Source organism: Echiichthys vipera, assembly GCF_963691815.1.
Source record: "Echiichthys vipera genome assembly, chromosome: 15".
NCBI classification, from domain to species: domain Eukaryota; kingdom Metazoa; phylum Chordata; class Actinopteri; order Perciformes; family Trachinidae; genus Echiichthys; species Echiichthys vipera.
The window spans coordinates 2,971,139-3,035,620 of NC_139840.1; the positions used below are offsets into that span (position 1 = coordinate 2,971,139).

A 64,482-nucleotide genomic window follows, 5' to 3' on the forward strand; every position below is an offset into this window, starting at 1 on the left:
GGTGGTGGTGTTGGTGTCTAGGCGGTAGGGGCTCTGAGTGGTCTGAGCAGGGACGCCATGCTTGGGTTCCATGCTGCCACAGGCTTTGGTGACCTTGCCGTTGGCATAGCAGCCTGCTGGCACCCAGTGACACGCCAAGACAGAGATACAGAGAAGACAACACGAGCCCACAGGAGACATCTACAAGATCAGGTATCAGCCGCTACACGGTGTCCACAAAACCTGAAATTAAAAGGAAACCACACAGAGAATCAATTCAAAATGACTTTACAAACAGTTTCTGACTTGCTGCCATTGGTACACTCTTTCTGATGTTTCTTACTGATCGATACATTTTGACTTATCACAGCAGGTGTAACTAAAAACACATTGACGACGGCTCTGCTCCATTTACTGCAGGTCCCTGAGCAGACCATGACAGTGAGCCAGCATCATAGACTGTAAAACATATGGGTGTATTCTCCATGACGTCACCCGTAGCTTTCTGAAGAACCAACGGGCTGACACCATCTTGGCAGTGCCCAATCTCTGAACCCATTAGTCTGATGTCTGATGACATTTGAGCCTCTGGGGGAAACTGTTTTTTGTGTTTTAGTGAATTTAAAAGTATTTTTAAGAGACGACCGCAGAGGAGAGAGAAGCACCAGAGGAGAGGAGGAGAGAAAAGAGGAGGAGAAGACAGGATCTAGGAGCAGCTGAGAGAAGAAGGGAGCTGCTGCCCCGTGCACGCCCGAGCTCTCTTGGAAATAAAAACATCAGTTTGCAAAACTCTATGCCACAACATCTGCACCTGTCCTCACATAGCAATGCATAGATTTATGTTCATAGACTTATTGTCATCATTGTACTTCATCAGTCTGCAATCTCTGCATCACACACATGAGACAGGAAAAGAAATGCATCATGCAATACTAGTGTTATCAAATCAAATCAAATCAACCTTTATTTATACGGCGCTTTTCATACAGAAAAGTTCCGCAAAGTGCCTCAAAGAGATGAACAGAAGAAGAGAAACATCAAATCAAATCAGGAGAAGAAAGTTAAAAGAACCCAACCCTCCCACAGTCATGCACAGAGACATACACACACACATATATATACGTTCATACACACACACACAGCCACGCTGACACACACACACTCACACCTACACAAACACTAGCTGTCACTACAGAGACATGGCCGGGCAGAGAGACCTGAGGTACAGAGGAGTCTAGAGGAAGCTACCTTTGGGGGTCCAACCACACCGGGAGAGATCCCAGTCCAAGGTCGCAGAGACCACCGCCACAGAGACCCCCCAACCCGGGCAGACAGGAGCCTCCGCACCAAGGTGCAGAGCCCTCTAGTCGCCTGGGCCGGAGCCGTCCACGGGACAGCACCCCCCACGGCCAGACCAGAGACAACTCCCAGTGCTTTAGGCCCCCTGAGGAAACACTGGAGATTAAAAACTGTTGCCTAAAACAGTAAAGGGTTAAAATATGGAGGCACGAGGGACTAAAACATAAAAGCATGAAGGCTCAAACACAGAGATTAAAACAGTAAAGAAGGATCAAAAGTGCTCTGATCAAAGCCTGGTTAAAAAGATGGGTCTTAAGCCTCTTGTTAAATACCTTATTATACGTTGTTTTAAATCACAAAACACAGTTTTTAAATCGTCCTTAAGTTCCCGAGTACACCCTTGCCTCTGTTTAGTTGTTCACTCCGTTATTAAAGAGGAACCTGGCCTACCTGATCAGTCTTCACGGCTCAGTTTGAGGATGTGTGTGTGTGTGTGTGTGTGTGTGTGTGTCAGGGTGGTTCTGAACGAGCGGAGAGCGTGAACGGACGACTCTCAGCTGAGTGCGTCTGCAGTTGTTAAGGTGACTACAGCTGCTGAAAACAGGGAGACAATGTCCTCGTGAAGGCTTTTGTTTAGGTTTTCATTGCAGAGTGAAAACACAACGTTACCTGAGCCGTCTTTAGGGTTTAGATTGTGTCAGTCACGAGGAACGGGATCAGAGCTCTTCCTCAGAATAGCTCTGATAAAGGCTCTAAGTGTGTGTGTGTGTGTGTGTGAGGGGAGAGTGTGTGTGTGTGTGTGTGTGTGTGCTTCCTTTGGATTTTGAACTTTCTGAAACTCTCTTTTCCAGTCATCCTTTCTGGAACAACGTGTTTTGAGGGCTTCCGCGTGAGGCCAGAGATTCAGCCAATCAGGGCTCAGTAGACCTGTGTGTGTGTGTGTGTGTGTGTGTGTGTGTGTGTGTGTGTGTGTGTGTGTGTGCGTGCGTGCGTGCGTGCGTGTGTGTGTGTGTGTGTGTGTACGTGCATATGTGTGAATGTGTGTGTTAAAAGCTATTCAGCACTTTTATAATGACAAAAAAACATGTAAGAACTGTTTTTATGGGATCCAAAGTTGAACTATCATGGAGAAATAAGTGAAAAACAGAGAATAAGCCATGCGGGGCACCGTCCACGTACCCTGGTTTAGTAAAACACGTTTCAGTATCTCAGAAGAACTCGTGACCATAGTGTCCATGCCCTACACATGGTTTCCAAGACAGAGCAGCTGTGAACCAGTTCATTCAAAACCTAAGTGAAGTGCTAAGTCTATTTGGTCATAGCAGCTTAAAGTTTGTAGAGCTGTACATTAGGGCGCACTCACACTGTCCCTCCGCACCGGGCCCAAACAGGTTTTACGGCTAAAGCCTAGTGCGTTTGACCAGTGTGAGTGCAACCGCTCCGCGCATAGCTGCTGCCAGCTGGCCGTCCATGGCCCGTCTGAGAGAGGTGGGCTTTTGTAGAGCGCGTTTGCACGTGTACGAGCACGAGCGTGCGCACGTGTACGAGCACGAGGCCTACGGCGGCTCTCACGTAATTTCCTGTGCGCCTGTTGGGACATAGAAAAAAGAAGGAGGGACCATGCGCGGACATTTCAAACAATGGCGGTGAAAGGTTCACGTTGGTGTGATGCGGAGGTGGAGTGTTTACTGCAGATTTGGTCGATGAAAAGATTCAAAAACAGTCGACAATACGCACAAAAACTCCGAGGTCTATGGAAAGATCTGGAAACAAAGCCACGCATCGCCATGACGTCATCAATGCGTGTGACGTGTTACGGCGTGATGACGTATAGGCAGCAAGAAGCATTCTCCGAGGCCCAGGTAGTGTGAGTACAAACGGGCCTGGAGGGGGGGACAAGGACCCTAAAGCACGGGGCACGGTGCAGAAGGACAGTGTGAGTGCGCCCTAAGAGATATTAGAGCTAGTGGAAGCGACTCTACATCCAAAGTGGAATACTGGTGAGGTGGTTTTACTGCCTGGACGACACCCAGTTCTACTTCCAAGTGCTGCTGCCTCACGCCTTTAGGCCTGACATCATGAGACAGATGCAGTTTTGGTGACATTTGGGGGCGGAGCGCACAGTAGCATTCTTTTGTGGTCACTACGACAACCACAGACCCATTCAGCAGAAGGTCGCCAGTTAACATGGTTGCTCGTTAAACCAAAGCCTTTTTAGCCTCTGGGCTTGAGCAGCGGCTGATTATGATGTTGAAATCAAGTCCCCGTAGGGCAATTTGCGGTGCAGCCAGTAGCAAAAAAAACAACAAAAAAACAACATGGGTGACGTGGGACGACACGGGAAAACAATTAACATCAGTTGAAATGATGAATTATCCACTGATGTGCTTCATTACCACAACATCCAGCTGCAGAACAGATTTGATACGCGACTCCCCTCCTTCCCTTCATCCAGTGAGCCCTACAGCTCCCCGTAGGCGCCGATCCCTCCACCAGTAGCACCTCGCCTCAGGGTGCGCCGCTCCCTTTCCACCTGCGGGCTCCTGCTCCTCGCTCTGTCCACTCATCTTCATTCACCGCTTCACCACCGGGGAAGTCTTCCTCGCTGACCGCTCTCCCTCCAACCACGCTCATAATTGGAGACTCAGTCGTGAGGAATGAACCTGCGAAGCCTTCGGACTTTAAAGCGCTGTTTTGCCGCTCAGGTGCTAAGGCGGCTGACACCCTGGAAAGGTTTCCCAGCGTCCCGGCCAAACACCCACTGGCCCAGGATGTTTACGTCCGAGTTTGCTGAAACGACCTTCCTCTCCAGTCCTCTGAACTGTTCAAACATGACTAAACTCCTCGACTCCCTTGTGGCCACACTGGTGGTAAACATGTTTTTATCAGCACAAACGTGGCGTAGCTGGCTTTAGCTGCATGCTGAGTCTCCATACCTGGCTGAAGTCGTCATGTGCAGCCATTTTAATTCTCTGGAAACGTCCATCTTCCTTCCACCCTGATGGCTTAGGTTCACTAAGGGCGCACTCACACTGTGCCTCCGTCCCGTGCCCCGTGCTTTAGGGTCCTTTTCCCCCCCTCCAGGCCCGTTTGTACTCACACTACCTGGGCCTCGGAGAATGCTTCTTGCTGCCTATACATCATCACGCCGTAACACGTCACACACATTGATGATGTCATGGCGATGCGTGGCTTTGTTTCCAGATCTTTCCGTAGACCTCGGAGTTTTTGTGCGTCTTGTCGACTGTTTTTTAATCTTTTCATCGACCAAATCTGCAGTAAACACTCCACCTCCGCATCACACCAACGTGAACCTTTCACCGCCATTGTTTGAAATGTCCGCGCATGGTCCCTCCTTCTTTTTTCTACGTCCCAACAGGCGCACAGGAAATGACCTCAGAACCGCCGTAGGCCTCGTGCTTGTACACGTGCAAATGTGCTTTACAAAAGCCCACCTCTCCAAAACGGAGAGGACGTGGTACGGTTGCACTCACACTGGTCAAACGAACTAGACTTTAGCCGTGAAGCGTACTGGGGCACAGTACGGATGGACAGTGTGAGTGCGCCCTAAATCAGTCCCCATAACAGTCCTCCATTGATACACACACCTGGTCAGCTCCAGGCCACCATAGTGGTCTTGCTGTGATCTGATTGGTGAGCACAGAACCTTCCACTACATTCGAACTACAACTGACTCCAGTCGGTCGGCTAAAGACATTTTATTATTATTACTTCATCGGCCCCCTGGTCCAGCAGGTCAGTTTTTATCTGAAGGACTTAAATGATGTTACAAATTGTGTAGCTACTGAGTTTCTTAATTTTACAGAATCTTTAAATGTTTCTGGTGCCGCTCACCGTAACAAACACAGGTAGGACCTAGGAGTACAGACGCCACTCAGAGGTAGAATCAGGAATCACAGTTTGTACACGGTTATCAGTGCACTCGGGCAAAAGTAGACATATCCAATCAGCGAAGGCGAGGTCAAAATACAAAAACTGCTCAAAAACTACAAATACTCACAAGAGAAAAACACCAGGGATCGCTGGAACGCTGACGCAAGGGACAAGACGACCTCGCAACAAAGAGAGGGAACACAGACTAAATACTCCGGGGGAGGGGAGACAGAGGGACACAGGTGCAGCACACGGGGGTGGGGCTGGGATCCACACAGGTGACAAACAGCAGGGCAGGAAGACTGGAGAGAGCCCTGGAACGAGAGAGACCTTGGAAAGACTGAGACGCTGGGGAACACATGTCGTAAAACAGCACTAACCACCAGGACGGGGCGTGACACTCACACCACCTTTCACAGCACCTTTCCTGTGCTATTAACACTGACCTCGATGATGTAAGGCTTTAAACACAGTCTTTTAATGAGCACTTCTCCACATCAGAAGTGCTATCTGCAGCACTTCCCCGTGGGTGACAGACGCTGCCTGCAGCCTGAGACAGAAGGGACGCAGGACACCGGGTGTGGAATGCCACTGGGCTGGAAGTGCACTGCCTACATTTCAAAAGAGCTCTGCATTTTTGTAAATCTCTCATCTCATCTTCAGCCTCTTATCCGGGGTCGGGTCGCGGGGGCAGCAGCTTTAGCAGGGGACCCCAAACTTCCCTTTCCCGGGCCACATTAACCAGCTCTAACTGGGGGATCCTGAGGCGTTCCCAGGCCAGTGTGGAGATCTAATCTCTCCACCTGGTCCTGGGTCTTCCCCGAGGCCTCCTCCCAGCTGGACGTGCCTGGAACACCTCCCTAGGGAAGCGCCCAGGGTTCATCCTTACCAGATGATCCTGAACCACCTCAACTGGCTCCTTTCAACGCAAAGGAGCAGCGGCTCTACTCCGAGTTCCTCACGGATGCTGAACTTCTCCCCCTCTCTCTAAGGGAGACTCCAGCCCCCCTCCTGAGGAAACACATTTCACACGCTTGGACCCGCGACCTGGTTCTTTGGGTCCTGACCCAGCTTTCATGACCACAGGTGAGGGTAGGAACCAGGACTGAGCGGTAGATCCAGAGCTTTGCCTTCCTCAGCTCTCTTTTCATCACAACGGTGCGGTAGAGCGACTGCAGCTCCGCCCCCGCTGCTCCGATTCTCCGGCCAAACTCACGCTCCATCGTCCCCTCACTCGTGAACAAGATCCCGAGGTACTTGAACTCCTTCCCTTGGGGTCAGGACTCATTCCCTACCTGGAGTAACAATCCACCGGTTTCCTGCTGAGAGCCATTTACATTTCTTGTAAATGCACAGGTAAAATAAGCCCGGACTTTTTATTTTGATGAAGTTCTGAAGATCTGATTTTATTGTGGTTCTTCTGTGTTGATCCTGTATTTTGCCTTATGCCCTTGTTGTGACTTGTCTGTGGAAAGCGCCGTAGAAATACATTTTACTTCCCCACTGACTAACCCAAGAGATTCGAAGATGTTATTTCTAATTTCAGGGTGACAGCGTGACTAAACCAGCACTCCCCGATCACCCCCTGCACAAGCACACTCTCTCTCTCTCTCCGGTCCCCTTCTCTGAGCTGGATCAAAACACACCTCAGCACTTTTTCAGCACCTACAGTATCTTTAAGCATAAAGACAGAAGACACATAGAGATGCAAATATCCATTCAAACACTAAATAGAAATGTTTTCAGTCTGTTCTAATCACTGCAATCCAGAAACCCCGGGCACTCGAGGGCCAGCCCTTGTAAAAACAATCATAAACAAATCAAATCAAGAAATAGTCTCAAAGAAACCTGGAAGCAAACTCTTAAACCAGAGGGAGGAGGTTGTTGTACTCACCACTCTTTCCCCAGAAGACAGAAGAAGCTCAAGCCGTGACTATTCTAAGTGCTATGTCATTTCCCCTGTGTGTGTGTGTGTGTGTGTGTGTGTGTGTGTGTGTGTGTGTGTGTGTGTGTGTGTGTGTGTGTGTGTGTGTGTGTGTGTGTGTGTGTGTGTGTGTGTGTGTGTGTGTGTGTGTGTGTGTGTGTGTGTTATTGCAGCAGCTTTACAACCTGATGGATGAACTATTGGAAACTTCCTGATAGGACTTTCACTCCAGGGCAGGTTTCAGTACCTTATCACATGTGGCCAACATTTCATTTACAGCTATATAATAATAATAATAATAATAATAATTATAATGTACTTTATTTATCTCCTCTGGGAAATAAATGTTTCATTCTCTTCTTATTTTTCTTGATTTACACAACTCCGGGCAACTGGAGCAACAAAACACCAGGAACAGTCACAGGTCGACAGGGAAACACTAGGAACAGTCACAGGTCGACAGGGAAACACCAGGAACAGTCACAGGTCGACAGGGAAACACAAGGAACAGTCACAGGTCGACAGGGAAACACTAGGAACAGTCACAGGTCGACAGGGAAACGGGCAACAAAACACCAGGAACAGTCACAGGTCGACAGGGAAACGGGCAACAAAACACCAGGAACAGTCACAGGTCGACAGGGAAACGGGCAACTGGAGCAACAAAACACCAGGAACAGTCACAGGTCAACAGGGAAACGGGCAACAAAACACTAGGAACAGTCACAGGTCAACGGGCAACAACACACTAGGAACAGTCACAGGTCAACAGGGAAACGGGCAACTGGAGCAACAAAACACTAGGAACAGTCACAGGTCGACAGGGAAATGGGCAACAAAACACTAGGAACAGTCACAGGTCAACAGGGAAACGGGCAACTGGAGCAACAAAACACTAGGAACAGTCACAGGTCGACAGGGAAATGGGCAACAAAACACTAGGAACAGTCACAGGTCGACAGGGAAACGGGCAACTGGAGCAACAAAACACAAGGAACAGTCACAGGTCGACACGAAAACACTAGGAACAGTCACAGGTCGACAGGGAAACACAAGGAACAGTCACAGGTCGACAGGGAAACGGGCAACTGGAGCAACAAAACACAAGGAACAGTCACAGGTCGACACGAAAACACTAGGAACAGTCACAGGTCGACAGGGAAACACAAGGAACAGTCACAGGTCGACAGGGAAACGGGCAACTGGAGCAACAAAACACAAGGAACAGTCACAGGTCGACAGGGAAACGGTCAACAGGAGCAACAAAACACTAGGAACAGTCACAGGTCGACAGGGAAACGGGCAACTGGAGCAACAAAACACAAGGAACAGTCACAGGTCGACAGGGAAACGGTCAACAGGAGCAACAAAACACTAGGAACAGTCACAGGTCGACAGGGAAACGGTCAACAGGAGCAACAAAACACTAGGAACAGTCACAGGTCGACAGGGAAACGAGCAACTGGAGCAACAAAACACTAGGAACAGTCACAGGTCGACAGGGAAACACAAGGAACAGTCACAGGTCGACAGGGAAACACAAGGAACAGTCACAGGTCGACAGGGAAACGGGCAACTGGGGCAACAAAACACTAGGAACAGTCACAGGTCGACAGGGAAACGGGCAACAAAACACTAGGAACAGTCACAGGTCGACAGGGAAACGGGCAACTGGAGCAACAAAACACCAGGAACAGTCACAGGTCGACAGGGAAACGGTCAACAAAACACAAGGAACAGTCACAGGTCGACAGGGAAACGGGCAACTGGAGCAACAAAACACAAGGAACAGTCACAGGTCGACAGGGAAACGGGCAACTGGAGCAACAAAACACTAGGAACAGTCACAAATAGGTCGACGGAGGAGTGAGAGGAAAAACATCGACACAAGGATGAAGCCAGCCCTGCTACACGCTACGTGCTACCGCTCCTGCTGCTGCTGCTCCTGCTGGAGTATCTGCAATAACGATCCGGCCCCGAATGAGACTCAGGACCGGCTTAATCTACAGGGAGGCAGGAGATTAGTGCCAACGAGAAACACCTGGATCGACCTGTGACAGGGAAACACAGAGAGGAGAGCACATACAGGGAGACACAGACAGAGGGAGACAAACACACAGAGACGAAGAAGGAGAGGAGGGCTGCACAGAGGGCTGCACAGATCCCGCCTCCTCTCATACCCGTTGAGCTGATATCCTGTTCCCGGTGGCTCCCGGCTCAGTCCTCTTGGGCCCCCAGAGCAGGAGGAACACTGAAACCCTTCTCTCTACACACAAATGGCTCAGCTTATAGGACTTTTTGATTGCTATTGGAAAAAACACTCAAATTACAATAATACAAAGAGTCATTTCTCAGAGGCTGGGACTCGTCAGCGTGGTCAGATGCGTACATGAACTGATGGGATGTATAATCTGAGCACATTATAGCACTCACATGATGCTTTGTAAATCAGTCGTGTATCTAAAGGCAGTCATGTATCACAGCTATGGTCTTGATGAGTCAGAAGGACGCTTACTGAAACTGTTCCACCTCCACAAAAATAACCTCAAGAGGAATCACTACACCACCACTACTACACAGATGATCATGCATTCCTTTGTTAGCGTTTGAACAAAGACAATGAAATGACAACTGAGCAGGTCGTGAGTTCAGGCAGGCCACAGAGTCGAGCTCCCGTCCCAGCTGCATCGGCTGTCAGTCAGCCAATGGATCAGCGGTTAAACCCAGCTGCTCGCTCAGCTCATGGATCAGCTGATTCCCTTTCCATGCGTTCAACTGTTAAACGCCTGCCTGCCATCGCTGCTCCATTTGAACACCACTCGCTTTGCTACCTGCCTCCACCCCAGCTTCTCCTTTAATGCCGTCTGACTCTCAGGGTGGTTCCTGTTGCGGTTGTTAAGGTGGAGGTGTGGGGGTTCTGGTTCTGTCAGTAGCCTCCTCTCTTCCTTTGTGTGTGAGTTTGTCTCCCTCTGTCTGTGTTTCCCTGCATGTGTTCTTTCCCTTGTCTTTGTCCAGGTCCGGTAGGCGTTTCCCCCCCAAGCTGCAGCCCGTTACGCTGATCACCTGTGCCACCATATATACCTTTAGCTGACAGGCACGCAGCGCCGGACCACTGTCGACCCACTACTGGTAAAACTATTCACCCCCGGATTGGGGTCCCCTTTCTGGTTGTGGTTTTCACGCTCCCCATATTAAGGTTACTAATCGTGTTGTTCTTTGTTTCTCCGTAGTTTCCCGTGTTCCCGTTTCCCGTCTGTCTCCCTGATCTTCCGTCGTCTTCCTGTTCCTTTGTTTTGTACTTTTACTTTTTGTCTGTGTCTGCATCGGGTCCACTTTTTGTGTTATACCTGAGCCGTTCATGAGAGAATCACTACTACACAGATGATCATGCATTCCTTTGTTAGCGTTTGAACAAAGACAATGAAATGACAATTGAGCAGTGCGTGAATTCAGGCAGGCCACAGAGTCGAGCTCCCGTCCAAGCTCCGTCGGCTGTCAGTCAGCCAATGGATCAGCGGTTAAATCGTGAATCGTGTTTGTTTTCTGTTTTCTCCGTAGTTTCCCGTGTTCCCGTTTCCCGTCCGTCGTCTCCTCCTTCCTGTTGTTTTCCCCGGTCGTGTTGTGATTGGTTCTGGAGAGTCTCTCCCTCTCCTCTTTAATCGTTGTTTCTGTCTCCCTCTGTCGATGTCTTTCTGTATGTGCTTTCTTTCTGTTCTCTGGTTTGAGTTGGTTTTCCTGGCAGGTGATCCTTGTTAGCATTGATCACCTGCCACTCTGTATACCAACCCGGTCCTGAGCCTTAGGGTGCACTCACACTGTCCTTCCGCACCGCGACCCGGGCTTTAGGGTACTTGTCCCCCCCTCCCTCACCCCCCGCGCCCCAGCCCCGTTTGTACTCACACTGCCTGGGCCTCGGCATGAATGCTTCTTGCTGTCCATACATCATCACGCCGTAACACGTCACACACGTGTGTGTGGCTTTGTTTCCAGATCTTTCCGTAGACCTCTGAGTTTTTGTGCGTCTTGTCGACTGTTTTTGAATCTTTTCATCGACCAAATCTGCAGTAAACACTCCACCTCCACATCACACCAACGTGAACCGTTCGCCGCCATTGTTTGAAATGTCCGCGCATGGTCCCTCCTTCTTTTTTCTATGTCCCAACAGGCGCACAGGAAATGACCTCAGAACCGCCGTAGGCCTCGTGCTCGTGCATGTGAAAACGGCTCTACAAAAGCCCACCTCTTTCAAGCGGGCCGTCCGCAGTTATGCGTGGAACGGGTGCACTCACACTGCTTAAACATACTAGGCTTTAGCTGAAAAAAACGGTTTTGGCCCGGTACAGAAGGACAGTGTGAGTGCGCCCTTACTCAGTGCCCGATCATACCCTCTACATACCCTGATGTCTCCCTGTGTACCTGTTCCTCTTGTGTCCGTTCATCGTGTCAGTTTTTATCAGTTCTCTTCGTGTTTTTCCTTTGTGTTTAAAGCACCTTTTAGTAAATAAGTTTTATTAAATTTGTTAATACCGTCTCCTGAGTTCTGTGTCTGCATGTGGGTCCCCTCCTCCGTCGTCACACATGACGGATCCTCTTGTTAGTTATAGTATCTGTTTCTCTCTGTAGTGTTTTGCGTTTGCTTTGTACTTTTACTTTGTGTCCGTGTCTGCATCGGGTCCGCCATTTTTGTGTGTTATCCCTGAACCGTTCATGACACATACCTCCAATAAGGTGGTCCGAGGCTTGGGTGGTTGAATGTGATGCGACGCTGAATGAAGTGCACAAACGTCGCAATATCATCTTAATCTGAATAACAGTTACGATAATCTGATTACAGCAACTCTGAGGTAATTCCTTCCAGATCTCAGATTTCATTTGATATTATTTTATTCACGTCTGTGGATGACGTAACCCTGGCATCATGGTACAATCCGCTGCTCCATAGAACAGATCTGCGGACGTGCTGCTCTCTGTCTGCCCAACAACTGCACTGCAGCACCAGCTTACGTAACGCCCTCTTCTGTCCCTGTGTGTGTGTGTGTGTGTGTGTGTGTGTGCGTGATGTGCCTGTGTGTGTGTGTGTGTGTGTGTGTGTGTGTGTGTGTGTGTGTGTGTGTGTGCGTGCCTGTGTGTGTGCCTGTGTGTACGTGATGTGCCTGTGTACGTGATGTGCCTGTGTGTGTGCGTGTTTGTGTACGTGATGTGCCTGTGTGTGATGTGCCTGTGTGTGTGTGTGTGTGTGTGTGTGTGTGTGTGTGTGTGTGTGTGTGTGTGTGTCTGGTAAAGCTTAGAAGTTGCGCAACAGAAATAATGCAACAGAATGAGCATTGGCAGCAATATCCTGTTACAGTCGATCAGTTATTGCAGTAAATATACAAGATGACACCGCCACAGAGACCCCCCCCAACCCGGGCAGACAGGAGCCTCCGCACCGAGGTGCAGAGCCCTCTAGTCGCCCGGGCCAGACCAGAGACAACTCCCAATACTTTAGGCCCCCTGAGGAAACACTGGAGACTAAAAACTGTTGTCTAAAACAGTAAAAGGTTCAAATATGGAGGCTAAAAACAGGAGGGACTAAAACATAAAAGCATGAAGGCTAAAACACAGAGATTAAAACAGTAAAGAAGGATAAAAAGCGCTCAGATTAGCACCTCCTAAAAGAAATCAATTATCGAGGGATATTTGTTTGTGTGTTTTAAAGTAAGTATATCATTTGTAAGTACTATTTTTTGTTATTTATAATATTTGGAATGAAAGCAATGTCCAATATCAAGGACAGTGGCGTGTACAGGGTCAATTCAACGGAAAAATATCATCATGTCACTGTAAGGTTTTCCCAGTTGTCCTTATAAAATGAGGAAAAGTCATTAAATATGAAGCAGAAAAACAAACAGATGTTTTTAGAGATGTTAAACATTGAATTGGGTCAAATTGACCCCAAGGAGAACAGGAGGGTTAAGTCAACACAGTGTGGAAGGAGCAAATGCATGATTCACTGTAACAACATTTAACACTGCGCTTTCCTGGGGTTATTACGGTAGAGGCCCCGGCTGCGCAGACTACGCCCCCTTCGGTTCAGCCAGTGCCCACCGGGAACCACAGAGCAGTCTGCCCGACCCCTCCGACTGTCCTCCTGTGGCTGTGACTGACCAAGACACAACTGACAGGTGAGTGGGGACATGTTGAAAGGGTCTCTGTCTCACGTTAGTGCGCGTCTACCAGTTCTATCCCCGGCTGTGCGTAAACGCTCTTCACGCTCTTCACGTTGCGCCTCAAAGTTGCATTTTTTACATCCGAACATGGGGAAATACTCTCCCGGTTGTTTGGAGACGACGCATGTTCACGACCATGAACCCTAATGTGTACATTTATGTATGAGCCACCCTGCGTTACCTTCTTCAATGCATTTCCAAGTTGACGGCCCCGCCCACTACAGTGCATTCCGGTCGGGGCCGACTGCACCGAAGTAGCGCCTGCACCACAGGTTATTGCTGTTGCTTTATGGGAATAACGGGCCTTTGGTAAATTATACCTATGCCGAATTGTAAATTGCATACTAACAATCACATCAGAGTGTTGTATTGTGTTGTTATGGGGAATGAAGGTGTGTTTATAAGCGAGGCAACCTTAAATACACACTTTTTTTGAATGGACTTTGGCGTCCAGCTTCAAACGGGACATTAGCCTCGCAGGCTCCTGCACCGTCGTGGAGAGTGGCTCTCTACCTTCACTTTGACATTGTACGTCTGTCTGTCCGTGTGTCACTCACGCTGTGTCGGGACATGAACTCGATGTGCCGGGCGTGCTGCACAGTCCGGAGGGAGGGTTTTATAAATAGTGTGACATTAAACGGCTGGATTCCTGACCTTGTTCTGGTCGGACGGACGCACTGCGCAGACTCAGACGGAGGCTCCAGGGGCTGGGTGCATTGACACGATCCGGTGTTGTGCCGTACTCTGCACCCCTGCTGTGCAATGCACCCCCCCACATTACAGGTGCTGGATCAGAAGGCTGTTGTTTCCACCTATAGGAGTAGTTATTATAGTAACCCACAACAGTCAGAACATTGGTTACTTACAGTCTTTAAACTATTTTAAAGAGTTAAAATCACAAACTTGGACAATAGTGAACACAAAACAACACCTTTTTGTGTGTTCTGTGGAAATAAACTGCAGCCATAATTAAATAAATGAGTTAAATGGATCTTTAGAGCAAGTTGAATGTGTTTGACTCAGTGTTTCCTAAATATAATCCCAGCTTTTCTTTAAATTCACAGGTTCAAAAGTGTGTTTTTAATGTGGTTACCTGTGTATGAGCTGCTCCTATAGGTGGAAACAACAGCCTTCTGATCCAGAACATCACCTGTAATGCGAGGGGGTGCATTTCACGGCAGGGGTGCAGAATACAGCACAACACCGTTTCATGTCACAGTCCATCATTTACATACACAGCCTCATCCGTCCTTACATTTCCAACATTAACAACCAAAGTCATGCTCTCACATCCCAGCATTCTGGATCAGAAGGCTGTTGTTTCCACCTATAGGAGCAGTTTAAATACAGCTAACCACATTAAAAACACACGTTTGAACCTATGAATTTAAAGAAAAGCTGGGATTATATTTAGGAAACGCTGAGTCAAACACATTCAACTTGCTCTAAAGATCCATTTAACTCATTTATTTAATTCTGGCTGCAGTTTATTTCCACTGAACACACAAAAAGGGGTTGTTTTGTGTTCGCTATTATCCGAGTTTGTGATTTTAAACTCTTTAAAATAGTTTAAAGACTGTAAGGAACCATTGTTGTGACCGTTACCGTGGGTTACCTGTGTATAAACTACTCCTATAGGTGGAAACAACAGCCTTCTGATCCAGAACATCACCTGTAATGCGAGGGGGTGAATTTCACACCGGACCGTGTGCATGGCTATTCCTGTGCTATTGTTCAATACTATCTATGGCACCTCCATGTCCATGAAGGAGTTCCAGGAAGTTCCTAGCCAAATGTACTTGAGCGTGTTTTTTCCTACAGTACGTGATTCGACTTGATTTGAGTGTGTTTGATTCTTTGATCAGTGTGATGTCCCGTCTTCCAAGAGCGTGTTGAGTTACTAGTTTATGTTACTCTGCATTGCACACTGTGATGAAACACATATGCTACAGACAAATGATGAACCCAGATCCTTTACTGAACTAGAAGTTGTATACCTGCACTTTCCATTATGTGGCCAAAAGACGCTTTTGTAAACAAATCGATGCATCTCGATGACGTCATCAATGCGTGTGACGTGTTAGGGCGCGGTGACGTATAGGCAGCAAGAAGCATTCTCCGAGGCCCAGGTAGTGTGAGTACAAACGGGCCTGGAGGGGGGGACAAGGACCCTAAAGCACGGGGCACGGGACGGACGGACAGTGTGAGTGCGCCCTCAGTCTGATGTATGGCCAATTATCATAATGTTATTGTTTATCTTAGCAATCGTGTAGTTGCTCATGTCACAGCCCAGCTCAAGGGAATGACAGAGGACAGGAGAGGTCCCTGGTTCAAATCCCAGCTGGGGCTCTTCTGTGTGGAGTTTGCATGTTGTCCCCGTGTCTGCGTGGGTTTTCTCCGGGTTCTCCGGTTTCCTCCCACAGTCCAAAGACGTGCAGGTGTTCGGTTCATTGATGACTCTAAATCACCCGTAGGTGTGAATGGTTGTCTGTCTCTGTTCGTCTCTATGTGTCCTGTGATAGACTGGCGTCCTGTCCAGGGTGGACCCCGCCTCACGCCCGTAGTCAGCTGGGATCGGCTCCAGCGCCCCGCAACCCCGACAGGGACAAGCAGTTGAAGATGAATGAATGAAATGAATGTGAGTGAGTCATCAGTAGTGAGTGCTGTGTGTGGATGAGTGGAGAATGTGGTGTACCTTCAAAGCAAACGAACATACGTTAAGGCGGAGAGAGGGAGCATGGGTGATAATCATTACACTGATCACCTCCTGGGAGCCTGGCAATCAGGAGGTGCCGGAGGGCTGTCACACCCCACTCACCGCGGGGTTCACCGCATAACCTGAAAGACAACAATCGTTACATGGGTGGAAGCCTAAGTTACACAACCAAACAGTTACCCAAAAAAAACAAGCGCGGGTTGCTAAGGCAATGGGAACACGGGGAAGAGCATCAGCAGCTACGTTATTCTGGCCTTTGATGTGTCGAATATCCAGGTGATAAGGCTGCAGACACACAAAGCCCATCTCATCAACTGCTGATTGGGATTTGCGTATTTGGTCGCAGTCTGGAGCCCTGAAACAGACAAGAAACAAAAATGGGACTTCCTAGTCTCAACAGAAGGATCCAGAGAACAAAGAGTTAGTGAGCGGCTTGCTCCATAGCTGCTCATCTCATCCTTGGAAGCCTCCATGTTGTTTACACTCAACAGTCTCTTCTGTTTCACTTCAATCTGCCTCGAAACCAGGAGCCAAAACGTGTGCTAAAGTGTCCTCTAGGAGCCAAAACGTGTGCTTAAGTGTCCTCTAGGAGCCAAAACGTGTGCTTAAGTGTCCTCTAGGAGCCAAAACGTGTGCTAAAGTGTCCTCTAGGAGCATAAACGTGTGTTAAAGTGTCCTCTAGGAGCCAAAACGTGTGCTAAAGTGTCCTCTAGGAGCCAAAACGTGTGCTAAAGTGCCCTCTAGGAGCCAAAACGTGTGCTAAAGTGTCCTCTAGGAGCCAAAACGTGTGCTAAAGTGCCCTCTAGGAGCCAAAACGTGTGCTAAAGTGTCCTCTAGGAGCCCGGTCCATATTCAACAGAAGGATCCAGAGAACAAAGAGTTAGTGAGCGGCTTGATCCATAGCTGCTCATCTCATCCGTGGAAGCCTCCATGTTGTTCACACTCAACAGTCTCTTCTCGTTGCATCACACTTGGAGCAGCCTCAAAACATCCTTAAAGGAGTTTGCCACGTGTTTAACACACTTTAGTTTAAAAAACAGGTTAAAAATGCATTTAAGAAACTACAGATGCTTAAGTCCAACTGGGAGGAAGAGGTTTGTTTTTGTTTCAGGGGGTTTTCACACCTGCCTTGTTTAGTTCAGTTGAATCGAACCGCGGAGCATTTACCCCCTTGTTGTGGTTCGTTTGGGCAGGTGTGAACACTCCCACTCAGGTGTAGAGCAAAACAACCGGACCAAGACCACCTCGAGGCATCGCACTCTGGTACACTTCGGTAGGCTCTGTTTACGGTGAGAACGTGATCCGACCCAACGACCAGGTGTACTCTGTAAGTTTGAACTCAACAGCTGCTGAAGTCTTGTCCGCTTTGCAATCTGCCGTGCAGCAGAGATCCATCCATGGGCAGAGCATGCACACCGTAGCAGCTTGCGTAGGAGTAGCAGCAGCTAGCCAGAGACCCGCACAGCATTGTCTTCTCACAGAAATATCCTGCATCTCCGTGGTTAAGCAGCTGCGGCTAAAGTCTCAGTTAGCAGAGCAGACGAGGCAATGTCTGGCAATGATTTCAGTGAAACGAGCTGGTTTGACCACGGAGATATGAGACATGGCTAGCTTGAATGTTGGCAGAAATTTGCACTCGTCCAGAACACACACAGGACCTTCTTCCTGTATTTACGCTCTTGCTTCCGCTCCAGACACCTGCGACCAATACAATGAGTGCACATTGCCACGTGGTTTGAAGTGATGCATTTTGGTTTGCTTGCATTTTTCTCTGTGTAAAAAGAAACTGAACCAAGGGGAAAATGCTCTAAGGGCGCACTCACACTGTCCTACCGCGCCAAAACAGGTTTTAAGGGTCAAGCCTAGTGCGTTTGACCAGTGTGAGTGCAACCGCTCCGCGCAAGAAGCATTTGCGCGAGGCCCAGGTAGTGTGAGTACAAACGGGCCTGAGGCGCAGGGGGGAGGGGGGGGGGACAAGTACCCTAAAGCCCGGGGCGCGGTGCGGAAGGACAGTGTGAGTGCGCTCTAAGTTCACAAAGTCATGGACTGATTTGGACCAAAGCAAACAAAGTGAAATTCACTTAGGCCTGCACCACTGTCGTAAGTATGGACAACTGCACACATGAATTTGGTATTATTACATTGTTGATCAAAAACTAGCGAGACGACAACTTCGCTAACGTAGCCCTACATCAAGCAAGTGCAACAACACGAAATAGCAAGCCGGCTAATGTTACTTACTAGTCCGACAGTGAGAAGAGCACATTGGTGTCTATCTTGCAGCCATTTAGTTTGCAAGGCTCTCACTAAGGACAAAAGGCCACTTTGAGGATAACTCTCATCCAGCGGCCTCTTGCGACCACTCTCTCCATTTCTCTCCTTAGCTTCCTCCGTCCACACACTCTTCCGTCTTCTCGCCTCTGCCATGATAACCACAGAGGCTGCTGAACTTGGTTCGGCTCTATTGTTGCACATTGTCTCAGGGAAAACCAATACATCAGTGGACATAAGTACTTGTATAGGTGTCAACATGTATGTATTCTCGTATATGTCTGGTCCTAAACAGCCTCGTCTTTTGCCATTGTATTTATTACAAGTGATCAGCAGAGGTTTGGATCTCCTGCCTCTTTATCAGTGAGGGTTTTAATCCTCCACACCTGTCAGTAAGACCTTATAGTGTGCACATACACACTAATAAACTGATACCGCCAACATACAAGAAGCATTTCCTCACGGTTAAGGGACGTGGTGTCGTTCGGGAGCTATTTCATACAGTTTAAAAACTTGGTTTAATAATGTGAAAGTGTGTTTTGTGGCAGGTAAATGGTTCTAACTATTTAGTAACTTGTATTTTCCTCTTTACAGGAGGCCAGGCATCAGCTAACTTTGAAGATCTACCCAGCATGTTACCTCAACATCTGAAGCAAATCAGAGTCCTGATGCTTAACGATAAGGAAAACCTGCAGAGAACCCTGTTCAGACTTGAACAAGGTAAGGCTTCCTCTAAACGGCTGCGCTCTGGTGTTTCACTTTCACTTTTATTAATGCCTGTACTAACATGCACTTCAACAAAAACCTCCATTTTATAAATAACACAGTGATCAAATGAGAGAACAGTGTTCATTGTGTCAGAAGAGAAGATTTCAACAGTGTTTTCTTCTCTAGGATTCAAACATGAACAGGAAGTGTAGAGGCCACAGCTTTGAATGACTTCAGCACATCTGCACCCACAGGACGTCACTAGTTTCTCACACTGCTCTGCTTTGATCTGCGTCTATTCTGACTCAGTCTCTTCCACAGTTCACTACCTGGAGTGGGTTTCTTAGGGCGTACTCACACTGTCCTTCTGGCCGAGGCCAAAACAGGTTTTTCAGCTAAAGCCTAGTACCTTTAAGCAGTGTGAGTGCACCCGCTCCGCGCATAACTGCGGCCAGCGGGCCGTCCACGGCCCACTTGAAAGAGGTGGGCTTTAGCGGAGCCGTTTGCACATGTACGAGCACGAGCGTGCGCACGTGTACGAGCACGAGCCCGACCCCTATAGCAGTAGCGTTATGTCCCCCTGTTCGGACATGTAAATAGAAGGACGGACCATGTGCGGACATTTAACAACAACAACAATGGCGTCGAAAGGTTGACGTTGGTGTGATGCGGAGGTGGAGTGTTTACTGCAGATTTGGTCGATGAAAAGATTCAAAAACAGTCGACAAGACGCCCAAAAACTCCGAGGTCTGTGGAAAGATTTGGAAACAAAGCCACACACACGCGATCAATGCGTGTGACGTGTTACGGCGTGATGACGTATAGGCAGCAAGAAGCATTGGCCAAGGCCCAGGTAGTGTGAGTACAAACGGGGCTGGGGCGCGGGGGGGTAAGGGAGGGGGGACAAGTACCCTAAAGTCCGGGTCGCGGTACGGAAGGACAGTGTGAGTACGCCCTTAGACATTACTTTGTCACCAAGGATTTTCCAGAGATTCTCTATGGGGTTCAGATTCGACAGAGTCTGTATTGCTTTCACTGCACAATGCAACTTCGGATTTCAGGTCGACCCCTGTGCACAAAAAAACCTACCAAAAAAATCAACTCCTTTACTTCACACGTCACCGCCTCTGATGCCAGAGCCCAGCTGTCTTGCGTAGCGTGTGTATGCCTATCTGTTGGCTGGTACAGCGTGTGTAGACTGTGTATACTGTGTTGATGTCACGGCCGAAAATGAAGCTAAAACTAAAGGAGGAAGAGGGATTCACCACTGATGGACACTTGACTGTCATGCAAAACGGTAGCCTGCTAATGACGCTGTGTTGAGCACGCGTGAGCTGAGCGAACTAAAGCACTTTGATATTTTTTGATATTTCCTAGTACTGTTTCTGAATTAGAGAAAATGGCCTTCAAATCCATACATGTGCTTCCTGTTTTGTGTGTCGTCATGCATTTACGTCTTGGTTATAGCACTAGCAGAGCAAATATGTCTCAAATGTAGCATCTGATCATTTTAAAAGACCTGTTCAGTTGTTACCTGGTGGCTGTTGCTGTCTCCGTCACTCACACAAGTTCATACAACCAAGGACACCAGCATCAAACCGGAGCCCTCAAACGTGTCTTTCTCAAACGTGGACAGGGAGAAGTGTACCACTTGACATTTACAGCACTCTGAACCTGATATGGATTTAATGGGCTGGCTGTTAAAGTGGACTATATTTAGACAAACCCTTCATGGAGCCCACACTCTGGAGGAGCAGGAAGACTTTTTTTGGGGCTGTATATGTAAAGTATTCATTTTGTTTATTTTAGAGCTGCAGATTTGTCTCTCTGTGTTTTTGCAAGTTTCACCTGCTCCGTGTAGCAGTGGACTCGTGAACTATCCCCACACCTCTTTGTCCTGCAGCTAGAGCCGCTGCTCCTTTGTGTTGAAAGGAGCCGGTTGAGGTGGTTCAGGATCATCTGGTAAGGATGAACCCTGGGCGCCTCCCTAGGGAGGTGTTCCAGGCACGTCCAGCTGGGAGGAGGCCTCGGGGAAGACCCAGGACCAGGTGGAGAGATTAGATCTCCACACTGGCCTGGGAACGCCTCAGGATCCCCCAGTTAGAGCTGGTTAATGTGGCCCGGGAAAGGGAAGTTTGGGGTCCCCTGCTAAAGCTGCTTCCCCCGCGACCTGACCCCGGATAAGCGGATGAAGATGAGATGAGAGATGGGCTGAATGCCAACCATGATCAGAAACACATCTTCCAGTCAGCAGCCATTAGAATGAAGAGAGATTCATTTAAGATGTACATCTTATGCTCAGTCCATAGGTGACTTGGCTGGGAACCGGAGGGTCGCTGGTTCGAGTCCCTGTGTGGACCATGAATGGAGCGAAGGTGCTGTTGAGCAAGGCACCGAACCCCCAACTGCTCGGGGCGCCGGTCACTGGCAGCCCCCTCACTCTAACATCTCTCCATTAATTGCATGTATATAGGTCCTGTCTGTGCATGTGTGTGTATCTATCTCGGGCCTGTGTGTGTAACCTGAATAATAATAATAGAGTGAAAATTGAATTTTCCCATTGCGGGACAAATAAAGGAATTCTTCTTCTTCTTCTTATGAATAAATAACTTCGACAGTGCTCATTTGCAGAGGGAGAAGTCACGCCTATCATTTGTGACATTGCTCGTCGTATATCTGGACGATTGTCTCCGTCTGCTGGAGCGCTCTTGCTCCCTGTATGTTAGATTTGTAAGCCAACCTTTCAAACCAGAACCCTCTGTTAGGAGGACAATTTATATAGAAAAAGAAAGTCGTATGAGAAATGGAGGTATGGAGGTAAATGAGTTGTAAGAGACGGGCTACAGGACGATGCGGAGGCTGCGCGGATGAGCTTAGTTTGAAAGTACGCTCGGCCGGTGGATCTGTGTCATCTACTGGTCTCCTGCACCGGCGAGTCACAACGTTAATCTGAGCACAGCCAAAACTATCTCAACATATGAATTCTGTGTTTTTATATAAAGCAGTTAGTCCAAATGTTTTTGTCTCCTCAGGGTTCGAGCTTCAGTTCCGCCTGGGTCCCAGCCTTCAGGGGAGGAGGGTGATGGTGCACACCAACTATCCACTGGAGGGACAGCAGTTCAAAAGGAACAACTTCCGTGTTCTGCCGTGGAGCTACCCGACAGGAAGAGAGGATGACTCTGATAAGTACTGCTCTCTGGACCTCAAGGTTGCCGGGTCCTATGAGTACTTCTTTGGATACGGGTAAGACTCCTGATAATGGCCTCTCCTGGATAATGGCTATTGATCTTGGCATTTGAAAACGTACTGTTTGGACGAGAGCTCATGGGAGCTACCTCCAGTCATCAGACGGCACATTTATAAGCACCAAGCCTGTAAATGTGTTTACCTTGCACAGCTGCCAAACTCAAAACTGTCCATCTTAGTGACACATTTGTGTTCAGATTGAAAGTGAGCCAGCCAGTCAGTGTCCTGGGAGGGGCTCTAAGGGCGCACTCACACTGTCCTTCCGCACCGGGCCAAAACAGGTTTTTTCGGCTAAAGCCTACTTCCGCCCTAGTGAGTTTGACCAGTGTGAGTGCAATCGCTCCGCGCATAACTGTGGCCAGCTGGCCGTCCACGGCCCGTCTGAGAGAGGTGGGCTTTTGTAAAGCACGTTTGCACATGTACGAGCACGAGCGTGCACATGTGTACAAGCACGAGGCCTACGACGGTTCTGAGGTCATTTCCTGTGCGCCTGTTGGGACATAGAAAAAAGAAGGAGGGACCATGCGCGGACATTTCAAACAATGGCGGTGAAAGGTTCACGTTGGTGTGATGCGGAGGTGGAGTGTTTACTGCAGATTTGGTCGATGAAAAGATTCAAAAACAGTCGACAAGACGCACAAAAACTCCGAGGTCTACGGAAAGATCTGGTAACAAAGCCACGCATTGCCATGACGTCATCAATGCGTGTGACGTGTGATGACGTATAGGCAGCAAGAAGCATTTGCGCGAGGCCCAGGTAGTGTGAGTACAAACGGCCTGGGGCGCGGGGGGAGAGGTAGGGGGGGACAAGTACCCTAAAGCCCGGGGCACGGTGCGGAAGGACAGTGTGAGTGCGCCCTAAGATGATGAAGCACGTTATAAATGTGGTGGCAGATAAATATACGATAATTTGTTTAAACAGAAAACTCAGGTTCATTGAAAACATAAGGTACATCCAAGCCCCCACCACCACAGCAACTTCCTGGTTGATCCAATCAGGAAGTGCCCAAAACTGCAGTTCTCTGAGTGTCCACTAGGAGCAGTTTGCACAATAGAGCAGTTTCTCATTGAGCCCCATGTTAAACAGGCCGATTTCACAGCATCATTAAACCTGTTTAAGGACAAAAGAACATTCTAGTCTGTATGTTTAGGTCATCATTTTGTATTTCCATTCTTCCCCCCACAGGGACACAGATCGGTCAGGAGGAGGATACATCGTAGTGGACCCGGTCCTTAATGTGGGTGCAGACAACCACGTCCTCCCGTTGGACTGCATCACCATCCAGACCTACCTGTCCAAGTGTCTGGGACACTTGGATGACTGGCCGGATAGACTCAGAGTAGCCAAGGAGTCGGGTAGGTGTGTGTGTGCGTGTGTGTGTGTCTGTGTCTGTGTGTGTGTGTGTGTTATTTCCTTGGGTCAGTGCCTGAGGTCACAGGATCATATTGACAGCCAGGATTCTTTTTACAGTGTGTTATTTTCGTCCTTGAAGTCAGATCAATCACCACCCTTTGTGGTGTGTGTGTGTGTGTGTGTGCGCGCGTGCTTGTGTGTGCGTGTGTGTGTGTGTGCGTGTGTGTACAGGTACCGTACTAGAGACTGAAGGCAGTAGGGTACACATTATTGGTGTATCGTGTATTTGCTTAATAAAAGTGTGCCTGTGGGTTTCTCTCGCAGGCTACAACATGATCCACTTCACGCCTCTGCAGACTCTGGGAGAATCCAGGTCCTGTTACTCCTTGGCCGACCAGTTGAACTTTAACCCCGAGTTCAGCCCCGCTGGTCAGAGCTACAGCTGGGAAGACGTGGGGGCGCTGGTGGAGAAGCTACAGAAAGAATGGAACATGCTGTGTATCACAGATGTGGTGTATAATCATACTGGTGAGTATGTGTGCGAGTAAAGAGCTTCTGCTTGGTCATAGAAAGGCTCTTGAATTCTCATCTATAAATCTCCATAAAGCATCGGTTTAACATGGGTACAGTCTATAATCATATTGCTTAAAGGTTGAATATGGAGAATGAGCAGAGCCCCTACGTCTAGTGTCTCCAGATCGTAGTCGCAACAACAAAAAAAATAATTCCAGCAGCCGGGTTGCCAGGTTGGTTGCCGAGTGTGTCAAGCGATTAGCCTGTTCCATCTCATCTCATCTTCATCCGCAAATGCTTCTTGCTGCCTATACGTCATCACGCCGTAACACGTCACACACATTGATGACGTCATGGCGATGCGTGGCTTTGTTTCCAGATCTTTCCATAGACCTCAGAGTTTTTGTGCGTCTTGTCGACTGTTTTTGAATCTTTTCATCGACCAAATCTGCAGTAAACACTCCACCTCCGCATCACACCAACGTGAACCTTTCACCGCCATTGTTTGAAATGTCCGCGCATGGTCCCTCCTTCTTTTTTCTACGTCCCAACAGGCGCACAGGAAATGACCTCAGAACCGCCGTAGGCCTCGTGCTCGTACACGTGCCCACGCTCGTGCTCGTACATGTGCAAACGTGCTTTACTAAAGCCCACCTCTCCCAAACGGGCCGTGGACGGCAAGTGTGCCGCTCCTAGACGCGGTACAGTTGCACTCACACTGGTCAAAGGAACCAGACTTTAGCTGAAAAACCTGTTCTGGCCCGGTGCAGAAGGACAGTGTGAGTGCGCCCTAAGTCACTTATCTCAGTGCTGATGATCATGCGGGGTCAGTAGCCCTCGGGGCATTTACAGAGTTCATTGACCTTCCAACTGAACCCTTTTATATTGACAGTGTGTTTACTTTAGTTTACCTGGCAGGGCTGAGACCAGATCACAGGAATCGAACCTTTTGATCCCTGAAGTTCAGTCCTGAAACGATGTAATTGCAAGACACAGAAGCAGCCCAGACACACACTAGTACACATAGACTCTCTCTCTCAAAGTTAAATGCACAGAAGACAGTCAGTCTGCAGAGCCTTGAAGCTCCGCCCCCCCGCTGCTGCACTGACGTTCTTTCTCTTTTATTCAAAGTTTATTAATATTTAAAGTTGCGTGTCCAAAACTGCACCAACTTCATCATGAAGCCCATCACTTGGTCCCCAAAAACACAACCGCTAAGGGCGCACTCACACTGTCCTTCCACACCGCGCCCCGGGCTTTAGGGTACTTGTACTAAGAATACAACCGCTAAGTGTGAAGTAGACCGAACGGAGGCTTCTCCAGACATATGAACACGGACAAACACGGACACACACGGAGTTCTTGCTTTATAGATGGAGTAGAAAAATGGTCAGCATTAATATCCGTACTGCATAAACCCATTTAACAGAAAGGCCACTGCAGCTCTAACATGGAGAGTATGTGCTCTGCGATGTCAGCACCGTGTACTCCTTCTTCACCCATGCACTCTTATCACCTCATCCCCTCTCTTTAACACAGAAAAGGTCACGCAGTAAAGTGAGCCTGACTAAAAGGTTAAAGACGGACTCAGTGCTAGATTTACTGTCAGTCTATCTGGAGATCTCTACAAACTCTCTAAACAAGTCCTGCTCATGAAAATATACTTTTGTTTGATCAGGTATTTAGATGGAAGTTTACACAAAGCATTGTTGTAAAATCTCTACATGCTGGTGGTTCTGATTCAGTGTTTCTCTCTGTCTTTGCAGCTGCTAACAGTGTGTGGATCACAGAACATCCAGAGTGTGGGTACAACCTGGTGAACTCTCCCCACCTGCGACCAGCCTGGGTCCTCGATAGAGCCATCTGGCATCTGACCACCAGAATAGCAGAGGGACGCTACAAATCCAAAGGACTCCCTGCTGATATTACCAACGAGAGCCATCTGAATGTGAGTAGACACAACGCAGCTGGGCCAACACTGCACAGCTGCACACACTATGAAAAGAGGGGACGTGCCGTACTTCATGACTGCGTGTAGAGGACACATACTGTATGTGAGGACCAGTGAGATTTGGGTTTCCCCTACATCAGGGCTGCCCAACCCTGCTCCTGGAGAGCCACAGTCCTGCGTGTTTTAGGTTTCTCTCTGCTCCGACACGCCTAAATCTAATGATGTGCAATCAAGCAGCTGAAGCTCGTGACAGGTTTTGAAAATCTTTAGACTCAAGCCTAAAAATACACAGAGCTACCATAGAGCTGTAGCCCTGTAAGCCACATCACTGAAGACGCACCTTCAAGAAGGTTGCCCTGTTGTAATGGTTAAAGCGAATCTGTGGCGTGCTGCGAGTCGAACTGAGCCAAGCATTGAAAAGTGGCCTCGGAGGGACGTTGAGGACAGTGGGGACATGTGGGCACATGGTACACATTTGAATGAAATAACAGCTAATAAGTAAGATAAACATTATGCAAATATAAAAGCTACAGTAAAGCCAGTCTGTCGTTAGCGTTGAGTTAGAGTCAGTGGGCTTCCTTAAAGTATAAGGGTCACTGGTAACTTGTGTTTATAAGTCTTATATATAAATTTTACATTCATGTAATTTGTATACATTCAGTGTTACCACTTTATTTTGAAAAGCAGATGTAGTTACATGTGTATCCTGGGTTATTTAGTGCGTTTACCGTAAAGGTCAGAATACAGGGGCACTCCAGCTTTAGCAGCAGCTATTTTAACCACGCGGCTTGACTGCAGTCTTTGACTCGGTCAGTTCAGCTCTGGTGCTTAGCTGATGCTCCAGAGGCCGCGTCTGCACCGCGTCCTAAATCTGCCTTGATGCTGTTCGTCTCTTTCAAACAACTTCAATACTTCTGCAACAGCATATTGCAGGCCATGACAGCAAAAGGCTCCTTTAATAATAGCGATCATGTGTGTGTGTGCTTCTCTCTCTGTGTGTGTGATGACGGGTGTATCAGGCCATCCGTAGTGTGCTGTGGCAGGATGTGTATCCTCAGATCAAGCTGTGGGAGTTCTACCAGGTCAAAGTGGACGTCGCTGTGGAGGAGTTCAGAATCCTTCTACAAAACGGTCTGTACTGTTGATCAGTTATGATATTTACTGTAAAACCATGTCAGCTTTGTAACGGTTGCAACACTTCAAAACGTGTCAGGATTTGAAGCACCGTGTCAAGTCAGCTGAACCTGGCCCAGCCCCCGAGGTCTGGGTGGGGCCGCAGAGTTCTGTGTCGACCTGCTCATTACAGGAAAATCTCCTAACTGTTGGTCTTATCTTACGTTTCAAAGATAGGAGCAATCCAATCCGCCTGTTACAAAAGCAAGTCCTGAGCTCATGACTGTGTCCTACCCTATCTCAGATCTGCTTTCCTAACTTCATCTTTAATCACTCGTCCTGTCACGCTTGTATCTCTTTATGATCGGGTTATTGGAGTATCCCCGTTTATGTAAAAACACTATTCCGTTTTCAGCATCCCGGAAAAGGCCTTAAGGGCGCACTCACACTGTCCTTCTGCACCGGGCCAAAACAGGTTTTTCAGCTAAAGCCTAGTGCGTTTGACCAGTGTGAGTGTAACCGCTCCACGCATAACTGCGGCCAGCTGGCCGTCCACAGCCCGTCTGAGAGAGGTGGGCTTTAGTAAAGCGCGTTTGCACATGTACGAGCACGAGCGTGCCCACGTGTACGAGCACGAGGCCTACGACGGTTCTGAGGTCATTTCCTGTGCGCCTGTTGGGACATAGAAAAAAGAAGGACGGACCATGCGCGGACATGTAACAACAACAACAATGGCATGCGCAAACCCGCTCTACAAAAGCCCACCTCTCTCAGACGGGCCGTGGACGGCCAGCTGGCCGCAGTTATGAGCGGAGCGGTTGCACTCACACTGGTCAAACGCACTAGGCTCAACCCGAAAAACCTGTTTTGGCCCGGTGCGGAAGGACAGTGTGAGTGCGCCCTTAGAAAGCTGCCAGTGTGCTCACATAGAGACTTTTGATTTCCATGCTATTTAACTGACTGAAGTGATGCTTTACATGTGTGTGTTTTAGGCACCAAGCCAGACCACAGTAAGACTGGGGGGAAAAAGGGCCTGAAGATCATTCAGGACCCAAACTACCATCGTTATGGCAACAAGGTGGACATGGACTCTGCTCTGGAGACCTTTGTGCCGCACAGGTGGGAATTTCTGTTTTCTGTTTTCTGTTTTCGCTCAGATCTCTTTTTCAGGTAGGGAATGAGTCCTGACCCTAAGTGAAGGAGTTCAAGTACCTCAGGATCATGTTCACGAGTGAGGGGACGATGGAGCGTGAGTTTGGCCGGAGAATCGGAGCAGCGGGGGCGGAGCTGCAGTCGCTCTACCACACCGTTGTGACGAAAAGAGAGCTGAGGAAGGCAAAGCTCTGGATCTACCACTCAGTCCTGGTTCCTACCCTCACCTGTGGTCATGAAAGTTGGGTCATGACCCAAAGAACCAGGTCGCGGGTCCAAGCGGCCGAAATGTGTTTCCTCAGGAGGGGGTCTGGAGTCTCCCTTAGAGAGAGGGGGAGAAGTTCAGCATCCGTGAGGAACTCGGAGTAGAGCCGCTGCTCCTTTGTGTTGAAAGGAGCCAGGTGAGGTGGTTCAGGATCATCTGGTAAGGATGAACCCTGGGCGCCTCCCTAGGGAGGTGTTCCAGGCACGTCCAGCTGGGAGGAGGCCTCGGGGAAGACCCAGGACCAGGTGGAGAGATTAGATCTCCACACTGGCCTGGGAACGCCTCAGGATCCCCCAGTTAGAGCTGGTTAATGTGGCCCGGGAAAGGGAAGTTTGGGGTCCCCTGCTAAAGCTGCTGCCCCCGAGACCCGACCCCCGATAAGAGGCTAAAGATGAGATGAGATGATGAAGAAAACTATATCATACCAGCGTTCTTTCAAACGTCTTCCTGATGTTTTCTGACTAACTAAGCTAACATGCGGTTGATTCACTCCCAGCAGCCCTTTGCTAACAGTGTCTCATATCCAATAATCCTGCTTCATGCATCCATTATAGGTTTTGCTTCGAGCTCAATTAACATCGTTCAGATCTGATGTAGACTGCAGGTTTGATTGTTAGTTGCTGACATTTTTATTGTTAGCCATTAATCATAAACTAGAGAAGCAGCACAGGAATACCATTAAGACAAGTGTGAACAGGCTCCAAAGCACAAACACCTCTAATTAGTCTTCCAGTCATGACAGGCCCATTTTGATACTGTGTCTGTTTACGATTCTGTAACAGTATGTCACATTTTTTCTGTTACCTCTCCCTCTGTAGCTCCTCCACGCAGCACATCGAGGAGTGCTGCGGTGCGCTGAGACAGAAACTGAACGGGCTGAACGAAGAGCAGCACCACATCATGCACCAGCATCAGGAGCAGGTAAGGTAGAGCGCGATGTACCACCAGGCAGGTTACTGCTGCAGACGACACCTATGTAAATAATAATAACAATTAGAAAGCAGTACAGCAGCATCATATGAGAAAGCACTGGAGGAAGGCCAGACGTGTGTGAGTGCACGTGGGAGCCAAACCTGACACCTGATGGTTCTCACTGGAGTCATGGAGGAGATGCTCAAAATGCCTCATGTCCTTTATATTTATTACTTGTATGCTAGCTGCCGACATAGTGCGCTGTCAGCACAGGAGTATGCATTCTGTGTAGTGTTTGCATAAAGTGTGGAATTGGAGACACACTGAGGGTTCCCAAAATACATGAAGCATCATGTGCACCAGTCACTGTTCAATATGATGCTCCTCTTCTTTCCCTCAAGGCCGCCAACTGCATTGTGGGAAACGTAGTGTATGAGCGTCTGGCGGACCACGGCCCCAAACTTGGTCCCGTTTGCAGGAAAAACCCTCTGGTTACCAGGTAACACGCTTCAAGATGTGGGTTTAAAGAGGGAGGAGAAGGGATGGGATGGATACGACATGTGCTACTTCAAGGTAGAAGAGAGGTGGAGGGAGAGAAAGATAGAAGAGAGACTTCTTTCACATGCTTTAGGGCACATTTACTATATTTAAATCACTGCCGTTAGTCGTAGGGCGACAGGGTGGTGTGGTGGTTAGCACTGTTGCCTCACAGCGCGAGGGCCATGGTTCGAATCCCGGCTGGGGCCCTTCTGTGTGGAGTTTGCATGTTCTCCCCGTGTCTGCGTGGGTGTGAATGGTTGTCTGTCTCTGTTCGTCTCTATGTGTCCTGTGATAGACTGGCGTCCTGTCCAGGGTGGACCCCGCCTCACGCCCCATGTCAGCTGGGATCGGCTCCAGCCCCCCCCCCGCGACCCCGACAGGGACAAGAGGATGAATGAATGAATGCCATTAGTCTTGCAGTGACAAAACAATGTTCTATTTACCGTAAAATGTCACTTAAAGACCGTGGACCTCGCTCACGTGCAGGAAGCAGGACATTGCATGGACAGCTCCACAGGCACATCAGGTTAGCCGGATCACAATGTGGTCAGAACTCGTCGGATGATTTTGGCGATGGTTCACCGACAGAAGTTCTGGACTCTCATCGACCCTCCAGTTAGACAATGTCCTTGTCATCTTTGTGGCGTCTTCTTCTTCTTCCCCTCTTGTTGATTGTTTTTTTTTAGGGTAGCGCCAGCTGCATAGTAGAAGCGTCATCGACACGCCCACTCGCTCGCTGTGTATTCTCTGAACAACCGGCTGGGCTCAATCAGATATCACACAGAAGCTGAGCGTTTAGAGTCGTTTAGGGAGCAGCGGCAGTGGTGCTGACCCCGCCCTACCCCACCTAACACTGTAGCACTCTAGCACTCTAGCACTGTCGCCTCACAGCGAGAAGGTTCCAGGTTCGCATCCCGACTGGGTCCCTTCTGTGTGGAGTTTGCATGTTCTCCCCGTGTCTGCGTGGGTTTTCTCCGGGTTCTCCGGTTTCCTCCTACAGTCCAAAGGCCGCGGTTGAAGATGAATGAATGAATGAATGTATGCCAGTTATTGAGGACACCATCTTCCTCCTTTGTGAAGTGACAGCTTAGGTGGATGTTACAGGCATAGCGGCATAATGGCACATCTAAATGTGAAAGCTACGTCTCAGTGTTTTCATCGTTCTGTCTCAGGTATTTCACCTTCCCGTATAAGGACATGACCCTGGAGCAGGAGCTGCAGCTGCTGGACCAGCCAGACAAGACGTGTCATTTCCTGGCTCACAACGGTTGGGTGATGGGCGACGATCCACTGCGCAACTTTGCTGATCCAGGTAAATCTTATAAATATGTTTCCGGTACAGAAACTATAAAAGCAGAGGGATAAATGAACACATACAGTTCTCTGTGTCCATTCATATGAACCAGCTATTATCAGGTGATGTGTTATTGTATGTTGAAAAGCCTGCACTGATGAAATTGTGATTCCTTGCATCAGTATTATATGTATGTATGTACTACCTTCAGGCTCCAACGTGTACATGCGTCGGGAACTGGTCTGCTGGGGGGACAGTGTCAAACTCCGCTATGGCAATGGGCCCGAGGACTGCCCGTACCTGTGGGCACACATGCAGAAATACACTGAAATCACAGCCAAGTACTTCCATGGAGTCAGGCTGGACAACTGCCACTCTACACCGCTACATGTAGCTGAGGTAATGTCACATATTATTACAATACCCTGCAGTTACTGTAAGTAAATGTCCTTAAATACACTCATTGTAGAGATAATCTGGGTCACCGATGATCCTGTTGGCCTTCTTCCTATCTGGGTAGGGGCTTAGAGGCCCTCCATGGATGGCAGCTCCGCTCTCGTGATGTACTGAGCAGTGTTATCGACCCTCCGTAGAGCCTTAGGGCTGAGGGCGGTGCAGCTGCCACACCAGGCACTGATGGTGCACCTGTAGGAGTGGAGCCTGTGTTGAACCTCCTGAAGTGGCCAATACTGCTGAGCGGGAGAATGATGATCAATACCACACATTTCAAAACCATACAATATACAGGTCCACAATATGGCTGCAACTACTGTAACTATCATTTCTATTGTTGACTAATCTGTTGATTATCTTCTATAAATGTGGATCAGTGCTACTTCCTCAAATGTCTTGTTTTGTCCTCGAACTCAAAGATATTTAATTTACTGTCATAGAGGAGGTAAGAAGAGCATTTAAGAAGATTGAATCAGAGAATTTTGACATTTTGTCTTGTAAATTGACTCAAAACGATGAATTGAATAGTTAATCTAATGGTTTGTGATTGATCTAATAGTTGACAACTAAGGGTTAAAGCCAGCTGTAAGTGTAAAGGCCTAAAAACAACACAGTTCTGATGCTCAGCGTGGCCACACTCTTACAACATACCTACAGGAAAGAGGATATGGAGCAAACTTGGCCAACTGACTGACGGATATGGCGGGTGTAGTTTCCATATCCTGTTCATTTATTGTGTTTGTAACATAATGAAAGTCGCATATTGAAGCTTTAAGTAGGATTAGTTGAGATCGTGGGTGTCAAAGTGATCCAGTAAAGGGCCGCTGTGGATGCAGCTTTTCAGTCCAACCAATCAAAAACACACCTGGTCCAACAAATCAACTGTGTGAAGACAGTTCAGGTGACTGAGTAAGTCGAGTCAGGTGTGTTCTACACCCATGATCTAGATCAGGGCTGCACAACCCTGCTCCTGGAGGGCCACTGTCCTGCATGTTTTAGGTTTCTCCCTGCTCCAACACACCTGAGTCTAAAGATTTTAAAACCTGTCACGAGCTTCAGCTGCTTGATATCGAGCAGAGCATTAGATTCAGGTGTGTTGGAGCAGAGAGAGAAACCTAAAACATGCAGGACAGTGGCCCTCCAGGAGCAGGGTTGTGCAGCCCTGATCTAGATCATGGATGTCAAACTGATCCAGTAAAGGGCCGTGTGGCTGCAGGTTTTCATCCCAACCAATCAAAAACACACCTGGTCCAACAAATCAACTGTGTGAAGGCAGTTCAGGTGATTGAGTAAGTCGAGTCAGGTGTGTTCTTGCTTGGTTGGAATGAAAACCTGCAGCCACAGCGACTCTTTACTGGATCAGTTTGACCCCCCTGGTTTAGAAGAAGAGAGTCTAGCCTCGGTGTGTGTGACGCATATACGAGTGTAACCCTGTTAACGGCAGACCCTTCCTTTCTCCCTGTCTGTGATGCTGCTGTATCGTTCTGTCCAGGCCATGTTAGACGCAGCCAGAACGGTCCGGCCCAATCTGTATGTGATCGCTGAACTGTTCACGGGCAGCGAGCTCCTTGACAATGTGTTTGTTAACCGGCTGGGAATTAGCAGCCTTGTGCGAGGTACAACTCTTACGCATGGACTAACTTTGTGTTTTTCTCTCTTTCTTCCCTTTTTCACTGCATTTTTCCTCCTCATCCCCCCTTTTTATCTCTCTAACCCTAACTCTCTGTGTTCATGGACTGTGACTGCATGTTGTGGTCACTTGGCCTGTGATCCCTAACTGGCTGCGTTCCCTTCACACGACTCTCCCGTCCTTTCTCGTCTCTCGCATTGCCTGCACCGGTTCTGGTGTGTTGCCTTTGCTGTGGTTGACCAGTTCATGCTGAACGCGGCCAGAACAGTGTGTCCTAACCTGTATGTGGTGGCTGAACTGTTCACTGGCAGTGAGGAGCTGGATAATGTCTTCGTAACCAAGCTAGGCATCACATCGCTCATACGAGGTACACAAGTTTGTATGTCCAAAACACACACACACACACACACACACACACACACTACATAAACTAACATACAGAATATTCATTAAAGGTTGAATATGGAGGATGAGCAGAACACCGCCATCTAGTGTCTCAAGATCGTCGTCGCAGCAACAAAAAATAACTCCAGCAGTCTTGTTGCCAGGTCTGGAGACAGACCCGGTCTAGTAGCCTACAGGAGACGAGCAAATCACAGCATAAGAACAAGTGATGCACAGGAGTTTGACTGACAGTTAGCGTTAGCCGTTGCAGCTAAGTAAACATGAGGGTTAGCTTACGGATCAAGGCGAAACGTAGCCATTTTTTAGCGTTTCAATTCCGTTGATCTCCTTTTTCTCAGTCCATCGAGTGAACGCTCGGCCTATATTAGGCGTGTGTCCATCTGGGTACAATGTGGCCGCTCGGAAAGTTTCAGGCCACGCCCTCTCAAATGGCCGTTCACTGGTGATCAGCTGATACAGCGGCGCCCCGTTCTTCCTCAGGAGAAATACAGAATTAGTTGCAGTTTGATTTTTAAGGTGGCAACGTCGACAACGTCAATAACGCCCCCTTCACTGAGGCTCCGACGCAGCCGCAGGATCGGCAAACTCCAGCCTACAGTAGCTGCACCCAACAACAGGCAACCCTGGCAACCAGCAACGCCCAACGCTATTGGCTGCTACCATGGAAACACAACGTGGCATAAAGTCATTGTCAGACCCTTTAAAATTTGTTTTAAATATAAATTCAGACCAAATATATTTTTTAACTGAAAAGCAAAGCGTTCATTAAAGATTTGACATATTCAACCTTTAACTATGACAAAGAAAGAAGGTCTTTCTTGGAAAAGGTTGCTGTTTAATACTAAAATGTTATGATACAGTGCTGTTGGTTTTATACGTTGTGATTGGTCATAGAAAGGTCACTTTGGGTCCTGAGAGGTCATGGAAAAGTTCCCAAATTTTGTCCATGAAAATGTGTGTTTGTGATCGGTGAACATGCGCCCTTACTGTGAGCTTGTGTTGTCCATCCACTCTCAGGCACAGCAGCTGCACTGCCAGACTGGACTGTGATCCAGATGTACACTACAGCGTGCTTGAGTGTGTGACCTTACAGTGATCACTGCCCTCCCGTGTCTCACTTGTGCTTACCCCCCACCCTGTCCACAGAGGCCATGTCAGCTGGTGACAGCCATGAAGAGGGCCGGCTGGTCTATCGTTACGGAGGCGAGCCGGTTGGAGCTTTTGTCCAGCCGAGTCTCCGCCCACTGATGCCCTCCATCGCCCACGCCATGTTCCTTGATGTTACCCATGACAACGAGTGTCCCATACAGGTGGGTCTCTGTCAGGGGCGGGTGAGGACGGGGTTGAATGACTGAAGACGTTTGCGTTAGCATGAATTATCTTTTCGTATGAGCCCCGGGATCTGAATTGTGGCTTTTGATTAAGTTCTCATGATTCGTGCGATGTATAAAATTCTAATTTAATAGCAGTCTTCGGCTCTGATCCCTCTGCAGGTCTTAATGCACAACTCTGATTTTTTTGTTCATCTGTTCACATTACGTCTTTAAATGAGGCCTGTCTACGGATTTCTGTGTGAACAGCTCACACTCCTGAAGTGACCCGCATGCACACTTGACCATTGATGACATCACAACGCAATGGTGTTTACGGAAGCCAACATTGCAATGGCATCTGGTATTGTAGGACTTTATGGCTAAATGCTATAACACGGTGGTGTGGTGGTTAACACTGTCGCCTCACAGTGAGAGGGTTCCTGGTGTGAATCCCAGCTGGGGCCCTTCTGTGTAGAGTTTGCATGTTGTCCCCGTGTCTGCGTGGGTTTTCTCCGGGTTCTCCGGTTTCCTCCCACAGTCCAAAGACGTGCAGGTGTTGGGTTCATTGATGACTCTAAATCACCCGTAGGTGTGAATGGTTGTCTGTCTCTGTTCGTCTCTATGTGTCCTGTGATAGACTGGCGTCCTGTCCAGGGTGGACCCCGCCTCACGCCCGATGTCAGCTGGGATTGGCTCCAGCCCCCCACGACCCCGACAGGGACAAGAGGCTGAAGATGAAAGAATGAATGCTATAAACAGTGTGTGACGTGAGCGGGTGATATCACTTCACTATCCCTCCACTGGCCGTCTGCTTCACTGCTGTCCTCCATGTTTGTTTGGATTCATTTCCAAAGCAGTGCAGCGAGGGTCAGAATGATGTCAGAGTCCCATTAAATGAGACCTGGCTTTTCAGATTGCGGTCAAAAGAATCTGATCCGTATCTGATTCAGTAGCACATTTAAAAGTGTCCTAATTCTGGTTAAAATGTCAGATTCAATGGGACTTGTGCTGCTCACACTGTTTACACAGCAAGTCACATACGAGCAGAGAACTGGAACTGCAGGGGGAACGGAGCCTTCCTTCTGTTTTTGCGAAATATAAAGTAAAGCATGTGGAAATGGCTGAAACCTTTCTGGAGTGAGAAGCTGTGAGATGGCCGCTGTGTTCACAGGTAGCTGCTGATGTGTGTTTGCCTCTCTTTGCTCTACAGCTGCGTTCAGCACTGGACTCCCTCCCCAGCTCTGCTATGGTGTCTATGGCCTGCTGTGCTACCGGTTCCACCCGAGGATATGATGAATTAGTGCCACATCAGGTCATTTACAAACACACACACACACACACACACACACACACACACACACACAAACACACACACAGAAGCTATAACTATCTTCTGAAGAACGCCATTTGAATAATGATGAATAGCAGCGTCATTTTAACTCAGACTCAGACTGATATCAAAACGTTGTTGTGACAATTGCTGAACTGCAGTCGTTCAGAGCGACGGATGATTCGTGGCTTTTTCACAAACTGTGCGGTCAATGACGACATCTGGAAGGTAGCTAGCTAGTTACGCCTTTAACACGTTAAATCAAACAAGGTGTGCGATTGTCCCCGGGCTGCTCCCTGAAGAGTCTTAACCACTGTGATTCCAACGACAGGACAACAGGATGAAAACACAGCACTAACTGTTTCCTCCAAACATGGAAAATACACTCTTTACAGCATTTTGCATTTCCTCAAGTGGTCATGTATTTAGTCCTGCATGTGTTCACACTTCCTCATTACAACAAAAGCATAATAGGTCCCTTTATACAGATAATCTTGACTGTGTGTGTGTGTGTGTGCGTGTGTGTAGATCTCTGTGGTGAAGGAGGAGCGTTTTTACCCCAAGTGGAACCCGTCAGCCCCGTCCACCTCCACCGGTGAAGTTGGGCCCCAGTCTGGCATCATAGCTGGGAAACTGGCCCTCAACAAGCTGCACCAGGAACTAGCTTCCCAGGGATTCATACAGGTACCGTAGTGTGCTTCGTATTTGTAAAAGCATCAGCTCAGAGTCGGACCTGGGCTGCTGCGGCGAGGACTCTCAGCCTCTATATCCGGGACGCCTGCTCTAACCACTGAGCCACAGTGTGTGGATGTCTCGTCTTGTGGCTTTGCTTCTTTGAGATCACTCACAGTGAATCTCTAATCATCTTCCTCCGCAGGTGTTTGTGGACCAGGTGGACGCAGATATCGTCGCAGTGACTCGACACTGCCCCAGCACACACCAGTCTGTGGTGGCGGTGTGCAGAACAGCCTTCCAGGACCCCAAAACCCACCAGTACAACACCAGCGTCCCGCCCATGTTCATACCTGGTATAACGACAACTTTATCACCGCTATGTTAGAATTCAATTGTTGTATTTCTAAATATTTACGTTGCATTATCTTTGTAGTACATTCTGACACTATCAGTTCCTCAATTCCTGCATGCTTTTGTTAAAGGGCTCGTTCAACAAGTTTCTAACTAAGGGCGCACTCACACTGTCCTTCCGCACCGCGCCCCGGGCTTTAGGGTACTTGTCCCCCCCTCCCTCTCCCCCCGCACCCCAGGCCCGTTTGTACTCACACTACCTGGGCCTCGGAGAATGCTTCTTGCTGCCTATACGTCATCACGCCGTAACACGTCACACGCATTGATGACGTCATGGCGATGCGTGGGTTTGTTTCCAAATCTTTCCGTAGACCTCGGAGTTTTTGTGCGTCTTGTCGACTGTTTTTGAATCTTTTCATCGACCAAATCTGCAGTAAACACTCCACCTCCGCATCACACCAACGCGAACCTTTCACCGACATTGTTGTTGTTGTTAAATGTCCGCGCATGGTCCCTCCTTCTTTTTTTTTATGTCCGAACAGGCGCACAGGAAATTACGTCAGAACTGCCGTAGGCCTCGTGCTCGAACACGTGCGCACGCTCGTGCTCGTACACGTGCAAACGTGTTCTACAAAAGCCCAGCTCTCTCAAACGGGCCGTGGACGGCCAGCTGTCCGCAGTTATGCGCGGAGCGGTTGCACTCACACTGGTCAAACGCACTAGGCTTGACCCAAAAAACCTGTTTTGGCCCGGTGCTGAAGGACAGTGTGAGTGCGCCCTAATCTTCCCACTGCTGAGAATCTCTCTCTCTATGTCTCTCAAGGGAAGATTGAGGAAGTGGTTCTGGAGGCAAGGACGGTGGAAAGGCATGCTGGGAGTTTTAAGAAGGATGACAAGTACATCAACGGCATGCCAGAATACACTGTGGAAATAAAGGAGCACATATCGGTAAATACTGTTATGATCCCTTTAAGGACGATGGTAATAATAATAATAATAACAGAAATGAGCATATCAATCAAATAATGATGTATACAGTTACAGGAGAGTACAGTGGTGAAGCAAGCTGGAGTGACGTCTAAAGGCCGCTCAGAGTTCGTGCAGGAAATCTCCTTTCAGAAGTTGACCCCCGGCAGCGTCATCGCCTTCAGGTAAACCACGCTCAGTGACATCACTATATCAAAAATCTCATTTTTGTACATTTGAATCAAGTACATTTTCCGTGACTCCCTCTCTTCCTCACAGGGTCAGTTTGGACCCCAAGGCCCAGAAGTTGGCGGGGGTACTGAGGTATTATCTGTCGCAGTTCAGCCCAAAATACAAGAGAGGCAGTGTAACAGATGAAAACCCCCCAGAGATACTGCAGAAGCCCCTGGCACAGTGAGTGTACACGCATCACTGACACCCTCATACGACATGACTATGAGTGTTTTATGGATGTTGTCTCATCTCATCTTCATCCGCTTATCCGGGGTCGGGTCTCGGGGGCAGCAGCTTTAGCAGGGGACCCCAAACTTCCCTTTCCCGGGCCACATTAACCAGCTCTAACTGGGGGATCCTGAGGCGTTCCCAGGCCAGTGTGGAGATCTAATCTCTCCACCTGGTCCTGGGTCTTCCCCGAGGCCTCCTCCCAGCTGGACGTGCCTCCCCGTTGTGACGAAAAGAGAGCTGAGGAAGGCAAAGCTCTGGATCTACCGGTCAGTCCTGGTTCCTACCCTCACCTGTGGTCATGAAAGCTGGGTCAGGACCCAAAGAACCAGGTCGCGGGTACAAGCGGCCGAAATGTGTTTCCTCAGGAGGGGGGCTGGAGTCTCCCTTAGAGAGAGGGGGAGAAGTTCAGCATCCGTGAGGAACTCGGAGTAGAGCCGCTGCTCCTTTGCTTTGAAAGGAGCCAGTTGAGGTGGTTCAGGATCATCTGGTAAGGATGAACCCTGGGCGCCTCCCTAGGGAGGTGTTCCAGGCACGTCCAGCTGGGAGGAGGCCTCGGGGAAGACCCAGGACCAGGTGGAGAGATTAGATCTCCACACTGGCCTGGGAACGCCTCAGGATCCCCCAGTTAGAGCTGGTTAATGTGGCCCGGGAAAGGGAAGTTTGGGGTCCCCTGCTAAAGCTGCTGCCCCTAAGACCTGACCCCGGATAAGCGGATGAAGACGAGATGAGATGAGATATATTTATATATATATGTGTGTGTGTGATACTGTCAGACAGAGTGGAATAAAAAGGATGATGAGGAGATGCTGACATGACAAAGCAGCAGCTATGAACAGCGTCTCACTTGGTAAAGTCACACATGTGACGTGTTGATTATAAAGCTGCGTGTGTGTCACAGGCTGATGTCCAAGCTGACGTTAGCAGACCTGAATATTCTGCTGTTTCGCTGCGAATCAGAAGAAAAGGAAGACGACGGAGGCTGTTACAGTATCCCAGGATGGGAGAGCCTCAAATATGCTGGACTACAAGGTACTTACACACAGTTCATTAAGTAAACACAGCAGGGATGTAACGATACACTCAACTCACCATTTCTCGCAAGTTTTTTTTAAATCAAAATGAGAGAGATTCTTGCTGAGTTTCCTAAAGTATCTATCCGATATTTGACCTCGGTATTTCTCGTACTACTGCTCTGCTGTGACGGACAGGAGGTTAAATGTTAACGTAGTCGTTGTGTCTGTGCAGGTCTGATGTCAGTGCTGGCTGATATCCGTCCCAACAATGACCTGGGCCATCCTGTGTGTGCCAACCTCCGACAGGGAGACTGGCTGATAGACTACGTCTCCAACAGACTGATACACAGAGAGGGACCACTGGCACAGGTGAGGCTTTAACGCCATAGCCTGTCAAAAAGAATGGCTGTAGCTACCAGGACATCACCCGTTAGTTTGTGGGCTACCACCAAAGGAGCCAAAGGGGACCATATTTGGATGAATGGGCGGAGCTGTGGAGGAGCACGAAGTCGCTGTTGCTTTAAGCTAAGCGCTAAAGAGGGAAACCTTACTGATGTTAAACAGGCTGATGCAAGTCATCTAGTGGAAGAGGGGAGCTCCTGGTGCTGCGCCATTCATTCTAATGTACTGAAGGGACACGGAGCTGGGTGAAAATTGTAGTGCAGTGTTCCTTAAGTTACCAGATCACGCTAATGCTAGCTAGCTTGGTCAGTAAGGTGCAACCAAACGCTGATCGAGAATTTTTAAGCAACAAAAATGTTACAATTAACTTTGATGAAATGAAAACAGGCTGTGAGAGGATCAACGTTTTAAGACTTTTAACAGACAACACCCAAAAACATTTGATTGACAGGTGGCCGTGATGCCCCGCCCTAAAGCGTCCCCTGCTTTCTGGTCTATTTGACACTAAATGGACCGTAACTGACTAAATGAACATCATGCTGCATTTGAAGAACACTTGAAACTAGTGACTGAGACCATAAAGTCAATAGGAAAATGTTTACTGAGGAAATAAATCAAGGGAGAGGTAGATTCATTTTCTCATTGACTTTGAGACAAACTGACTTCTTAATGGAGCAAGTGGAGCCGCCCCCTGCTGGACATTAGAGAGAATGCAGCTTTAAGACACCACACACACACACACACACACACAAACACACAGTATCCTACCTTCATCTTTCATGTTCATGTCTATCTCGGATCCAGCGTTTCTTCCCTCCAGGTGGCGCTGCAGAGCCTCCTGCACCACATCATACAGAGGCTGCTCCTACACACACACACACACACACACACACACACACACACACAACCACACACGTTCCTATTACACTTCTGCCCTTACTAAAAGCCTGACTCAGAAGTTTTCCGATTACAAGTGAACGCAGCATAACCGGCAGGGACGAGCTCCACCAGCGGACCCAGCGGCTGTCAGCAGCGTCACTAACATGGCGGTCATTAGTGGGTCACATGATCAATCCCCATTGTTTAAACTCACTCTGTGATGACAGGAACTAAACAGACAAACTAAATCTTAGAGGATTACATCTTTAACACTGAACTAGTTCACTCGACTGGCAGTGGGTGTTGGTGATGGTGTCCTGATCCTGGAACAGATGATCCATTGTTACATTGTGTGTCTGCAGGTGGGCGAGTGGTTGGGAGCCATGTTCAACTACTTGAAACACATCCCACGCTACCTCATCCCCTCTTACTTTGACGCCATCCTGGTGTCCACCTACACCACGGCCCTGGACGCGACTCACAAACTCATGTCAAGGTAGGGTAGTACTGCAAATCTAAAACTGTGAGTTTTAAGGACTGATTTGTTGCACTTCAGTGACTCTTTGAACACTTCCTGCCGTGCTTCAGCTGCTCCTTTTCCATCTCCCTGTCCAAACAGCTTCATCCAGAATGGTTCCAGCTTCGTTCGGTACCTGGCGCTGGGTTCGGTTCAAATGTGTGGCGTCGGACGCTTCCCTGCCCTCCCTCCCATCTCTACCAAAATGGAGGATGTTCCCTACCGCATCAGTCCGATCACGGGCCAGAAGGAGCAGTGCTGTGTCTCACTGGCTGCAGGTAGACCAGCAGCAGATGCATAATGGTGTCTCTGTGGATAAAATGAGGACTAAGTGATCTAAGGGCGCACTCACACTGTCCTTCCGCACCGCGCCACAGGCTTTAGGGTCCTTGTCCCCCCCTCCCGGCCCGTTTGTACTCACACTACCTGGGCCTCGGCGAATGCTTCTTGCTGCCTATACGTCATCACGCCGTAACACGTCACACGCATTGATGACGTCATGGCGATGCGTGGCTTTGTTTCCAGATCTTTCCGTAGACCTCGGAGTTTTTGTGCGTCTTGTCGACTGTTTTTGAATCTTTTCATCGACCAAATCTGCAGTAAACACTCCACCTCCGCATCACACCAACGCGAACCTTTCACCGCCATTGTTTTAAATGTCCGCGCATGGTCCCTCCTTTTTTCTACGTCCGAACAGGCGCACATAAATGACGTCAGAACCGCCGTAGGCCTCGTGCTCGTACACGTGCGCACGCTCGTGCTCGTACATGTGCAAACACGCTCTACAAAAGCCCACCTCTCTCAGACGGGCCGTGGACGGCCAGCTGGCCGCAGTTATGCGCGGAGCGGTTGCACTCACACTGGTCAAACGCACTAGGCTTGACCCGAAAAACCTGTTTTGGCGCGGTGCAGAAGGACAGTGTGAGTGCGCCCTTAGTAACAAGCTAAAATGAGTTGTATGGACAGAATTGATTCATTATTTCATGTTTTTAAACACCGGGAATGTGAGGTGAAGATTAACTTACTGTATGTAGACGCAGCAGGTCATTGGCCGCTTTAACTGATCATTAATATTCTTTAGGCCTTCCTCATTTCTCCTCTGGGATTTTCCGGTGCTGGGGCAGAGACACTTTCATCGCTCTCCGAGGACTCATGCTGCTCACTGGGAGACACACTGAGGCTCGGTACGTATCCTCTGTGTGTTTCAACTCTGTTGTTTCTGATGAGACGATTTGAGTGAATTAGAAATTCTGTGTTATATTTTTAAATTTTGTGTCGGAAAATAATCCCATGGTCTTTTTCAACACTTGCACACATAAAAAATAAGCCATCATTTTTTTATTATGTGACATCTATTTACAGAGAAATCGGGGAGGGGCGCTAACAGCCGGACGTGGCTAACAGTGATTAGCTCGGGGCAGCGTGGTGAAGGCATTCAAAGATCTTTTTTAACCACTAATACTGCTGAAGAAGAAGAATTCCTTTATTCGTCCCGCAATGGGGAAATTCTAATTTCACTCTATTTTTTCATGTTACACACACACAGGCCCGAAATACACACACACACACACACACACACAGGCCCGAAATACACACACATGCACAGACAGGACCTATATACATGCAACTAATGGAGAGATGTTAGAGCGAGGGGGCTGCCAGTGACCGGCGCCCCGAGCAGTTGGGGGTTCGGTGCCTTGCTCAACAGCACCTCGGCAGTGCCCAGGAGATGAACTGGCACCTCTCCAGCCACCAGTCCACGCTCCATACATGGTCCACACAGGGACTCAAACCAGCGACCCTCCGGTTCCCAACCAAGTCACCTATGGAGAAGAGTCCCTACACACAAAACAAAGCACCAATGGGCTCCTTCCCTTTGAATTGACTTTGGTAATCGACTTAAATGGACTCTTATGATGCTACTGCAGAGGTTTGGTGTTATTTTCAGCAGTATTAGTGGTTAAAAAAGACCTTTGAATGCCTTCATTGTAAGCGAGCTAATCAGTGTTAGCCACGGTTGGCTGTTAAAAAAAAACTGTCCTGCAAGTGTTGAAAAGGACCAGTCGTCACTAAACCCTAACATGAACCCTTCTGTCTCATGGTTTCCATAGCAACATCATCCTGGCCTTTGCGGGAACATTGCGTCACGGTCTGATCCCCAACCTGCTGGGTGAGGGTCGCTCCGCCCGATACAACTGTCGTGACGCTGTGTGGTGGTGGCTGCAGTGCGTCCAGGTAGGATTTGACACTGTAACGCAGGTAGTCATGGTAACAAAGATGAGATGACGAGCGCCAAGGAGTGGAAATGCATTTAAATCTTTAAAGCTGCAGTGGGTTTTTCATTGTTTTCCCGGCCTCTTGGGTCACCGAGCTGTAAACGCAGCATTGACATGTTATCACCAACGTTGCTATGGTGACGTTCCAGATGCAACGATGACGTCGCCGCAACGTTTGCATGTAGGGAGTCGAGCCTTAGCATTAAAATGGCAAAAAATAATCGTATATGCATGTGTACTGTGTGGTGAGACGCTCATTGAGAAGAGTCAAACACAATTTGATGGTTGATGACCGAGAGATGGGGCCTGTCTATATTTCAGCTCTGGAGCATCTCACTGGACTCATTAAGGGTGCACTCACACTGTCCTTCCGCACCGCACCCCGGGCTTTAGGGTAGTTGTCCCCCCCTCCCTCTCCGCCCCAGGCCCGTTTGTACTCACACTACCTGGGCCTCGGAGAATGCTTCTTGCTGCCTATACGTCATCACGCCGTAACACGTCACACGCATTGATGACGTCATGGCGATGCGTGGCTTTGTTTCCAGATCTTTCCATAGACCTCTGAGTTTTTGTGCGTCTTGTCGACTGTTTTTTAATCTTTTCATCGACCAAATCTGCAGTAAACACTCCACCTCTGCATCACACCAACGTGAACCTTTCACCGCCATTGTTGTTGTTGTTAAATGTCCGCGCATGGTCCCTCCTTCTTTTTTCTACGTCCCAACAGGCGCACAGGAAATGACCTCAGAACCGCCGTAGGCCTCGTGCTCGTACACGTGCGCACGCTCGTGCTCGTACATGTGCAAACGCGCTCTACAAAAGCCCACCTCTCTCAGACGGGCCGTGGACGGCCAGCTGGCCGCAGCTATGTGCGGAGCGGTTGCACTCACACTGGTCAAACGCACTAGGCTTGACCAGAAAAAACGGTTTTGGCCCGTTGCGGAAGGACAGTGTGAGTGCACCCTAAAACCACAGACCATTCGTTAGCTGTATGTCGCTCAGTAGAATTATTAAAGGGTTAGCTCAAAAGACAGTCTTTGGGACAGCCCTGGTATTTTAGAATGATGACCTGGCATCATGTTTTAAGTAACTTCATCACTTCTAATTACTATGTGCTTTTTTTACAGGACTTCGCTACCCACGTTCCTAATGGGCATGAAATCCTTCGCTGCCCTGTCACACGCATGTACCCTACGGACGACTGTGAACCTTTAAAACCTGGAACAGTGGTATGAACAGCTGACACACACACACACACACGCACACGCGCACACACACACACACACACACAGAAGCTATAAGTATCTTCTGAAGAATGCCATTTGAATAATGATGATCACACACACTCGGGTGTCTTTGTGGTTACTACCAAAGTTAAAGATGTTCAAATACTACACACACACATTTCAATTACTAAAGCATCATCATTCTATGTGATACTACATACTAGTGTGTGTGTGTGCGTGTGCGTGTGTGCGTGTGTGTGTGTGTGTAGGAGCAGCCTCTGTATGATGTGGTGCAGGAGGCTCTGCAGCGCCACCTGGAGGGAATTTCTTACAGAGAGAGAAACGCTGGATCCAAGATAGACATGAACATGAAAGATGAAGGTAGGATACTGTGTGTGTGTGTGTGTGTGTGTGTCTGTGTGTGTGTGTGTGTTAAACTCTTCTTTGTAACCAACCACAGTGTTTCTTCCTCTCCTTCCCAGGGTTCAACGTGGTCGCTAGGGTGGATCCAGCCACGGGTTTTGTATCTGGGGGAAACCGCTTCAACTGTGGCACATGGATGGACAAAATGGGAGAGAGTGATAGAGCGAGGAACAAAGGCATGCCCGCTACTCCAAGGTAACACACACACACTGATCACACACTACACTGTATCAAATCAGGATGTTGTCTACGAGGCGTCAATCGAGGTTTCTGAAGAGACAAAATGAGGCTCAAAGTGGGCGGCGCCCAGTGGTTCCAGCCGTCACCATCTTGTCAATCGCTGTCATGACTCCACCTGCTCCCAGCTAAGTCCAAAAAATGATCAAAGAGGTGGAGAGCACTGGAACTGAGGAGGGTTAAATCAAACTGTCTCCATGCAACCAAGTTAGCAAAGGCTAAGAAGCTAGCTAGACTACAGAGGGTGGCAGCCTGAAGACAGAGTTTATTATTCGTGGCTGTATCAATTTAAATTCAGGCAGCGCAAACTGCAGTACCGAGTCCAACCTTTGTGCTGCTGAACTTGAATTGCTCCTGTGGCTAACTAGCGGTGCAAAGAATCATCATTTATCCGTGATCAGTTCAGATCAATATCTTCGGTTCGGCACACACGTGATCCACGGATTGATTTATGAAGAAAAAAAAAGAGTTGTGCGCATGTTCAGCTGACACGCCCCTTCTACCACAATCAAACAGGCAATCATCTGTGCCGGTACTGACACAAGCAGCCGAGGAATGGAACAATAATAATAATTATTAATGAACGATAGGTAGGGGATGAGTCCTTACCCCAAGTGAAGGAGTGCAAGTACCTCGGGATCATGTTCACGAGTGAGGGGACGATGGAGCGTGAGTTTGGCCGGAGAATCGGAGCAGCGGGGGCAGAGCTGCAGTCGCTCTACCGCACCGTTGTGACGAAAAGAGAGCTGAGGAAGGCAAAGCTCTGGATCTACCACTCAGTCCTGGTTCCTACCCTCACCTGTGGTCATGAAAGCTGGGTCAGGACCCAAAGAACCAGGTCGCGGGTACAAGCAGCCGAAATGTGTTTCCTCAGGAGGGGGGCTGGAGTCTCCCTTAGAAAGAGGGGCAGAAGTTCACCATCCGTGAGGAACTCGGAGTAGAGCCGCTGCTCCTTTGTGTTGAAAGGAGCCAGTTGAGGTGGTTCAGGATCATCTGGTAAGGATGAACCCTGGGCGCCTCCCTAGGGAGGTGTTCCAGGCACGTCCAGCTGGGAGGAGGCCTCGGGGAAGACCCAGGACCAGGTGGAGAGATTAGATCTCCACACTGGCCTGGGAACGCTTCCTTCACATCCATTTGGAAAGGCCCAGCTGTCAGAAAGTCATCACAAAACAAATCCCTCAGTTTCGGCAGTTCCAGATGTGAGGATTTGCGGCTTTCCTCAGTTTAACATCATCATAATTGTGTTTGTTTACACTGTTTTCACCTTCTGTGTCCAGAGACGGAGCAGCAGTGGAGATAGTTGGTCTCAGCAAGTCAGCTGTTCGCTGGGTTGTGGAGCTCCACGCCAAAGGACTTTTCCCTTATGATGGAGCGAAAGTACACAGAGATGGTATGACACACACACACACACACACACACACACACACACACACACACACACAGATAGATACACAGAGTTTTTACCTGTATTTCCTACACTCGTTCTGAATTTCAGCAGCCTGTACCTGTAATAAACCCTTCCCATTGTGTTCCAGGTAAAGAAGTGTTCATCTCGTACTCCCAGTGGAACCAGCAGCTCCAGCAGTCCTTTGAAGAAGGTTTCTGGGTGTCTGGTGACCCAAATGACCCCAATGAGAAGCACCCTGATCTGGTGCACAAAAAAGGCATCTATAAGGACAGCTACGGAGCCTCCAGCCCCTGGTGTGACTACCAGCTGAGACCCAACTTCACCATCGCCATGGTGGTGGTAAGTAGACGCATGTCTGAATATTCTGTAACTTTTATTGGCTAATAGGTCTGCTGAGTGACTACATTCCTGAGTTGTGATTGGTTGATGGCTCATGATCGGCTCATGATGTCTGTGTTTAAAGGCTCCAGAGCTGTTCACACTGGAGAGAGCCTGGAAAGCTCTTGAGGTGGCTGAGAAGAAACTACTGGGACCACTGGGAATGAAGACACTTGACCCTGAGTAATACACATCTACATTAATATATATATATATATATACCTGTGTGTGTGCGTGTGTGTGTGTGTGTGTGTGTGTGTGTGTGTGTGTGTGTGTGTGAGTGAGTGTCTGAGAGAGAGAGGAACGTGTGTGTGTGTGTCTGAGAGAGAGGAACGCGTGTGTGTGTGAGTGTGTGTGAGTGTCTGAGAGAGAGAGGAACGTGTGTGTGTGTGAGTGTCTGTGTGTGTGAGTGTCGGAGAGAGAGAGGCACATGTGTGTGAGTGTCGGAGAGAGAGAGGAAAGTGTGCGTGTGTGTGTGTGTGGATACACTTAATGCAGGGGTGCAGTGCATGTGTGAAAGAGGTCATACAGTCTCGTACTAACAGTGTGTTGGTGTTTTCCTAGTGACATGGTGTACTGCGGCGTCTATGACAACGCTCTGGACAACGACAACTACAACGTGGCAAAAGGCTTCAACTACCACCAAGGACCAGTGAGTCGGACTTCAGTTATAGCATATGACCGGCTGCTCCCACATTTCATGCTACAGATGTATCGATAAAAAAATGTTTCAGGTGTTAGTGAACTTATATTTATCAGAGCTGATAAAAACACATGTTTATCACATAGACTGTATAAATGGACGTAGCCTCTCCGTCGGGGTCCGTTCTCTCAACTTGATCCAATCATACTCGCCTACGGGGGTCGGCCTCTTTCCTCATTTCCTCTGACCAAAAAAGGGCATGTATGTGACGTTGGGGGGAGGGGCGTACGTCCATCTGGCTGACGTTTACCTCCGAGGAGAAGTGAGGGCCAGAGGCTAGCTGTCACTCAAGAGGCCACGCCCCTAATTATGCATAAACTTTAACCTCCAATAAAACAAAAACTAGCCCCTCCCCCTTCAGTGTTGTCATGGAGATCTGAGCTAAACACACAGACTAGTATGTTTTTTGTCCTTAAACAGGTTTAATGATGCTGTGAAAATGGCCTGTTTAACATGGGGCTCAATGAGAAACTGCTCTATAGTGCAAACCTGCCCCTAGTGGACACTCAGAGAACTGCAGTTTTTGGGCACTGCCTGTTTGGATCAACCAGGAAGTGGCTGTGGTGGTGGTGGTGGTGGGGGGGGGGGGGTTATCATCAGTTATGAACAAGTAAATCAAGTAGTGACTGAAGTAGTGTTGAAAGGATGTTTCCTTTCAATGGCACTGTTGCACATAACTAACTCCTGTGTGTGTGTGTGTGCGTGTGTGTGTGCGCAGGAGTGGCTGTGGCCAGTAGGCTACTTCCTGCGTGCTAAACTCTACTTTGCCAAGAAGCTGGGGGAAGAAACCTACGCTAAAACCGTCACCCTGGTGAAAAATGTTCTGTCACGACATTACACTCACCTGGAGAGGTAGGACCGCCGTCTGTTCATCCGTCTGCTTCGCTCTGTGTCACATGATCAAATCTTGGCACCATTTAGAGATTCAAGAGCATTTCACGACACATGGAGAACGAATGGAAGGTCCCATCTGTGACGTTTCACTCATGTTATTGCTTTTTTTGTGTTTGTCTGTGTTTAGTCAGCTCTGACCCTCCTGTGCCTCCTCAGGTCTCCGTGGAAGGGTCTGCCAGAGCTGACCAATGAGAACGGCCAGTTCTGCCCATTCAGCTGTGAGACCCAGGCCTGGTCTCTGGCCACTGTGCTGGAGATCCTCTATGACCTCTGAATGCCCCCTGATGTGACCGTAGGAGGAGAAGGTCAAACACAAAGCTCGCTTTGAGTAGAAACACACAGAAGCACCCACTCTTCCCTCTGCCTTCAGTCCAAATGCACTTTACTGTTGCTCAACAGTGACACACATCCGATTGGCCGGTGACAATTAGAGGCTTCAAATTAACCCTTATTTACATTAAATATGTGCCAGAACCTCAGGTGTGATGACGCCCCTCTAACTATCCTCATGAATGATCCGCTGCCTCTCACTGGAAATAAACAGGAGCTCACAGCTCAGCCCAGCTCCCTGCTCCCTGTGTGTTTGTACCATGCACTGATATAAAGGTGGACAGAATCACACCTCCCTCAAAGTGAAGCCAAAACATCTGGATCGCCCCCTGGTGGCCGGCTGCAGTATAGGTCTAAAGTCCCGCCCCTCACATCAAAGTAGTTGGGCCAAACTAAACTAAAGTACACTTCAAATCAATGTTTCCCAAAGATGGTTTCAGTCATTTTAAGTCGTTTTTATCCCGCTGAGGTTTGTTCAAGGGTTTGTTTTTCCGATAGTTCTGGTTTTAATGAGTTTTTTGATGCTATGAAAAGGGGATGAAATGTTATGATTGACACCTGTGATTGACCTGACGTCGGCCTGGCGCTGGATAGGCGGGACAGCTATACGCAGACGCTGGCTCCTAACACGGGTGTCCAGGATATTTTGGCTTCACTGAACTGGAGTCCATCTTTATATACAGTACAGTCCGTGTCTTGTACCCTTATACTATGTCTCACATCAGATACTTCTGTTAGGACACTTCCATGGCGTACACTGTGGGCAGATATTCTGCTTTTAAGCCGGTGTTTGATTTTACATGTCTCATTTAACTGTTTAAACAAGCGATCTAAACACATGTGATGTCCAAATGCAGCGTCATGGACCGTTCGAAAGTAGCGTATTTCCTGGACTAGAAGTCGCATTTCATAAAATCAGAGACCAGGAACCGACATTTCATCAAAGGAGAGAGTCATTTATATTCATCGCCTTGGCAACAACCTGGGCGTGGAGACGTAACTGCACCGCTGCCGAGCCTCTCCTGGCAGCACGTCGTTCAATCACCCGGTTGTGAACTTGTTCCTCTGCTGTGGCCAATCGAGCTTTTAGCCCGCGATGCCCCGCGATCTTATGTTTCCTTCATTGCAGCAGTGTAACCTCCGCTTTTCCCCAGTCCCTCATAAGCTTCTCGCTCGCTCCAAACTTTTCTTTCTGCTGCTCAATTCAGTTTTCATCCTCAGTGGGACGGGAGTAATACAGCTTCTCTGTCGGTGTGAAAATAGCGAACATGCGAAATGATATATTTTAATATACGAGTCGCATCTGAGTATAAGTCGCAGGACCAGCCAAACAATGCAACTTATAGTCCAGGAAATACGGCAGATGGAGCTCTTGGTTTGAAGATTATTGGTAACTCAGTGTGTGTTTTCGACCCTGTTGAACAGAGAGCTCCATGTAGTGGACTACATGCTGCGTGAAGCTTCATTTGGACATCGCTATCATAAGGTAACTGATTGATTTCAGGGTGAACTGTCCCTTTAAGGCCCTGTTCCATAAAGCGTACAGTAGAGCCTCCACCTGATGCCTTTACACACATCACATATAATCAGTGTTCTACAAATGGTCTTCCAGCTGTTCCCCATTTCACCCCATTTTCCTCACGAGCCTTCTGACGTAGCTAAATATGACGTTGTTCAAGTGTGTGTTAAGGTTCTGACGCCAGTGTTTCTGAAGCAGAGTAACCGTGCCGTAGATCTCTGCCGGTGGCCTTCCATTGTCTTTTAGCCGTAGATGTGACATGACAAAGCTGGTGAGCGCATTACTGTTAGCAGTTCACCGTGTCAAAGGTCACTGTGTGTACGTGTGTGTCGCTGGTGTTAGCTGTCCTGTCTTTAACCCTTGTGTTTTAAACTTGATCACAACATATGTAGTCTCTAGCCCGAATGGACTCTTAGGGCGCACTCACACTGTCCCTCCGCACCGGGCCAAAACAGGTTCTTCGGGTCAAGCCTAGTGCGTTTGACCAGTGTGAGTGCAACCGCTCCGCACCTAGCTGCTGCCAGCTGGCCGCCCAAGGCCCGTCTGAGAGAGGTGGGCTTTTGTAGAGCGCGTTTGCACATGTATGAGCACGAGCGTGCGCACGTGTACGAGCACGAGGCCTACGGCTGCTCTCACGTCATTTTCTGAGCGCCTGTTGGGACATAGAAAAAAAGAAGGACGGGCCATGCGCGGACATTTAAAACAATGGCGGTGAAAGGTTCACGTTGGTGTGATGCGGAGGTGGAGTGTTTACTGCAGATTTGGTCGATGAAAAGATTCAAAAACAGTCGACAAGACGCACAAAAACTCCGAGGTCTACGGAAAGATCTGGAAACAAAGCCACGCATCGCCATGACGTCATCAATGCGTGTGACGTGTTACGGCGTGATGACGTATAGGCAGCAAGAAGCATTAGCCCGGGGCGCGGTGCGGAAGGAAAGTGTGAGTGCGCCCTTAACATTTTAAAGTGCGGTAGCTGTCGGTGCTTTCAAGAGTGCCACCTGGTGCGTAGATCGCCACATCATCCTGTCTCAATATGTAACACGACAGACTGGAAAGAGCACTCACTTGTCCTGCAGAGGCGGAGACATTTTGTCTTTGTTGAAATAAACTGGTCTAAACTACGGGAATATGTTCTTTGTTCGAATAATAAAACTAATCTCAGTAAAGAGCAGTGGCTTGTTGTTATTTTGTGTGTTACTTTTGTTGTTCTAATGTTACAGAGTATGGTTTACTGTTGGCAGCAGTGCCTATGGAGAAACAACACTTTGAAACGACTGATTTAAAGGTTGAATATGTAGAATTTTTATCAAAAGCTATATTTTTAAACGTGCCGTTTTGAGGGGAACAGAATGAAAGTTTTGCTTTTCCATAAAAAATATAAATTTAGTCTGAATTAATATTTAAACGTTTTTTTTGACAGGTTTGACAATGACTCTCTGTCCCGTTGTGTTTCCATGGTAGCAGCCAATAGCGTTGGGCGTTGCTGGTTGCCAGGGTTGTCTGTTGTTGGGTGCAGCTACTGTAGGCTGGCACTGGGTGAAATGGAGTTAGCCATCGTGCAGCTGCTTGGGAGCCTCAGTGAAGGGGGCGTTCTTTGTCCCAGCAGCTGAGTGAGCGGAGACGGGCAACAACCAGAGTCACTATAGGCCGAGCATTCACTCCATGGACTGAGAGAAAGGAGAGGAACGCCATTCAAACGCATGCCCACATGGCTACGCTGCTCCTTGATGCTAACATCACTTTCATCTGCACTTAGCTGGAACGGCTAACGCTAATGCTAACTGTCAGTCAAACTCCTCTAACCCTTGTTTTGATGCTGTGATTTTCTGGAGGGGACGGGTTCAAACAGGCTCAAACAGACTCCGGTCTCCTGGAGCTACTGGGCCGGGTCTGACCAACCTGGCAACCCCACTGCTGGAGTTATTTTTTGTTGTTGCGACGACGATCTTGAGACACTACACGGAGGGTTCTGCTCATTCTCCATATTCAACCTTTAAAACATTATTGCAAATGATTCCACGTCCAGTCAGGGTATATTTGCCACATTGACCCGCTCGCTCAACATGATCCTGCTGATGTTACACGACTTCTCACTAAAGACGTCATTTGACACAGAATTGTGATTTAAAGACGGTTTTATTGATTTAAAAATGCTTCTCCAGTGACTGCGATCAGAGTTACAATCTCATAATCAAGCAGTCCTGGGAAACAAAAGCATTATTATTATTATTCAACCATATTAAAGGACACACACACACACACACACGCACGCACGCACACACACTGTGACATGCATGTGCAGCTGCCATTTCATCATTGTGTCTGTTTGTGTAATGAGGTTGTTTACTCTGCACAGTTGCGGAATAAACTGTTACACGACCCGGCTGTTTCCTCTCTTCTGTGTGTGTGTGTGTGTGTGTGTGTGTGTGTGTGTGTGTGTGTGCGTGTGTGTGTTTGTTTGCGCGCGAACAGAACAAATGAATCAAACTAAAGACAAACATATACAGAATGACTGGGTGCTCATATGTAATCCAAAACTTTCTTTTCCTCGAGTGACAGCCAACAATATAACTGTTCTGTCGGAGTGTTTGTGTGTCTGTGTACGTGTGTGTGTGTGTGTGTGTGTGTGTGTGTGTGTGTCAGCAGTAGGCAGACAAACTCAGCAGATTGATGAAGAGCAGAGCTGAGGGGGAAAAGACCTGAAGAGAGAGAAATGGGGAGACATGTCAGCAATCCAGTGCAGACACACACACACAGACACACACACACACACGCACACACACACACACAGACACACACGCACACACACTCAGACACTCAGACACACAGACACACAGACACACACACACTCAGACACACACACACACACACACACACACACACACACACACACACACACACACACACACACACACACACACACACACACACACACACACACACACACACACACACACACACACACACACACACACACACACACACACACACACACACACACACACACACACACACACACACACACACACACTCAGACAGTACTCACTCCAGCTGCAGAGTTTCCAGTGGTGCTGTTCCTCCTCAGAGTGCTGCTGTTCAGTTGGACCCAGAACGTCGTGTAGTCCTGGACCACAGTGGCACTGCCACGTCGTCGTCAACAACAACAAGGAAATGGAAATGAGGAAAGAATGATTTGGGAGGACACTTCATATTCTGCATTCAGGTATGTCAAGGAAAATAGCAGAGGACAATTTAAACTGTAAAGATATCTCACATGACCCGCTCCGTGTATCTTTTGGTCACAACCAATTTTTGTTTTTTAACATCTCATCTCATCTCATCTTCAGCCTCTTATCTGGGGTCAGGTCGCGGGGGCAGCAGCTTTAGCAGGGGACCCCAAACTTCCCTTTCCCGGGCCACATTAACCAGCTCTAACTGGGGGATCCTGAGGCGTTCCCAGGCCAGTGTGGAGATCTAATCTCTCCACCTGGTCCTGGGTCTTCCCCGAGGCCTCCTCCCAGCTGGACGTGCCTGGAACACCTCCCTAGGGAGGCGCCCAGGGTTCATCCTTACCAGATGATCCTGAACCACCTCAACTGGCTCCTTTCAACACAAAGGAGCAGCGGCTCTACTCCGAGTTCCTCACGGATGCTGAACTTCTCCCCCTCTCTCTAAGGGAGACTCCAGCCCCCCTCCTGAGGAAACACATTTCAGACGCTTGGACCTGGACCTGGTTCTTTGGGTCCTGACCCAGCTTTCATGACCACAGGTGAGGGTAGGAACCAGGACTGAGCGGTAGATCCAGAGCTTTGTCTTCCTCAGCTCTCTTTTCGTCACAACGGTGCGGTAGAGCGACTGCAGCTCCGCCCCCGCTGCTCCGATTCTCCGGCCAAACTCACGCTCCATCGTCCCCTCCCTCGTGAACAAGATCCCGAGGTACTTGAACCCCTTCACTCGGGGTCAGGACTCATTCCCTACCTGGAGTAAGCAATCCACCGGTTTCCTGCTGAGAGCCATGGCCTCAGATTTAGAGGTGATATCTGTTTGCGAATTAAAAATCCAATGACCCAAAGATCCACGGACCCATGACTTCCTGTCTGAATCTGTTTTTCTGTGCCCTTATAATAAGAATTACAATTTGACCTTTTGGTTTTGAGTCATTCTCGCTCTAATTCTGAGCTGTGTTGGTAGATTTTGCATTATTTATTTCATCCGTGGAAGTGAAGCCTGAACGTCACTTCTTCATCTCCGTGTCTACCTGAAGTAGATATCTCCGTAGTTACTGTTGCTCGGCGCCTCCCAGGTCAGCTGAACCTTCTTTCTCTTGGCTCCTGACGCCTGACTGACTGTCGAGTTCTGCACGAGGACACACACACACACACGCACACAAACACACACACACACACACACACACACACACACACACACACACACACACACACACACACACACACACACACACACACACACACACACACACACACACACACACACACACACACACACACACACACACACACACACACACACACACACACACACACACACACACACACACACACACACACACACGTCTCTTTGATTTGCTCTTGATTTTGATTTAAATTACAGATTTGCTGTCCCCTGCTGAACACCCCCTGACCCCACCCTCAACACTCTTAAGAAAGGGGTCCTGACTCTGTTGTTAGCATGTTGTCGTATTTAGCCAGTTACACATACCTCCATGTTGTTACAGTGCAGTGCAGTAAACAGGGTGGTGTTGATGTTGGTGAACTTCCCCACAGGCCAGAGCAGAGCTGGAAGCAGGAAACACAGTTCATTCCACACAGGTGCTGTAACGACATCTGTACGTTTCTTATCATGTCTCTTTTAGTTCACGACTAAAAAGCTGCTGTAACTGTAAAAAACAAATGACAGGAGCCAACTGAAGAACCCGGATCTGCACATTCGCGGGCCTATGGTCCTATGGCCCTGGGAACATAGGACCTGGGGATCATATGACCTGGGAACATAGGACCTGGGAACATAGGACCTGGGAACATAGGACCTGGGAACATAGGACCTGGGAACATAGGACCTGGGAACATAGGACAGAGGGAACATAGAACCTGGGAACATAGGACCTGGGGATCATAGGACCTGGGGATCATAGGACCTGGGGATCATAGGACCTGGGGAACAGAGGACCCGGGGATCATAGGACCTGGGAACATAGGACCTGGGAACTTAGGACCTGGGGAACATAGGACCTGGGAACATAGGACCTGGGAACATAGGACCTTGGGGACATAGGACCTGGGAACATATGACCTGGGGAACAGAGGACCTGGGGAACATATGACCTGGGGATCATATGACCTGGGGAACATAGGACCTGGGGATCATAGGACCTGGGAACATAGGACAGAGGGAACATATGACCTGGGGAACAGAGGACCCGGGGAACATAGGACCCGGGGAACATAGGACCCGGGGAACATAGGACCTGGGGATCATAGGACCTGGGAACATAGGACCTGGGGATCATAGGACCTGGGAACATAGGACAGAGGGAACATATGACCTGGGGAACAGAGGACCCGGGGAACATAGGACCCGGGGAACATAGGACCTGGGGAACATAGGACCTGGTGAACAGAGGACCTGGGGAACATATGACCTGGGGAACATAGGACCTGGGAACATAGGACCTGGGGATCATAGGACCTGGGAACATAGGACAGAGGGAACATATGACCTGGGGAACAGAGGACCCGTGGAACATAGGACCTGGGGAACATAGGACCTGGGAACATAGGACCTGGGAACATAGGACCTGGGGAACCTAGGACCCGGGGAACATAGGGGTGACCCCGTATCGGCTCCTCCCAGGAAGCGGCGCTAAGCTCCAGCCGCAGATGGACCCATCTGACCCAGATAGTGACCTGTGATGTATCGAAGTGTGTTAACCCGTTGAATAGCGTTTCTCTTCGTGGTTAAGGTAAGGGCACGAGGTTTAAGGTAAGGGGAACCCATCTCGACGGGGAAACAGTCTTTGACACCGGTCAGAAGCAGAGCTGCGTCCCTGCTGATAAAGAAGAACCCTTGGGCTGCAGACGGTGGAGTTAACCGCCCTCTTACTCCACTCTCACTTTAAACTTCTGTAGCATGAAAGCACGGTTGTATCATTGTTTATATATCCAGTCTGTTGTGGAAAGTATATTAAAGTACTATGTTTTTACAGTTCTGCAAAGAAACATGTGAATCTATGATCATCTCCTCACGGCCGTCAGCTGCTGCACTTGAGGATGTGGATATTAAGGACATTAAAGGTTTCTTTACCCTGTGCCTCCCGGCTCCTGGCCTGTAACAGGAAACCCTGGAACTCTGTTGAGCTGTTCTTCGCCACCTCCACCGTCACTGCGAGGAGACAATAGGGAGGTGATTCAAATGAATAGGAGACAGATTGAGTGAGGAGCGGCATGAGTGGACTGGAGGCAGAGAGGGGGGACATGGGTAAATGAGAGAAGCCTGGCTTATAGGTCAAACATGACCTCTGACCTTTGACCTATTATAAATACCAAGTGAAGATGGGGGAAAGAAAAGGGAAACGGTAGAGTTGGAAGAGGAAATACGTGAAAAATAAACAATGAACCATGTTCTAATAGTTTTATGTATCTGCACCTCACCCATTAGCAACAGATTGGCTCACTCAGGGGCGTCTCTAGGGGTGGCCTGGACCACCCCTGATATCTGATTGGCCTCCCAGGTGCCACCCCAGTCATAGACCAGTGGGGTCGTCTTTAACAGGCTGTAACAGGGTCTAGCTTAAAGTTAGAGTGCATATATTGGTATCATAAGAAACTAAATGATCTAAGCAATCCACCGGTACAAACCACCTCATGCTAACTTGTCAGGAAGTGTCTAAATAACCCTTCAAAGTTAGACTTAAAATCTAATTCCAGCGTAAAATCAACTCAGGGTCTTTTTCAGAAAATACACTCATCAAATAAACCTTAAGGGACAGGGATTTTTTTTTGGTGTAACAACTATTAACGCAGATATCCCGAACAGACGCCAACAGCTGTTAACAGCCGGATATGGCTAAAACACCGATTAGCTCGGGGCAGCACGACGAACGCATTAAAACGTCTTTTTTAACCACTAATAATGTAGTTAGTGAAGCCAGAGTTTATTAAAGAGTGTTTTAAAGACTTACCTACTGGCCCCTGTACCAGCTCCTCTCATAGTAAAGTCCATTACAGTGGAAGGAGCCCATTGGTGCTTTGTTGTGTGTGTAAGGACTCTTCTCATGCTGCTGCAGAGGTTTGCTGTTATTTTCAGCAGTGTTAGTGGTTAAAAAAGACGTTTTAATGCCTTCACCGTACTGCCCCGAGCTAATCACTGTTAGCTACGGTCCAGTCCCAGCCTGGTCCTGGTCCTGGTCCTGGTCCAGTCCGAGCCTGGTCTTTTGCGTACATGAACTGATGAAGCCTCTTGGATGAGAGGTGAAACGTCTTCCTAGACAAAGAACCAAGTCCAGTTGCTTTGGACTGAAATTGCTTTGAGGATGCACCAACATACATGTTAATGTAACACACTGGCCTCAAATGACGACATTACTGCACAGATGTACCTGTGACGACTCCACCGGGCCTGTAGGTGCCACTTGATGTCGACAGTGTGAACGGCGGGCTGCTGGTGGAGGGGGTGAAGGGCGGGTGTACAGGCACCATGCTGCCACAGGAGGGCGCCACTGAGCCGTTAGGGAAACACGCAAACTCCTCCACACACGACATACACACCACTGCTAACAGCAACAGCATCTGAAACAGACAGGAAGCAGCTTTGGTTTCACACTGGGCACAAAGTGGCTCCGCTCTGCTGTACGTCACATTTCATTTTGTCATGTTTTTGTGGTGTTTTGCATCTGTTTTTAGTAATTTTGTCTCGTTTTTGTGTAGTTTTCATCGGTTTTTAGTCATTTTTTTCACGGTTTTGTGGTGTTTTGCATCTGTTTTTAGTTGTTTCATCGCTTTTTTGTGGTGTTTTCATCTTTCTTTACTAAAAAAAGCCAACAGTATCAAATGCTGCAGAGGTCCCAGTCTGGTCCTGAGAGTGCATTACACTTTAATCTAAAGGGTAAGTCTGGTGTTATTCTCCATTTCTTCTGTTGTCCACAAATCCCATGTAAACTGTGTGTGTCCTACGTGTAACACCGTGGAAACCAAGCCTGACTGTGGCTTCTACTGGAGATGTGAAGCTGCTACACCTCCAACACACCGACCAAGTGCAAAATCAGTTAGATGAACGTCTCTTATGGGAAGGACAGTCGTAAATGCAAATGTGTCAGATCATCTACAGGTCGGCTGTGATGCGTTAGTAAACTTGTTTGGATTTGTATATATTCATATATCTTATTTTAGAAGGTGAGAGAACAGCATGCAAACAACACAACACATTTTTCCAAACTCTTTCCCCTTTTTCCAAACTTATCCCGACCTGGAAATGACTCACACTACTCACAGACTCTCCCATACTGCGTAGGAACCCTGCAGTACTCACCTCGTCTCTTCTCCAGACACACACACACGTCTTCATCAGGGTCTTCTCTGGCTACGGTGAAGCGACGGCTCTGTACTGAATCTGGTCCGAGTCACTAAATGAAGAGAAGTGAAGGGACCAGGAGCTCCTCCTAAGGCGGTGTGTAACCTGGAACCACCCACAGCCCTTCAGAAGAGTAACTGGTGTGTGTGTTCATGTGTGTGATTTGGATTCACCAAGGAGGCAGCCACTGAGTTCCCATCCTTTGTAACCATGGCAATGTTAAAGGTGCAACACAATGGTCAATTATGGCACTCTCACGTACACACCCCGGAGGAAACAGGTCGTTTCAGAGGAGAGCTTAATTAGCACCCTTCATGCATAGAGGATATGTCACCCGATACCTCCAGTGTGTGGTTCCCATACAACCCAGCTGGAGTTACCACGGTGAAGCTGGTGTAAACTGCTCACTAAGGGCGCGCTCACACTATCCTCCCGGACCGAGACCCGGACTTTAGGGTACTTGTCCCCCCTCCCTCTCCCCCCGCGCCCCACCCCCGTTTGTACTCACACTACCTGGGCCTCGGCCAATACTTCTTGCTGTCCATACGCCTTCAAGCCGTAACACGTCACACGCATTGATCGCGTGTGTGTGGCTTTGTTTACAAATCTTTCCACAGACCTCAGAGTTTTTGTGCGTCTTGTCGACTGTTTTTGAATCTTTTCATCGACCAAATCTGCAGTAAACACTCCACCTCCGCATCACACCAACGTGAACCTTTCACCACCATTGTTGTTGTTGTTAAATGTCCGCGCATGGTCCCTCCTTCTTTTTTCTATGTCAGAACAGGTGCACATAACGATACTGCCGTAGGGCTCGTGCTCGTGCTCGTACACGTGCGCACGCTCGTGCTCGTACATGTGCAAACGGCTCCGCTAAAGCCCACCTCTTTCAAGCGGGCCGTGGACGGCCAGCTGGCCCCAGTTGAGCACGGAGCGGGTGCGCTCACACTACTTAAAGGTACTAGACTTTAGCTGAAAAACCGGTTTTGGCCGCGGCCAAAAGGACAGTGTGAGCACGCTCTTAGACCGTGGGTGTCAAAGTGATCCAGTAAAGGGCCATGTGGCTGCAGGTTTTCATTCCAACCAAGCAAGAACACACCTGACTGGACTTACTCAATCACCTGAACTGTCTTCACACAGTTGACTTGTTGGACCAGGTGTGTTTTTGATTGGTTGGAATGAAAACCTGCAGCCACATGGCCCTTTACTGGATCACTTTGACACCCATGACTTAGACGCTCATCGCTCGCTCCCTCCTGATTCCTTAAATCACTGTTTCGCCTGTTCCACTTCACCACCCCACTCGTGCCTCAAGCTGTCCTTCAAACATCCACGGTTAGGGTAACTCCAGATTAGTCAGTCTGTTTGTCTCTCTCTGTCCATCTGTCCGTCTTTTCTCTCTCTCTCTCTCCTTCTCTTCCTCTCTCCGGTGCAGACAGATGTCCGTCTTTTCTCTCTCTCTCTCTCCTTCTCTTCCTCTCTCCGGTGCAGACAGATGTGCGTCCTCCACAGAGCTGGGTCTGTCTGACGTTCCTGTCTGTTATAGTGAAGGTTTTCAACGCCACCGTACTCTACGGGGGAATTGTTGGGTCTCTGTAAATCATAAATAAGTCATAGAGTGTGGTCTTTACCTACTCTGTAAAGTGTCCTGAGATAACTTTTGCTATGATTTGGCACTGTAAATAAAATTGAATTGAATTGAATTAGTGCCTGGTACGGTTCAAAAAGGTTTGAGACCGATACCCTCCACACTCAGAGCTGAACCATCCATTTGGATAAAAAGACATTACAGCATTATACGTGTTGTGCAGTACAAAAAACCATGTGAGCCCTGTAAATGGACATGTACTTATATAGCAACTACTCAAGGCGCTTTCACAGTGTTTGTCACATTCACCCATTCACACAGACATTCACACTGATGGCAGTGGACATCTACAGACCATCTAATCTGATCATTCACACCACATTCACACACCCATGCGCAGCACGGGGAGCAATTCGGGGTTCAGTGTCTTGCCCAAGGACACTTCGACATGTGGACCAGGGGAGGTGGGGAGCAAACCGCCAATCTCTCAAATGGAGGACGATCCACTCTTCCATCGCCCCCACAGCCAATCACCGGCATTATACCAGCAGATCACCTTTGTCATGATTTGACACTGGAACTCAAACTGGATTATTAGCTCTTGGTGCGAGCGTGCTGCACGCTCACTGACTGATGCCGTTTACACGAAGGTTTTGAATGATGAGACATTTTTCCATACTCTATACTCCATACTCCATACCCAGGCCCAGATCAGTGCGTCATGCAGGTAGAAAACCCTTTTCGTTGAAGACACTTTGCTCAAAACGCCGCCTGCTTTGTTCATCTTGCTACCAGGCAACGACTGAACCCCCCATCTTGCTCCTGCTAAAACAAAGGACGCTCAGCAACGAGCAAAACATTTCACTCTCTGAGAACAATTACAAGAACCCGTTCATTCTTTTTTGCTACTGGTGATGTTGGATTTATCAAACAGTGATGCTGCGAATGCAGGAAAAACTAAGACGAGCTCGCTGACCTGACGGGACTGATTGAGCGCGCTGGTCGCAGAGATTGTGAGGTCACAGAGGGGTGGTCTACTGCAGTCTGCTATTTTTGAGTGAGGATGAAAAAAAAGACTTTTAAAAACTAGTTTTATAGACGTACTTCTGTATAAATGATCCACTTAGTGTACTTTAATTATGGTATTAGTTGTGTGCAGATCTAATTCTGCCCCCAGGTCGGGAGCTGCTGTGCTAAAACACCACCTGAAGCTTTCTTCATAGACGCTTTTGTGTCCTGCAGCAGGCACGTGTGGGGGTCACTTCAGTGTGTGTCACCAGCCGAAGTCAGACACAGACACGAGTCAGAAACAACTGATCTTTTATTCTCTATGTGTGATACAGTGAGCACAAACAGCAGCGGCGGTGACTGCTGTCCAACAGAGAGTGGCAGTGACAGGCGAGCGTACACAGTGTATGGAGAGACGAGTGCTCACTGGCAGCCATGTTGGTACAGTAATGCTATCCTTCTGTTCTGAGACCAGCATCTCCAGGGATGTACTTTCATGTCGAACCGTCCCATCTGAGACGTCTACGGGAGGAGCACAGGTGCTCACAGGTCACTGCACCTGCACCTGCACACGCGACTTTTCACAGCTCTTGTAACATGGAAGTCTGTTTCCAGGTGTCGAGGGGTGCTACTGCATATGTGCCCAGTTGTGTGAAGAGTTCTGTGGCTGTGGCTGTGTGTGTGTGTGTGTGTGTGTGTGTGTGTGTGTGTGTGGGGGGGGGGGGGGTGCAGTTTGACCTGACATGGATCAGCTAGTCACAGTGAAGAAGCAACCAGCTTTTCGGGGACTGTGTTGAACATGAAGCAACAGTCAAGTCTTAGTCTGTTACATGAGTCAGTGTAGGGCAGCGGGCTGAGTCCTGTCTCTCCTATATTGTGTAAATACGTGTTTTGAAGAGCATAGTTACATATGAGCGGGGCACCAGTGATACCGCCTCAGCAGACCTGACAGGCCCGTGTATCTGTACAGCAGGACCAGACCGAGGCTGAAGGGGCTCAGACACATTTTTGACCCTGGTCCAGTCTGTCCTCGTCTGTTGCTATGGTTACAACAAAGCTGCCTGAAGGCGTCCATGTGCTATGGATGCCCTCTCTTTAGGTGACCATAGCACCATAACAAGTCAGGGAACGGACGGATTACATTGACTGCAGGGAGCGTCACTTTTAAAATGGGATGACAGTTACTGCAGTTATGGACACAGGGATGGATGAAGTGTGGTTGTATAAGGTACTTGTCCGCGGTCAGTGTGTTAACCACAGTGGAGGACCGTACGCGTGTCACCAGTTTGGAAAAGCAGACAGGAGAAGTGACACAGAAGCTGCTGAAGGACGGGGACAGCAGCTAAACATGTTTTAGGGCGCACTCACACTGTCCTTCCGCACCGCGCCCCGGGCTTTAGGGTACTTGTCCCCCCTCCCTCTCCCCCCGCGCCCCAGGCCCGTTTGTACTCACACTGCCTGGGCCTCGCGCAAATGCTTCTTGCTGTCCATACCTCATCACGCCGTAACACGTCACACGCATTGATGACGTCATGGTGATGCGTGGCTTTGTTTCCAAATCTTTCCGTAGACCTCAGAGTTTTTGTGCGTCTTGTCGACTGTTTTTGAATCTTTTCATCGACCAAATCTGCAGTAAACACTCCACCTCCGCATCACACCAACGTGAACCTTTCACCGCCATTGTTGTTGTTGTTTAATGTCCGCGCATGGTCCCTCCTTCTATTTTCTATGTCCGAACAGGCGCACATAAATGACGTCAGAACCGCTCGTACACGTGTGCACGCTCGTGCTCGTACATGTGCAAACGCTCTCTACTAAAGCCCACCTCTGGCCGCAGTTATGCGCGGAGCAGTTGCACTCACACTGGTCAAACGCACTAGGCTTTAGCAGAAAAAACGGTTTTGGACCAGTGCGGAAGGACAGTGTGAGTGCGCCCTAAGACACAGGAAGTTTAAGTGTGTGCTACATTTACAACATGTTCACAGCTTTACTTTGCTGCCGTTTCCTGGTTTTATGGAATAAACAAACACAAGGAAATGAAATGAGTGATCACAACAGTGACAACAAACTTCCGTTCACTGTGGAGACAAGAGGAAGAAGAACTTCTGCAGAGGGACTCTGAACAGCTGAAAGAGAGAGAGAGCTACATGTTGTAAATGTGGTA

At 48.6% G+C, this 64,482-nt stretch overlaps 2 protein-coding genes across 5 annotated transcripts in view; one reads left to right on the top strand and one right to left on the bottom strand.

Moving 5' to 3' along the window:
• frrs1a (ferric-chelate reductase 1a) overlaps nucleotides 1-180 on the bottom strand; it is a gene marked incomplete at its 5' end in the record, with an annotated part of 16,657 nt that extends 16,477 nt beyond the window's left edge. The window contains one exon of the mRNA XM_083928532.1: nucleotides 1-180. This exon is cut by the window's left edge and continues 25 nt beyond it. Within this exon, the coding sequence (XP_083784658.1) occupies nucleotides 1-180 (180 nt within the window).
• Nucleotides 181-13,181: 13,001 nt separating this feature from the next.
• Nucleotides 13,182-53,517, top strand: agla (amylo-alpha-1, 6-glucosidase, 4-alpha-glucanotransferase a). Of its 4 annotated transcripts, none has more exons than XM_083928422.1 (36): nucleotides 13,183-13,260; nucleotides 17,215-17,348; nucleotides 18,887-19,012; nucleotides 22,033-22,243; nucleotides 23,433-23,602; nucleotides 23,925-24,128; nucleotides 25,880-26,061; nucleotides 27,084-27,195; nucleotides 28,170-28,296; nucleotides 29,413-29,515; nucleotides 29,908-30,005; nucleotides 31,219-31,358; nucleotides 31,552-31,739; nucleotides 33,286-33,409; nucleotides 34,975-35,138; nucleotides 36,352-36,453; nucleotides 37,000-37,155; nucleotides 37,349-37,499; nucleotides 38,321-38,445; nucleotides 38,536-38,648; nucleotides 38,743-38,877; nucleotides 39,827-39,957; nucleotides 40,174-40,310; nucleotides 41,585-41,718; nucleotides 41,842-42,017; nucleotides 42,821-42,923; nucleotides 43,851-43,974; nucleotides 45,143-45,244; nucleotides 45,511-45,622; nucleotides 45,724-45,859; nucleotides 47,179-47,291; nucleotides 47,437-47,648; nucleotides 47,773-47,870; nucleotides 48,252-48,339; nucleotides 49,109-49,242; nucleotides 49,441-53,517. In XM_083928422.1, exons 3-36 carry the CDS (start codon nucleotides 18,925-18,927, stop codon nucleotides 49,556-49,558), a joined length of 4,611 nt encoding a protein of 1,536 aa, XP_083784548.1. In that variant the 5' UTR covers nucleotides 13,183-13,260; nucleotides 17,215-17,348; nucleotides 18,887-18,924; the 3' UTR covers nucleotides 49,559-53,517. The 4 variants fall into 4 exon arrangements, with proteins under 4 accessions (XP_083784550.1, XP_083784548.1, XP_083784549.1 ...); XM_083928423.1 differs by lacking the exon at nucleotides 33,286-33,409 and adding an exon at nucleotides 33,667-33,790; XM_083928425.1 differs by having other exon boundaries at nucleotides 13,205-13,260; nucleotides 17,215-17,310.
• Nucleotides 53,518-64,482: the final 10,965 nt, after the last annotated feature.

Bases quoted from the DNA above. Each gene is read 5' to 3' on its own strand.
- agla (XM_083928424.1), top strand. From the start codon at position 18,925: ATGTTACCTCAACATCTGAAGCAAATCAGAGTCCTGATGCTTAACGAT. The intron at 26,062-27,083 runs GTGAGTAGACAC...CGGGTGTATCAG, and splicing joins CCAACGAGAGCCATCTGAAT to GCCATCCGTAGTGTGCTGTG. The intron at 30,006-31,218 runs GTAACACGCTTC...GTTCTGTCTCAG, and splicing joins AAAAACCCTCTGGTTACCAG to GTATTTCACCTTCCCGTATA.